The following is a 72,089-nucleotide window of genomic DNA, read 5'->3' on the forward strand; positions in this document are numbered from 1 at the left end:
ACTACACTTGTGAAACAAAATGTGCTCGTTAGTACTAAATAATGCTTCGAAGACAATTCATGAACAAGTGCTTTCTTACGATTTTGAAAAGAGATCTAGTTCACAACACTGTATTTTGAACAAAACACCGTAAACAAAATTGGTAACCAAAATACCAACTACAAGCCCTGATGCTGCTCACAGCTTAGTGATGATTACAAGAGATGAGACGAGTATCATTGATAACATGTATATATGCGATATTTACTGTATGGACATGGGATCAGAAAACTTTTATTTATAAGCAGTAGCCACATGTACACATAGGGTACCTATTTTTTATTTTTAATTAAAAAAAACAAACAAAAATTAAAAAAACACAGCAACAATTTTCTTGTGGGGACCATCCAAATGTCCCCACAAGTTCGAAATTGTCAGATTTTACTATCCTTGTGGGAACATTTGGTCCTCAGTAGTACACACACACACCGTTTACAGTAAGCATGTGCGTCTTGCCCATAAAATGTATGGGACTTTCTCAATTGTGCGTCAGTAAACTGTAAAGAAGGTGCAATGCTGTAAAGTAACAAATCCGAACAATTCCTCGGATCAGTCGTATGGTGGGTGTGGTCTGACGTCAGCTCAGCTGCCTCCTAACTTTAGATCCTAATTGGTATTATCCGCTCATCCGGCCAACAGGTGATGAGTTTATTCCATCATGTGTTGTCTGTCCATCTGGTGTCATCCACATTTCACGAAAATCACTTCTTCTTTCTCAATATTTCACCAATTTTTATTCTTTTTGGCAGGAAGGTAGGTCTGCCTGGGGTGCATATAGCTTCTACTCAAAGTTGGTACGTGTCAAAGTAACATCCACATGAACGCCAGAACACAAGGTTTCCCAGCAAAACATTGCCCAGAGCATCACACTGCGTCCACCAGCTTGTCTTCTTCCCATAGTGCATCCTGGTGCCATGTCTTCCTCATGGAGTGATGTACACACACCTAGCCGTCCACATGATGTAAAAGAAAACATGATTTTACAGATCAGACCAGGCCACCTTCTTCCATTGCTCCATGGTCCAGTTCTGATGCTCATGTGCACATTGTAAGCGCTTTACACAGCAAGCCGTGATGCACTATATGTTCTGACACCTTTCTGTTTTAGCCAGCATTAACTTTTTCAGCAATTTGTGCTAAAGTAGCTCTTCTCTGGCATTGGACCATATGGGCTACCCTTCATGCCCCATGTGAATCAACAAGGCTTCGACATCCATGCACCTGTTGCCGGTTCACCGGTTGTCCTTTGGATCCTTGGACCACTTTTGATAGGTACTAACCACTGCATCTCGGGAACACCCCACAAGATGTGCCATTTTGAAGATGCTCAGACCCAGTCATCTAGCCATCACAATTTGGCCCCTGTTAAAGTCACTCCTTACATTTGCCCATTGTTCCTGCTTCCAACACATCAACTTCAAGAACTGACTGTTCTCTTGCTGCCAAATATATCCCACATCTTGACAGGTGCCATTGTAATGAGATAATCAATGTTATTCACTTCTTCACCGGTCAGTGGTTTTAATGTTGTAGGACCATTTCTCATTGTAACGAACAAACAAACAAAAAAGATACCAGACCCTGCATTCCCACCTGTGTCAAACTACAAGTGTCATGAATGATTTGTTTCTTGCTAGCGTAAACGTCTTTCTTTCGGCCATTTCCAGAATCTATATCAGCGACCTCCCTTGGAGCGAAACCCGTAAACCAGACCTGGGCATTTTACGGCCCGCGGGCCGCATCCGGCCCTTTGGTTCATTCTGACCGGCCCACATAAGGTTAATTAGAAATTACAAAATAAACGTATTTTCTAATTTTACCTCATACATGGACTGAATGTGCATTGCTTTTATTTTGAAGTTGTGTTCAACAAAAACGCAACGCGCGCGACATGAACATGACATGAAATCCCACGAAACCTAATCCCGCGATAACTATTTCCGTAATTTGTCCAGACCAACCACAAACTTGTACGTCATCCTTCAAACGGTCCAGCCAATCACATAGTGTGACGTCACCAGCAGGCGCCGGAGCCCGAGCCGACCTGTAGATCTGATACCTACACCGAATCGACGTCACAAGAAGACTTTAGCCCCCAAAAAGAAGAAAGGTAGATGCCGAATGCAGGGCTTTCAACAAAACATGGACCGCTAAGTATTTATTTACTGAAGTCGGAGATAAAGCCGTGTGTTTAGTTTGCGGAGAGCAGATCGCCGTGTTCAAAGACTACAATTTGAGTCGGCATTACCAAATGAAAAACACCAAATGAGGTGATTAGACTACAAATGTGGGCATCATTATTATAATATGATGTATCTTGCTTGATATTTGGAGTAGAAAGACAATATTGTGATGTCTTTATTGTGTTTTGGGGTGAATGTGACTGAAAAAAAAAGGTACAAACGTTCACATTTTGTTAACCATTGTTTTGGGAAATTTGATTGAATAAATGACATTTTTTGGTAAGGCAACCTCGTTTTTTCCATACTCTTACCAGTCTTACCAGTTTGTAAAAACAATGTTATTTACTGCTTTATATAAAGAAATACAATTAATATTCTGCAGAATTTAGTTCAGCCTTTTGGTCCGGCCCTCCACAAAATTTTCTGTTTCTCATGTGGCCCTATGGAAAAAATAATTGCCCACCCCTGCCGTAAACCATAGCACGTGAAATCTGAGGTCTCAACCCTGAGAGTGTATAAAATCCAGCTGACATCCACCCGGTTGTACACATGTGGCTCATCAGCTAATGACCTTGCAAGCTCGGGAACGGAGCCAGGACAGCCAAGTGACACAATATGGCTGTTAATTAACATCTCGCTTGGTCTTGCAGGTCACGTGAAATGCGTATGCAGCCGTATGACTTATTCATGATCTCTCTCTCTCTCTCGCTCTCTCTCTCTCTGCAGTGTGGCATCAGGCAGAAAGACGAGACGGTAAAAAATAGTCGCGATGTTTCTCCATGTCCTGTACTAACCTCACCTTGAATGGGCTGCTGCCAGCTGGCTTTACATCTGTTCCTGCTTAATGCAATCCAGCTCATAATTACAGAGCAGCAAAACGCACAGATCCCTGCAGGTTGTTGCATCTCGAATGTTGACCAATGTCATGTTACCCAATACGCGTTTACAAATGATCTACATGTGCTTATGTGCTAAAAATCTGTTCACCTGAAAACCAGACTTTGCATTTACCTTTGCACTTGTGTGAACAAAACACACACACTGTCTCTCTCGCTTTCTCTCTCTCTCTCTCACACACACACACACGTATGTTGTCGATTGCCTTGCAAAAAATCTCACTGGTCACACAGTACACATTTAAACACCAAAAATCCCAGAACTGGCATTCTCAAACACAGCACTGCACTAACAACGGCAGCTAATTACTTAGCTTAGTGAACACTGCCTCTCCACCAGGGTTTACAGTCATTTAGCAGAAAAAGTCCTTTCTTGCAATTCTCATTTCAACGTAGAACGGTCAGAATAATTGAAATAAAATACTCTTCTTGATATAGCAAGGGATTTATGATGATCGTTGAGGGATGAGAAGCCAGAATTATCGTCAAGTATTAAACTTTCGTTTTTGGCAGCTTTGCATGTTATGGATCAGTTGTTGTACGGATTCACTTATTCACACAATGATTCGCTTGATGGAAGAGGATTGAATCAGTCATGACTAAAATGATTCACTGACTAACACAATGACTAACTTAATGAAAGAGGATTGAATCTCCGTAATTAGAAAAAAGTGATTCATTGGCTCACACAATGATTTGCTTCATGAAAGAGGATTGAATCTATCATGCTTAAAATTATTCACTAACGCAATGATTTGTGTCCTGAAAGAGGATTGAATCTCTCTCATGACTAAAATGATTCGCTGACGCACAACGATTCACTTAATGAAAGAGGATTGAATCTCCGTCATTAGGAAAGTGGTTCATTGACTCTCACAATGATTTGCTTCATGAAAGAGGACTGAATCTCTGTCACAACCAAAATGATGACTTGATGAAAGAGGATTGAAACGCCATCATTAGCAAAGTGATTCATTGACACACAATGATATGCTTCATGAAAGAGGATTGAATCAGTCATGACAAATGATTCACTGACACTCACAATGATTCACTTAATGAAAGAGGATCGAATCTCCGTCATTAGCAAAGTGATTCATTGGCTCACACAATGATTCACTTAATGAAAGAGGATTGAATCTATCATGCTTAAAATTATTCACTAACGCAATGATTTGTGTCCTGAAAGAGGATTGAATCTCTCTCATGACTAAAATGATTCACTGACGCACAACGATTCACTTAATGAAAGAGGATTGAATCTCCGTCATTAGGAAAGTGGTTCATTGACTCTCACAATGATTTGCTTCATGAAAGAGGACTGAATCTCTGTCACAACCAAAATGATGACTTGGTGAAAGAGGATTGAAACGCCATCATTAGCAAAGTGATTCATTGACACACAATGATATGCTTCATGAAAGAGGATTGAATCAGTCATGACAAATGATTCACTGACACTCACAATGATTCACTTAATGAAAGAGGATCGAATCTCCGTCATTAGCAAAGTGATTCATTGGCTCACACAATGATTTGCTTCATGAAAGAGGATTGAGGCCGTCATGCTTAAAATTATTCACTAACTCACACAATGTGTCTTGAAAAAGGACTGAATCTCTCTCATGACTAAAATGAGTCACTGACTCACACAATGATTCACTTAACGAAAGAGGATTGAAACTCCGTCATGACTAAAATGATTCATTGACTCACACAATGATTTGCTTCATGAAAGAGGATTGAATCTCTGCCATGACCAAAATGATTCATTGACTCACACAATGATTCACTTAATGAAAAAGGATTGAAACTCCGTCATTAGGAAAGTGATTCATTGACTCACACAATGATTTGCTTCATGAAAGAGGATTGAATCCGTCATGACTAATACGATTCACTGACTCACACGATGATTCACTTAATGAAACAGGATTGAATCTCTGTCACGACCAAAATGATTCACTGACTCACACAATGATTTGCTTAATGAGAGAGGGTCAAATCCTGGACCTGACTGGAACAATCCACTGATTCAAATCATTGATTCCCTTAATGAGAGGAAACTGAATCACAGTCTTGGCTGGAAGGATTCATTGAATCAATCACTGTTTGAGTGTTTAGTCTATGTCTAGTTCCTGTCTAGAGTGTTTATACTGTTTATATTGTTTGGGGGTTTTTTTCAATTATTCTATTTTTATTTATTGCATTGCCTGTTTGCACCGTGGGTCAGAGAGGACTGATATTTCATCTGTGCTGTATGTCGAGCATGTATAGCATATTTGACAATAAAGTTGATTTGACTTGACTTGACTTGAACCAGTTAATGAGTGAGAATCAAATCTCAGTCATGACCAAAAATGATTAATTTGAACCAAAATGTGTGGATCAGTTTCAGTTTAAACAATTTGTACATGTTTGTTTAAAAAAGAAATAAAAAAGACAGATAAACATGTCACAGAAATCTATATAAAATATCTCTCTGAATGACGTATATGGAAATTTTGTGATTTGCATTCGCAAAGCCCGTCAACAGAAACGGATCAAAAGAAACGATGCACGCTGTTAGCGCATATTTCACCAGGGTATATGCAACCTCTGCCCAATAATAATAATAATAATAATAATAATAATAATAAAGCATTGCAGTGTATTAGCAATGAAAATGCGATATGCCATGTGAATAAATGCTGTGAATAATGCATGAAGAAAAGGTGCCATGTGTGTGAACATGGACCGACTTTAACTTCCTGTAAGGCATGTCAAGGCCTGCAACTCTAAAGCACAACACGCCGAAAGAGCTCAAGCTGTGCAACATGATTTGGAGAGCCCCGATCCATCCGGAGGCTTCTGAGTGGCAGCTTCAAACAGAAATATTGCTCCTTTCACTGGGAGAAGAGGCTGTGTCCTGATATGGAGTGCTGAGAAAAACCTACAGCCTCTCAAACCACCTTCAGAGGAAGCAGCAACATGAATGCGTCTTTATTCATCTTCATATGGCTGCTCCGAGTGTATTAATACACTGTTAATCAAATTGAAATGCAGCTATAAATGTATATACATGCTGATGTGAGATGTAATTAGAAAGACAAGCACTCTGCGGCCAAGTGTGTGTGTGTGTGTGTGTGAGAGAGAGAGAGAGAGAGAGAGAAAGAGAGAGCTCAGCCTATACGTCTAATTTCATTCCTACTTCAACAGGAAAGCGTACTGTTCCCTATGTACATATCTTCTGCTCTCGTGTTCCTCTGTAATGGAAATCCCGGCTCTTTTTAGCGAGTCAGTTCAACAAGAGTTGACGCTTTTGCCTCTCAAGTGACTCATTGTTTTGTCAAATGAACAACAGTTGTTTTCCTTTTCCTAACCGTGTCTGAAATTGTGTCAAAAAATCCTTGTGTAACTGTTGATACGGTGACGTTTTCTGCAAGAGAAAATGTTTATTTACCTTTTTTGGAAGGAGTCTGGAAGGAAGCTGTGTTTTGTTTCATCCATCCATTATCCATAACTGCTTATCCTGTGCAGGGTCGCGGGCAAGCTGGAGCCTATCCCAGCTGACTACGGGCAAAAGGCGGGGTACACCCTGGACAAGTCGGCAGGTCATCACAGGGCTGACACATAGACACAGACAACCATTCACACTCACATTCACACCTACGGTCAATTTAGAGTCACCAGTTAACCTAACCTGCATGCCTTTGGACTGTGGGGGAAACCGGAGCACCCGGAGGGAACCCACGCAGACACGGGGAGAACATGCAAACTCCACATAGAAAGGCCCCTGTCGGCTGCTGGGTTCGAATCCAGGACCTTCTTGCTGTAAGGAATTATTCTATTCACATTCACTGGACATGAGCAATCATGCACTCTGATTGGCTGCTCTACTACTAGGATATCAGCTCATATTGAGGTTTTTCACCCACGTGACCAAGTCATGTGAGGCTGCCATTTTGGACATCACGGCTCGAATCAGTTTGAATGCGAGGAAGGCGACAAACGAAAAGCATAAAAGAAAAAGGAGCGAGATGCAGAAAACACCTTCACTATCCAGCGACGTAGGGCATTTACAGGGCGAGCAGAGGGAGAGGTATTTGCAAAAATTGAGGTTAGCAGGCTTAGAGAACGACGTTTACCTGCTTCCACCAGGATTGTTCACTGACGTACGGAAGTACACGAAGCCCTCGTCTTTACCTGACTTCGGCCCACATGATCTGTATACCTATGTCGTTAAAAACCCATCGCCATACACAGGTATTGATCTGAAAGCGTATAAGAGTTTGGATGCCTACAAATATTTTGTGTCAGGCTGGGTAACATGCCTACATCAGCAGGTCGTCCCTGGAGCCGGTGGTCGCCATCTTATTACAGCTAAGGTTTGTTCACATTTTCATTTACTTTCGGTCCTCAGGATAAACAAAATGTTATTAAATGTCATTGAAATAACTTCTTAGTCTGTTTAGACATGGCCCGTTATAAATTTGCTGTTACCAGGCAATGACCAAGAACTGTATTATTAGGGTCAGTGTCTGTGTTGTAGCAGTGTACTAGCAGCTAGCTGTTAGCACTAGCTAATGTCAACAACATCATAGCTGGTATGTTACTGTAGCAATGTTTACGTTCAGTCATTTGGATGACTGTTAAAACCTTTCAGTCTCAAGTTTTTCCTTTACTGTATTTACTAGTTTACTGTAATTATGATCCGGCAGCTATTTACACCGGATCCAGTGTAAATAGTTGCCGGAGTGCGCTCCGGCTAGCTCCCCCTCAAATTATTATTTGCAAAAAAGAAAGAAAAATGCTCCGTTTCTCAAAATCCAGTGAATATGGATATAATAAAACCAGTTATTCCACTCAATCTCATCGTACACGGATTATAGCCAACTTGGTGCTATGTGCCTTGTCAGCTATCAGCTCATGTACGACTCGATTTCATGGAATAACTGTTAAGTAACTTGTAAATGTAACTACTGTATAAATGAATTAAAAAAGTATGACATTTCATTCCTTAATAGATAAAAAGTGTAAATGTAATGTAAATGTAGTTAATTTGCCACCCAATCACTGATTACGTTCCTATGACAGTACACGCCCAAGTGCCCTTGATAGACGTGCAATTATTGTAACGCCTTTAGTCAAATTAATAATTTAAATCAAGTCACACAAAGACGTTTTTAATAAAACAATGTATATACAAAGCAGCCAGAAATCACTTACTCGTATCATATTGCTCATCTTGCACAGGTTTGTGGGATGTGACAGTATAATGGGTGGTCTCCATCTCCGAGCACAAAAGGGCGGAAATTAAAAGATTCAGCAGATTTAATAATAACACTGTGCCCAATAGTCAGGTGTTGAATAAAAAGATAAATGAAAAAGAGCCAGGCTAATAACAAACCAAGCCATGGCTGACATCAAACATTATCCACATCTGATTACCTGAAAACTGGAACGATCCAGTTATCGCTCTGTGGCTAATATCCTCCACTTCATTAATCCACGCATCAGTGTTTTCCGATGTAACCTTTCGAATTCAAGCTCCACGTGTCACCTGGAACGGCTCCAGAGCTCGGCCTTGTGTCCGAAGGCTTCGTGTTTGTGTGCGCAAGATTCATTTCCTGCTCGAAACAGTTCTAAATCTATAGTCATAACGATCAGTCATATTATGTACTTAAAACAGTCAAGTGTAAAGAAAAAAAACCCCAGATGTGTAAGGAAGACTGATAGAATCAAAGACAAAGCAGGAATAAAGATGACTGCTTACTCAGGGAGTTTTATGATGCATTCTATCATTGGATATTTCCAAATCGATACTCAGATTTCCAAATAAATTAATTGATTTGTGTCTGTGTATGCCGGAACAAGATGAAATGTACTTTACATTTTCTTTAAAGTCCTTATCTATCCAGCTAGAGACACAGACACAGGGGGAAAATTCAGTTGAGATGAGCAAGAATTACGCCAACATGTTAAAAAAAAGAAGACTCCATCTACTAGTGCATCTCAAAAAATTAGAATATTGTGAAAAAGTTCAATATTTTCCATCAGTTATTTAAGAAAATGTTATATATTATAGACTCATTACACATAAACTAAAATGTTTCAAGCATTTTTCTATTTTAATTTTAATCAGTATGGCATACAGTACAAAAAACATTAAAAAAAAATCTCAAAATATTAGAATATTTCGTTTCGAGTTTGAGTAAAACAGTATGAACACAGTGTATCTCTCGGTCTAGTTCAGTACACACAACCACAATCATGGGGAAAACTGCTGACTTGACTGTTGTCCAGAAGATGATCACTGATGCCCTCCACAAGGAGGGAAAGCCACAAAAGGTCATTGCAGAAAAGGGTGGCTGGAAAAGGTGCGCAAGCAACAGGGATGGCTGCAGTCTTGAGAGGATTGTCAAGAAAAGTTGATGCAGGAACTTGGGAGAGCTTCACAAGGAGTGGACTGAGGCTGGTGTCAGTGTATCAAGACCCATCACGAACAGACATCTTCAAGAAAGGGGATACAACTTTCGCATTCCTAATATCAAGCTACTCCTGAGCCAGAGACAATGTCAGAAGTGTCTTATCTGGGCTAAGGAGAGAAAGAAATGGACTGTTGCTCAGTGGTCCAACGTCCTCTTTTCAGATGAAAGTACATTTTGCATTTAATTTGGAAATCACGGTTCTAGAGTCTGGAGGAAGAGTGGAGAGGCACAGAATCCAAGGTGTTTGATGCCCAGTGTGAAGTTTCCACAGTCTGTGATGATTTGGGGTGGCATGTCATCTGCTGGTGTTGGTCCACTGTATTTTATCAAGTCCAAAGTCAACACAGCCATCTACCAGGAGATTTTAGAGCACTTCATGCTTCCATCTGCTGACGAGCTTTTTGGAGATGCCGATTTCCTTTTCCAGCAGGACTTAGCACCTACCCACAGTGCCAAAACTACGTTACTACCAAATGGTTTGCTGACCATGATATTACTGTGTTTGATTGGCCAGCCAACTTGCCTGACCTGAACCCCATAGAGAATCTATGGGGTATTGTCAAGAGGAAGATGAGAAACACCCGACCCAAAAATACAGATACGCTGAAGGCCACTATCAAAGCAACCTGGGCTTCAATAACACCTCAGCAGTGCCACAGACTGATCACCTCCATGCCACACTGCACTGATACAGTAATTCATGGTAAAGGAGCCCCAACCAAGTATTGAGTGTATAAATGAATATACTTTTCAGAAGTTGGACATTTCTGTATTGTAAATCCTTTTTTTGATTGATCTTAGGGAATATTCTAATAATTTGAGATAGTGGATTTCTGATTTTCATGAGCTATAAGCCATAATCATCAAAATTAAAACAAAAAAGGCTTTAAATATTTCACTTGACGTAACGAATATAGAATATATGAAAGTTTACCTTTTAGAATTAAATTATGAAAAAAAGGAACTTTTTCATGGTATTCTAATTTTTTTGAGATGCACTAGTAAAAATATCAACCAGAAATCATTTTAACTGCATCAAATGGAAACCAAAAAGGAAAATGGATACCATGTTCATAACAGGAAATAAACAAGCTGATCACATAAAAGATGCACGAGGTGTGTTTATTAAGCCCTTCTAGTGAAGTCTTTCTTCTTGGTAACCAGAAATAGATCGACACACAAACAGATTTAATAACCAGAACATCAAGGATGTAGCCGCTCATCTGACCTGCCATGAAAACAAAAATCATGACGACCAAAACATCAAACAGAACTGAAATGTGACGATGTGGGAGAGGACCAACCTCCACGATAAATCGTTTACAACAGGAAAATCAACAAAGGACTAAATTTTGTTCCTCGAGGGAAGAAGATCGACCCAAAACATCGATCAGAACTGAATTCGTATGATAAATGAAAGAGGAGATACAATTCTAGTCAGAAGAAAACGTCTTAAGTTGACCTGGTTACTAATTTGTCACCAAAATTTGACAATGCTTAGACAACCTTTACTGTCATTCAGTACGCAACAAGTGTACACTAAATGAAATTTCATTGCAATTTGGCTCAGCACAGAAATAAATATGAAGTGTATTTAATTAAATTATGCAGCAGCAAAAATATTATGAAGTGCAAGAGTATAAAGTGGCCTGTGGAATTAGGAAATGTTCAAGTTATAAATAGAAGTTTAGAGTTTGGGTTTGGAGTCCAGCAGTCTGGTGACCTGGGGGGGGGAAAGCTGTTACAGAACCTGGTGGTCCTGCTGCAGAACCTCTTTCCAGAGGCCAGAGGTGAGAACAGTCCATAGTAAGGGTGTGAGGGGTCACTGATGATGTTTCTGGCTCGAGACATGCAGCGCCTTGGTGCAATGTCCTGAATGGAGGGAAGAGAAGTGCCAATGATTTTCTCCGCTGTCCTCACCACTCTCCTCACATTCTTCCAGTCAGAGGCACTGCAGCCTCCACACCACACAGAGATGCAGCTGGTTAGAACGCTCTCTATGGTGCTTCGGTAGAATGTAGTGAGGATGGGTAGGGGCAGATGGGCTCTCCTAATCCTATGTAGGAAGTGCAGACGTTGCTGTGCCTTCTTGACCAGTGATGCAGTGTTCACAGACCAGGTGAAGTTGTCTGTGATGTGCACCCCCAGGAACTTGGTGCGATTGACCACCTCCATGGCCGTGTTGTTGATGAGAAGTGGAGCGTGGCTGGGTTGTTTTTTCCTGAAGTCAACAATGATCTCTTTAGTTTTGTCCACGTTCAGGATCAGGTTGTTTTCCCTGCACCAGTCCACCAGTTGCTCCACGTCCCCTCTATAGGCCAGGTCGTCATCGTCCCTGATGAGGCCCATCACTGTTGTGTCGTCCACAAACTTTTCAGTGTGGTTGCTGGCAGCCCCGGGGATGCAATCGCGTGTCAGAGTGAACAGCAGAGGGCTCAGGATGCAGCCCTGAGGGGAGCCTGTGCCAAGGGTGATGACACTGGAGGTGTTCTGTCTGACCCGCACTGACTGTGGCCTTTCAGTGAGGAAGTCTAGCAGCCAGTTGCACAGGGGGGTGCTGAAGCCCAGGGGACCCAGTTTGTTCACCAGATGCTGTGGAATGGTGGTATTAAATGCTGAACTGAAGTCCAGGAACAGTATCTGCACGAGTGTTCTTCTCCTCCAGGTGTGCAAGGCTCAGATAAAGAGCGGAGGAGATGGCGTCTTCAGTGGAGCGGTTAGGCCAGTAGGCAAACTGGAAGGGGTCGAATGTGGGAGGGAGCCTGGAGGTGATGTACTCCTTTACCAGCCTCTCAAAGCACTTCATCATAATGGGAGTGAGTGCAACGGGCCGGTAGTCATTGAGCGATGTGATTTGAGCTTTTTTTTTGGCTATATACAATACAACCACCAAGTTTTGTGCAGAAGGTCGAGTTCTTTCAAATAAAACAATCAGAACTGAAATCCATTGAGAACTGAGAGAGGAGATCTGATTTAACTGAAAATAAACAAAGTTGTCAACAAATTGTTTACAACAAGAAAATCAACAAACAAATAACGAAGTTTTGTTCCCCAAGGGAAGATCGACCCAAAACATGAAGCAGAACTGAAGTTGGTTAAGAAATCAGAGAGGAGATACAATTCTAGTGAGAGGCCTGGAAAATTCCTTAATTCAGCCTAATTAGTAACTCATTAGCAAAAAACTTGACAAAACAATGACCAAGTTTTGTGCGGAGTGATGAGTTCTTTCAAACAAAACAATTAGAACAGAAATTCGTGGAGAACTGATTTAGGAGGAGATACGATTTAACTGAATTGTGGACGACGGATGGATGACGTCACGCCATGGCAACAGCTCATCGGCCTTATGGACAGATGAGCTCAAAAGGATAAAAGAAGCTGGTTTATAGTTGCTGTAATGTAAACAATAACAGGAACTAAATTTTCATGGGCGTTCCACAACATTAAATGTAACCATTAATGGATAAAAAGTATAAGGTGTCATTGTGTAATACAAAAAAAATGTTTTAATTGTGGGCTAATTCCTGAGATGTAAAAGGAACATATCAGGTTTTACTGTTATCAGAAAACAATCAAGGGTGATCCTGCATCATTGATTCTTTTCCTAAAATAGCACCCCACGCTGTTTTATTCCTTACACCAGAGACATTTTTTTTTCAATCTGTAAGTCTTAAAGGAACAGTCCACCGTACTTCCATAATGAAATATGCTCTTATCTGAATTGAGACGAGCTGCTCTGTACCTGTCCGAGCTTTGCGCGACCTCCCAGTCAGTCAGACGCAGTCAGACGCGCTGTCACTCCTGTTAGCAATGTAGCTAGGCTCAGCATGGCCAATGGTATTTTTTGGGGCTGTAGTTAGATGTGACCAAACTCTTCCGCGTTTTTCCTGTTTACATAGGTTTATATGAGCAGTGATATGAAACAAGTTCAGTTACACAAATTGAAACGTGGCGATTTTCTATGCTATGGAAAGTGCGCACTATAATGACAGGCGTACTAACACCTTCTGCACGCTTCGGCAGCACATTGATATCTGAGCTCCGTATCAATGCGCTGTTGAAGCGCGCAGAAGGTGTTAGTATGCCTGTCATTATAGTGCGGACTTTCCATAGCATAGAAAATCGCCACGTTTCAATTTGTGTAACTGAACTTGTTTCATATCACTGCTCATATAAACCTATGTAAATAGGAAAAACGCGGAAGAGTTTGGTCACATCTAACTACAGCCCCAAAAAATACCATTGGCCATGCTGAGCCTAGCTACATTGCTAACAGGAGTGACAGCGCGTCTGACTGACTGGGAGGTCGCGCAAAGCTCGGACAGGTACGGAGCAGCTCGTCTCAATTCAGATAAGAGCATATTTCATTATGGAAGTTTGGTGGACTGTTCCTTTAAGCAAGTTTCCTTCACCTCATCTGAAGGTTCTCAGCAACTTATTTTACCTAAAATAATTCACATCCCATTAGAGCTCATAATTCCAACACTAAACTTGTACTTTCCTTCACATGCTCCAATCCACAAAGCTAAAACCTTTAGCTTGATCATTTCCCAGAACATTATGATCAAATAGGTTTGAATGAGAGCTAATGTAGAAAGCTAGCCTCTCTTAAGGGTTAACACTGGACATGCTACAGTCTAATAGACGAGGCTCTTTATTCTAGAACCAAATACTACGCAAGTGGAGGGATCATTTGGAAAGAATAAGGAGAAAGGCAACAGAACTGGATACACACGGCGTCAGAATGAGTAAGCACTTTAGGTTTACGTGAACATTAGCTATGATACTTGAATGGAAACGTAAATTAACTTTTCAGTGCGATAAATTGCATGCACAAACAACCCATCGACAACTACACGCTATACTAAAGTCCCCAAAACTGTCCTTATGACATTCTGTGAATTATTTTTTATTAGTGCTATGATTTTAGCGCCATTCCTCAAAGCGTGTACATTTTGGGAGGGTTGGGTTTGTTTGTTTGTTTGTTTGTTTGTTTAGGTCCTTTAACTTCTTCACAGCATTTCAACCTTCTAAACAAATTAATTAATAGTGATTCAAACCTTCAATCTAGATATCTATCTTAGGCCCTGTTTACATTATTTCGAATCAGCGGCTCATCAGATTAACGTTTTTAAAACGATTCGCGTACACACACAAAATTTCTGTGCCCGCAACAAAACCGTTCCCCGTGCACACAGCAACGCCAATACACGGATACGCTAATCACATGACTAATTAGACGGCACGTCACATGATCCCAGTGCATATCGGGCATGCGCAAGTCACTCACCACTTGCAAGTGGAAGGATGTCGTTGTAAAAAATGAAGTACGCCAGTCTGTTATTGGCGGTACTGGTACTACAATGACACCTTTTTTACACCGTGTATGGCCTTCGTGTTTATGCTAGAAGGATCTAACAGTGTTCGGTACACTCTTCACCTCGCAGAACGGACGTTTTTTGCGATTACAACAAGACTATTTAGTGCTACGGTAACCAACACACTTCCTGTATTGCTCATTCACTTAATGACTTCCTCAACACACTTCCTGTATTGCTCATTCACATGACCAACGTGGCATGACCAACGCCAGCGAATCAGGAAGGTGGATGCCACAGTGACGTTGTCCAATGACGATGTCAGCTAGAGCTCAGCACTGCGTACCCTCATTCCTCAATGTTTACACAGCACCGGATCAGATACGTACTGGGTTGAATACGTGGGCCCTGGCGGATTCAAACTGTTCCGCCTGTGGAGTCGTTTTCCGGCGTTTTAATGTGCACGGACAGTGCATCCGCAACGAAAACGATACAGATACGGTCTAATGTAAACACCACCTTAGTGTTTTTTTTCTTGCTCTAAATGTTATCTGAAGCAAAGCATTCTGCCAGTTTGTCTTAGCGGACACTTAGCTTGTTAGCACAAGCATCTCTTCATACAGGTGGTCAACATCAGGTGAAAAAATTAAATTCTTCTATACACTGAAAAAAGTAACCTATAGAATTTACCCAATAAATCTGAGGTAACAATTTGCATTGACTTGTTTGGGGTAGATTAAATTCCATATATTGAGTATAAAATAACTGAAATAAAAAGCTAGGAAATACTTAAATAAATTGGGTAAAATTTACCTCACATTTATGTATCTATTCAATAGCTACTTTCTCACTGAAATTGGGTAAAATTATCTCTTGTTTGCTAGTAGGTAATACCTGATAATTACTAATCAAAGGTAATCAATATCACTTAGTAACCATTACTTATTCGGAGAAGGTAAGATGTACCCCCCAAAAAAAAGACTTTCAGATGGTTCATCATCTCAATGTTTTTAATCCATAAAATCATCAAAAAAAAAAAACAGAATAAAGTGCAGTACAACAGCTTCACACAACACTTCAAGTAATGAACCTGTTTTATAACTCACTAAACTAACAGCTTCAAATGTTGTTTCTGGATAATTGGCTAATGCAAACAACACTTTCAGAGGCCACTTATTCTATTTTAAAAGGCAAAAGCACACACACAAACTCTACAAAGTCATTCCTGTGCATGTACAACCCTGATTCCAAAAAAGTTGGGACAAAGTACAAATTGTAAATAAAAACGGAATGCAATGATGCAGAAGTTTCAAAATTCCATATTTTATTCAGAATAGAACATAGATGACATATCAAATGTTTAAACTGAGAAAATGTATCATTTAAAGAGAAAAATTAGGTGATTTTAAATTTCATGACAACAACACATCTCAAAAAAGTTGGGACAAGGCCATGTTTCCCACTGTGAGACATCCCCTTTTCTCTTTACAACAGTCTGTAAACGTCTGGGGACTGAGGAGACAAGTTGCTCAAGTTTAGGGATAGGAATGTTAACCCATTCTTGTCTAATGTAGGATTCTAGTTGCTCAACTGTCTTAGGTCTTTTTTGTCGTATCTTCCGTTTTATGATGCGCCAAATGTTTTCTATGGGTGAAAGATCTGGACTGCAGGCTGGCCAGTTCAGTACCCGGACCCTTCTTCTACACAGCCATGATGCTGTAATTGATGCAGTATGTGGTTTGGCATTGTCATGTTGGAAAATGCAAGGTCTTCCCTGAAAGAGACGTCGTCTGGATGGGAGCATATGTTGCTCTAGAACCTGGATATACCTTTCAGCATTGATGGTGTCTTTTCAGATGTGTAAGCTGCCCATGCCATATGCACTAATGCAACCCCATACCATCAGAGATGCAGGCTTCTGAACCGAGCGCTGATAACAACTTGGGTCATCCTTCTCCTCTTTAGTCCGAATGACACGGCGTCCCTGATTTCCATGAAGAACTTCAAGTTTTGATTCGTCTGACCACAGAACAGTTTTCCACTTTGCCACAGTCCATTTTAAATGAGCCTTGGCCCAGAGAAGATGTCTGCGCTTCTGGATCGTGTTTAGATACGGCTTCTTCTTTGAACTATAGAGCTTTAGCTGGCAACGGCGGATGGCACGGTGAATTGTGTTCACAGATAATGTTCTCTGGAAATATTCCTGAGCCCATTTTGTGATTTCCAATACAGAAGCATGCCTGTATGTGATGCAGTGCCGTCTAAGGGCCCGAAGATCATGGGCACCCAGTATGGTTTTCCGGCCTTGACCCTTACGCACAGAGATTCTTCCAGATTCTCTGAATCTTTTGATGATATTATGCACTGTAGATGATGATATGTTCAAACTCTTTGCAATTTTACACTGTCGAACTCCTTTCTGATATTGCTCCACTATTTGTCGGCGCAGAATTAGGGGGATTGGTGATCCTCTTCCCATCTTTACTTCTGAGAGCCGCTGCCACTCCAAGATGCTCTTTTTATACCCAGTCATGTTAATGACCTATTGCCAGTTGACCTAATGAGTTGCAATTTGGTCCTCCAGCTGTTCCTTTTTTGTACCTTTAACTTTTCCAGCCTCTTATTGCCCCTGTCCCAACTTTTTTGAGATGTGTTGCTGTCATGAAATTTCAAATGAGCCAATATTTGGCATGAAATTTCAAAATGTCTCACTTTCGACATTTGATATGTTGTCTATGTTCTATTGTGAATATAATATCAGTTTTTGAGATTTGTAAATTATTGCATTCCGTTTTTATTTATAATTTGTACTTTGTCCCAACTTTTTTGGAATCGGGGTTGTACAGTATCAAACATCTGGATAAGGATAGAACAGATGAACACCAACGTTCTTTAGTTTCTGTGCTTGCTCTCACTCTCAGAGATAGGATGAGAATAAAAGAAACAAACAAATGGGGAGGGAAAGAGGGTATAGAGGGAGAGATCAAAATTTTTCAGGCTACACTCAGTGGTATTGACCAGACTGGCCACTTTCTATTGGTTTTCCTTTTCTGTCAATCTGGGGAAATCAGAGAGCAATGGAGTGGGCTGAGAGAGGCTGCAACGTACTTATGTATGTATCCATCTGTACATATATTCATATATTTCTGTGTCTGTGGGTGTGGATGGGTGTCTGTATGTGGAGCAGAGGAGGGAAGAGAAGAAAAATAAAAAACTACACTCCATCACAACTCCATCTAGCTATGTCCGGACAAAAGATCCTCTTGGAACAAGAAGGGAAATGTGTGTCTATTGCATGAGCTTATTTTTGAGGCTGTGGACCTTCTTCAGTAGTTTTGCCCCGTCAAGTTCCAAAAAACATTTTTGAAAAGCTTCAAACGTGTTCTTCAGCTGCTTTGGATATTCGAGGTTGAGGGCATATATCAGTCCCATCAGCAGTACACATGCCTTTGTTCAGCTTCCACATCCTTCCATCACTTGGTTTCCCTCAATCACAATAGACACATCTGATGGATCCTCCTCAGCCATGATATTGTGCATCACGATCACCTTCATCGTTTTGTCTGTGTAGTCCTCACATTCCTACATGTTAAAAAGAAACAAAAAGCATACACATTTTAAATTTTATTTAAGATGCTGTTTCGGCGGCACGGTGGTGTAGTGGTTAGCGCTGTTGCCTCACAGCAAGAAGGTCTGGGTTCGAGCCCCGGGGCCGGCGAGGGCCTTTCTGTGCGGAGTTTGCATGTTCTCCCCGTGTCCGCGTGGGTTTCCTCCGGGTGCTCCGGTTACCTCCACAGTCCAAAGACATGCAGGTTAGGTTAACTGGTGACTCTAAATTGAGCGTAGGTGTGAATGTGAGTGTGAATGGTTGTCTGTGTCTATGTGTCAGCCCTGTGATGACCTGGCGACTTGTCCAGGGTGTACCCCGCCTTTCGCCCGTAGTCAGCTGGGATAGGCTCCAGCTTGACTGCGACCCTGTAGAAGGATAAAGCGGCTACAGATAATGAGATGAGATGAGATGAGATGAGATGCTGTTTCAATACATTTCAGTTTATCTTGTAGAGTAAAGGAGAGCAGAGGGGAGTGGACAGAAGACGAAAGGAGAAGGGGAGAAGAGGGGATACCAGAGGAGAGCTGAGGAGAGGAGAGGAGAGAAGAGAAGAGAGGAAAAGAGAGGAGAGTAGAGGAAGACATGAGGATCCCTTGAGTTAATCAATCATCTGTTATCAATATGACATACCTGGCAGTCATGGAAAAGATCTTCTTGTCTTTGACCGAGGTAGTTAATGAGGCAGCAGACAACTATGTCCCTTTTTTTCTCAATGCTCTGTGTTTGTAGGGAGATACAATTTAGTGAAAAGACTGTTAGTGGAGTGGGGAGTGATTTACATACACTGAGGCCATGTACACACGTAGCCAGGTATTTTTAAAACCGAACATTCCCCCCCCCCCCCCCCCCCCGTTTATAAAAATGTTTTATCCACACCACCTCGTCTTCGAAAAAAATCCCTTCCACACATAACCGAACATCTGCGTTTTCAATCACATTCATAAGCATTCCAAACCTGTAGATGGCATTATTTCCCCAAATCCTACCCCCTAATCACATCAGAATAGCCCTCTGTTGGCGTCACTTCCGCCTAAACATAAAACATGGCGCCAAGCTCGTTCGTCTGGACAGACTCGGAGACAGAATTGCTTCTAAACACAATTTTGGAGCATAAACGTCAAAAGACGCAAGAAAACGTTGATTGGGAATCTTGTCAAAGCAAATATGTGGACATATTGACCCTGTTTTTGGAGCAGTAGTTGGGCTTCTAAAATTAAACATGTAAATAGCACCTGCACAATAATTAACGCTTTCAAGGCACTACTCCGATCCATTACTCTTTGTCCATGCTTAATCTGGCTTCTGCAGTAAACAAAGGTCGCACGTTTGACGTCAGGGCAGATTTGTTGTCATTTTTTGGGCAGATTGTGACGTTCTAAAACGCAAAACTCCGGTTATCTCTGTCTACACCAGGGGTCACCAAACTACGGCCCGCGGGCCGACTCCGGCCCACCACCCCCCTTTGACCGGCCCCCCAGCCCCTCTGCCCCCCACCACTTGAACCGGCCCTATGAGGCAATCCCCAAAAGTGGTTATGGCCTATTTTTTTAAAATTGCTTTTTGGCAAATAATAACATGTCTGCATCTTGTATTTTGTTGATTTTATCAATTAAAATTGATATTTAGTTATAAAATGAACTATTCATATTTTCCGAATTTTCGTCATATGCTCGCGATCAAGCAGTGACAGGCAGCGCACGCACAGAGAACGGTCAGTGTTCAGGACAGCAAAATGGCGAGCGGTCAGCGAAAAGCTGACAGAGAGTGCAGAGTTTTTAAAGAACAGTGGACCACTGATTATTTTTTCGTTCAGTGTAAGGACCGTGCAGTTTGTCTTGTATGTAAAGAAAGTGTGTCGGTTTTCAAAGAATATAATCTGCGTCGTCACTACGAAACCCGCCACAAAGAGTATGTTAGTTTGCGAGGGCAAACAAGAGAAGACAGGATTCGGAGGATGAAATGCGGACTGGCTGCACAACAGAATGTATTCCTTCACCAAACCCAGATCAACCAGGCTGCTGTCCGAGCTAGCTATAAGGTAGCTCACCTGCTAGCTACCCATGGAAAGCCGTTTACTGATGGGGACTTTGTTAAAGTATGCATGCTTGCTGTGGCCGAAGAGGTGCGTCCCGACAAGGAGTACAAATCAACAAGTACTGTTAGGACTAGGACTGTTTTGGCCTCTAGAGGCCGCTGTTATTTCCTTTTCATGTCATGTTTATTTTGGCCTCTAGAGGCCGCCACTGTTCCTGTGTTTTGTGTTTGTGTTAATTGCCTAATTATCTTCACCTGTGTCCTTAATTAGTTTGTCTATTTATACCCCTGAGTTCAGTCCTCTTGTCACGGAGTCTTTGTGCTGTTATGTTTATCTCCAGTTTCCTTTGTACTGTGTTTTTTGATCTTCTTAGCTTTTGAATTTTTGCACTTTGCTTTTCTTTTGGATTATACTCTTTGGTTTTTTTTGTCTTTTGTTTTGCCCTGTATATAGTGTATATAGTTTAAATAAACCTTTTGATTCTTTTTCTACTTCCGCCTCACGCCTCTGCATTTGAGTCATCCCCCTGGTGGCCTAGTGGGGGTTTGCTGGATTATCACACCAACGAACCAGGTTCGAATCCCAGCAAAACCCTAACAGAAAGACTCCGTCATGACCGACTCAGCAGAGGCTGCTTCAACTGTCTACCCGGCCAACCTTCAGGGAATTATGGCAGCTTTGACACGCTTCGGAGCGACCATGGACGCTCATGGACGTACGCTCACCAGCCAACGTGAGGCCCTCGCTCGCCACGAGGAACTGCTTCAGCAAATTGGGAAAACCCTGGCACAGCTGACATCTCTGCCTGCATCTCCTGCTCCTGATCCAGTTCCTGCTCCTGATCCAGCTCCCACTCCTGCTCCAGTGCCTCCTGCAATGCTGCCTTCTTCACCTCGCGAACCCAGCCTTCCTGCACCACAGAGGTATGACGGCAAGCACAGTGAGTGCCGAGAGTTCCTTACCCAGTGTCAACTCACCTTTGAGCTTCAGCCTACCACCTACACTACGGATCGCCGCAAGATTGCCTTTGTGATAACCTTATTAGCTGGTAAGGCGCGAGCCTGGGCTACTGCTATCTGGCAAAGACAGGGACCTGAGTGCTTTGATTTCCAGCTGTTTTCTGAAGAGATGCTTCGGGTCTTCGATCAGGCAGACATCAGTACCGACGCAGCCCGAAAGCTCATGTCCATCCGGCAAGGAGGAAGCGTCGCAGATTACGCCATCTCGTTCCGAACACTCGCAGCAGTAAGTGGATGGAACGAGACTGCCCTGGTGTCAGCCTTCCACCATGGTCTGTCTGACCCCATCAAGGACGGTCTGGCCTCTATTGGATGCCCAAGTGACCTCGAAACCCTCATCTCACATGCTATTCGTCTGGACAACAGGATGAGAGAACGCCACCAAGCCTTGAGCCCCCCCAGCCTCCCTACCTCTACCTGGAGACCGTCTACCTCCTTCAGTGACTGTCCAGAACCCATGCAAGTGGGTCGTACTCGCCTCTCCGCATCTGAGAGGGAGCGCAGAAGGAGGGACAAGTGCTGCATCTACTGTGGCAAGCCTGGTCACTTCCGAGCATCATGTCCCGAACTCTTGGGAAAAGGACCGCCCCGTCCAGCCGAGGGAGGGTTGTGACGGGGCCTACCCTCTCTCCCGGACTCCCTGGCCAAGGAATCTACATCCCGGTCTCCATCTCCTGGGGTGAGTCTGTCCACTCTTGTCAAGCTTTGATAGACTCAGGGGCGGCTGGGAACTTTATGGATATTCACTTCGCCCAAAGCATCAATATTCCGACTGCGCCTCTTGAAGTCCCACTGTCTGTGTCTGCCCTGGATGGCCAAGCGTTAGGTGATGGAAGAGTCACCCAAGTTACTTCTCCAGTTTTCCTCCAGTCTCAAGGTCACAAGGAAGAAATATCCCTGCACCTGATTCCTTCACCTGAGTTCCCAGTTATTCTAGGCCTTCCTTGGCTTACTCGCCACAACCCTCGCATAGACTGGGTAACAAGCCAGGTTGTGGAATGGGGCCCTGCATGCCATGCCTCTTGTCTGCTCTCTAGCTCTCCTGTGTCTCCTGCCGAGCCCCCTGATCTCACCGAGTTATCTCAAGTTCCCACAGAGTATTGGGATCTCAAGGAGGTATTCAGCAAGAGCAGGGCCGCCGTTCTTCCTCCGCACCGGGCCTACGACTGTGCCATCGACTTGCTCCCTGGGACTACCCCTCCTCGTGGCAGACTGTTTTCCCTCTCTCAGCCAGAACGCAAGGCTATGGAGGAATACCTCAAAGACGCCCTGGTCTCTGGGTTCATTCGACCCTCCACCTCACCTGCTGGTGCCGGCTTCTTCTTTGTCGGCAAGAAGGATGGGGGGCTTCGACCATGTATTGACTACAGGGGCCTGAACAAGATCACTGTGCGCAACCGATATCCCCTTCCGCTGATGTCCACTGCTTTCGACCTGCTCCAAGGCGCCACCGTCTTCACCAAGTTGGACCTACGGAACGCATACCACCTCATCCGTATCCGACAGGGAGACGAGTGGAAGACTGCCTTTAACACCCCGTCTGGGCACTACGAATACCAGGTGATGCCCTTCGGACTCACCAACGCACCAGCTGTTTTTCAGGCCCTAATCAACGACGTCTTAAGGGACATGATTAACCTATACGTTTTTGTCTACCTCGACGACATCCTTATCTTTTCCAAGACCGTGCAGGAGCACCGCCACCATGTCCGCCAGGTTCTCCAGAGGCTGCTACAGAACAATCTGTTCGCCAAGGCCCAGAAATGCGAATTTCATGTTCCCGAGGTCTCCTTTCTGGGATTTATTGTACGGACAGGCCAACTCCAAATGGACCCTGCCAAGACCCTGGCTGTCCGGGATTGGCCTACTCCCAAGTCCGTTAAGGAGGTTCAGCGGTTCTTAGGATTCGCTAACTTCTACCGCAAGTTCATCAGGAACTTCAGTTCTGTGGCAGCACCCATGTCAGACCTCACCAAAGGGACAGGTGGATCTTATGGCTGGTCTCCTCAGGCAGAAAAGGCGTTCAAAGACCTCAAGGACCGCTTCTGCACGGCACCCATTCTGGTTCTCCCGGACACCTCCCAACCATTCATCGTGGAGGTGGACGCCTCGGACAGTGGTGTCGGCGCGGTGCTCTCTCAACGTTCGGAAGGAAAGCTGCACCCCTGCGCTTACTTCTCCCACCGCCTGAGTCCTGCTGAGTCCCGGTACGATGTGGGGGATCGAGAACTGCTAGCGGTCAAACTGGCCCTTGAGGAGTGGAGGCACTGGCTGGAGGGAGCACAACATCCATTCCTGGTTTGGACTGACCACAAGAACCTGGAGTACCTCCAGCAAGCCAAGAGACTGAACCCTCGACAGGCTAGGTGGGCCCTGTTTTTCAGTCGGTTTGACTTCACCCTCTCATACCGCCCCGGCTCCAAGAACACCAAACCTGACGCACTGTCCAGACTGTTCTCTGCCACTAACAGGGAGAATGAAGTCGGGCCTATTATCCCTGTGTCCCGGATTGTGGCCCCTGTCCGCTGGGGTATTGAGGAGGCTGTCCGACGAGCCCAACGCCAGGACCCCGGTCCTGGGACGGGGCCACCAGGCCTCTTGTACGTCCCACATCAAGCCCGGGCCAAGGTTCTCCAGTGGGGTCACTCTTCCCCTCTCACCGCCCACCCGGGAGCTCGGAGGACCCTGGACTTCCTGAAAAGACGCTTCTGGTGGCCTAACATGGAGAAGGAAGTAAGGTCATTTGTCCTGTCCTGTGAGGTTTGCACCAGAACCAAGAACCCACGACAGCGTCCCCAGGGTCTCCTGCATCCTCTGACCATTCCCCGGCGTCCCTGGTCCCACGTGGCAGTCGACTTTATCACGGGTCTCCCTGAGTCACAAGGTAACACGGTCATTTTGGTCTTAGTTGACAGATTCTCCAAGGCCTGCCGCTTCATACCACTGTGCAAACTCCCCTCTGCTCTTGAAACTGCGAAACTTTTGTTTAATCATGTCTTCCGAGTCTTTGGTCTTCCACAGGACATCGTCTCAGACCGAGGGCCCCAGTTCTCCTCCCGAGTGTGGCACGGGTTCTGCAAGGTCATCGGAGCCACTGCCAGCCTCTCCTCTGGGTTTCACCCACAGTCCAATGGTCAGACGGAGAGGCTCAACCAGGACCTGGAAACCACCCTGCGAGGCCTGGCTATGGATAACCCGACATCGTGGAGCACCTGGCTGCCATGGGCGGAGTACGCCCACAACACCCTGCAGTCATCGGCCACCAAGCTGTCGCCATTCCAGTGCCAATTCGGGTTCCAGCCACCTCTGTTCCCGGACCAGGAGGAGGACGCGGGGGTGCCCTCGGTCAACCAATATGTGAGACGGTGTCGCAAGACCTGGAGCAAGGTCAGGAAGACCCTCATACAGACCTCCAGAACCAACCAGACTCAGGCCAACCGCCATAGAAGACCTGCACACGCTTTCCGCCCTGGGCAGCGTGTTTGGCTGTCCACTAAGGACCTTCCACTGCGGGTGGAGAACCGCAAGCTTGCTCCTCGCTACATTGGCCCCTTCAAGGTGGTGCGCAGGGTGAACCCTGTCTCCTACCGGCTCCAGTTGCCCCGGACTCTGAGGATCAACCCCACTTTCCATGTTTCCCTGTTACGGCCCGTACTGACGTCTACGTATGCCCCTGCCCCTAGGAACCCCCCACCCCCCCGCATCTTCCAGGGGCAGACTGTGTTCACTGTGAATCGCCTGCTTGACTCCCGCCGGGTCCGCGGCGGGTTGCAATATCTGGTGGACTGGGAGGGCTATGGTCCTGAGGAGCGCTGCTGGGTTCCTGCTCGGGATGTCCTTGATAAAGAACTATGTCGGGACTTCCATTCGGCCCATCCGGATCGCCCTGGGAACGTCAGGAGACGCTCCTAGAGGGGGGGGTCCTGTTAGGACTAGGACTGTTTTGGCCTCTAGAGGCCGCTGTTATTTCCTTTTCATGTCATGTTTATTTTGGCCTCTAGAGGCCGCCACTGTTCCTGTGTTTTGTGTTTGTGTTAATTGCCTAATTATCTTCACCTGTGTCCTTAATTAGTTTGTCTATTTATACCCCTGAGTTCAGTCCTCTTGTCACGGAGTCTTTGTGCTGTTATGTTTATCTCCAGTTTCCTTTGTACTGTGTTTTTTGATCTTCTTAGCTTTTGAATTTTTGCACTTTGCTTTTCTTTTGGATTATACTCTTTGGTTTTTTTTGTCTTTTGTTTTGCCCTGTATATAGTGTATATAGTTTAAATAAACCTTTTGATTCTTTTTCTACTTCCGCCTCACGCCTCTGCATTTGAGTCATCCCCCTGGTGGCCTAGTGGGGGTTTGCTGGATTATCACACCAACGAACCAGGTTCGAATCCCAGCAAAACCCTAACAAGTACAAATCCAGCTCACCTATATATACTACTGATTTTGATTCCCATTATTCTGTATTATGCTTTAGTTTTGACCTGTAAATGGCCTACTGCTCATTTCATTTTCACCTTGACCTAAAAAATGTTTACTGAACATGCTCAAATGGATAGGCATAAGAGCTGGTTAGTTGATCTATTGCTCATATTATTATAATTTCACTGTTTTTTTATGTATTTATTTTCTAGGCCTATTTATTTGACCTTTATTAAGTGCTGCACACAATTATTAATATTATTAATAATATCAACAGGCCTACCTACAATTTATAATTTTTCACTCACCTCTCCAGTGTCAATCACCTCAACTAGGCAGATGTTTCTTACCTTGACAGCTTTGTAATCGAGTAATCGAGTCTTCACACTTTGTTTTAATTTGAAATACCACAGATATTCCATTTATTTATTTTCTAATAAAAATAACATTATTTTTCATCTCATCTCATGATGAGATGAAAAATAATGTTATTTTTATTAGAAAATAAATAAATGGAATATCTGTGGTATTTCAAATTAAAACAAAGTGTGAAGACTCGATTACTACTTTTACAAACCACTAGTAAAGATAAACAAATATGTGCCAGGAATCAAGTGTTGATATAGTAGTGTGGGATATAGTAGTGGGGATGGCTGTGCCAGGCTAGTAATCTCTACTACACAATGAGGCCTGCTGGTGGTCATATTTGTCTGGGTCATACAATTCTATGTTATATAGCTGACCTGACCCCGGCCCCCCATCACAGTCAGGAACGACAATGTGGCCCCCAGAGAAAAAAGTTTGGTGACCCCTGGTTTACACGAAAAGGCATACACGGAGTTTTCAAAAATCTTCACTTTGCCCGGAGTTTTTTTAAATATTCGTTTTTGATGTGTTTTCATGTGGATGACAGGCCAAAACGTAGAAAAATATCTTCGATTTAGCAGATACCCGGCTACGTGTGGACGGGGTCTAAGACCGAATTCCTTAAAAACTAAAACATTTTTTAACATTTCACAGATTTATGTTAAACTGTAGTTTGTTAAGTTGGTAAGGAGCTCAACTTTGTGCACAACAAAGCAATTGTTTACAAATTATTTCACTTTTAATTCACTTAAATCAATAATTACATATTTGTGAAAAAAGTAAAATAACATACGTCATTTAAAGTGTCCAGCAGAGGGTGCATCTTGGAACCAGCAGCTCCTCCTTTGGCACGCATAAGCTGCAAAAGACCTGGTGTGTACTCATCACGCTTCAGCATGAACGTCTCCTCCAAGGAAACTGTCGTGATACGTCTGAACTCTTCCTTGATCTAATAAGTAAAAGGACAAAAAATGAAATTTTAAATGACAGACCAGATCTCAAAGTAAAATCACATGAATGTTTCTTGGTGGGAAGGAAAAATTATCAGACATTCTCACCTGAGCCTCAGTGAATAATGCTGGCCACCTTTCTTTAAACTCACCCACAGAGGGGCTGAGGCTGACCACTTCAACTCTTTGGCTAGAGAAGGTTTTAGTCATTTTATCTGCAATTATCTTTGCATTGTTTTTCTTTGTTATTTCACTAAATAATTCAAGCCTCTCTTTCTCCAGTGTCTCTTGGCTTTCGCCAGTAGGGTGCGGAGGGAGGTCATTAACCTCTGCTTTTTTACATTTTTTTTGATGGCACTGCATCAGCTGGATGCTTCCTTTTTAAAGGAACAGTCCACCGTACTTCCATAATGAAATATGCTCTTATCTGAATTGAGACGAGCTGCTCCGTACCTGTCCGAGCTTTGCACGACCTCCCAGTCAGTCAGACGCAGTCAGACGCGCTGTCACTCCTGTTAGCAATGTAGCTAGGCTCAGTATGGCCAATGGTATTTTTTGGGGCTGTAGTTAGATGCGACCAAACTCTTCCGCGTTTTTCCTGTTTACATAGGTTTATATGAGCAGTGATATGAAACAAGTTCAGTTACACAAATTGAAACGTGGCGATTTTCTATGCTATGGAAAGTCTGCACTATAATGACAGGCGTACTAACACCTTCTGCGCGCTTCGGCAGCGCATTGATACGGAGCTCAGATATCAATGCGCTGCCGAAGCGCACAGAAGGTGTTAGTACGCCTGTCATTATAGTGCGCACTTTCCATAGCATAGAAAATCGCTACGTTTCAATTTGTGTAACTGAACTTGTTTCATATCACTGGTCATATAAACCTATGTAAACAGGAAAAACGCGGAAGAGTTTGGTCGCATCTAACTACAGCCCCAAAAAATACCATTGGCCATACTGAGCCTAGCTACATTGCTAACAGGAGTGACAGCGCGTCTGACTGACTGGGAGGTCGCGCAAAGCTCGGAGAGGTACGGAGCAGCTCGTCTCAATTCAGATAAGAGCATATTTCATTATGGAAGTACGGTGGACTGTTCCTTTAAGGTGTTGATTTCAATTTCCAGGTAAGAATATTTTCGAGATCTTAGCTTGGCACGGTAATTGTGCATCTTGTTTTTTATGCGCTGCTGCCAGCCATATAAGCCCGCAAATGATCCCAGCTCGCGAACAATGTAGCAATTTGTCCGGACGGTTAACAGGTGGCGCCAGCGACAGATTCAGACTTTCGTTTCAAGTAATGGCACGTTACACAGACGCACGCCGAATACAAGTGACGTGTAATATCTCATCATTTCATAAATTCCCATTTGCATTCGCGCAATTATACACAGCAGCCCTGTGTAAATAGCTTACCTTCACTTCTGCGGTTCGATGGCAGTCCGAGAGTTCCCTGTCCCGCTCACTCAAACGCGCGGTCTGACATATGCGCAATTTGGAGCGCAGGACTCACGGCTTTGGGGTATATTTTACCGTATTTTTCCATGTAACGGTTGTTACTGTTAATGAATAGGTAGCATATGTATAATTTAGGTGGCACGGTGGTGTAGTGGTTAGCGCTGTCGCCTCACAGCAAGAAGGTCCGGGTTCGAGCCCCGTGGCCGGCGAGGGCCTTTCTGTGCGGAGTTTGCATGTTCTCCCCGTGTCCGCTTGGGTTTCCTCCGGGTGCTCCGGTTTCCCCCACAGTCCAAAGACATGCAGGTTAGGTTAACTGGTGACTCTAAATTGAGCGTAGGTGTGAATGTGAGTGTGAATGGTTGTCTGTGTCTATGTGTCAGCCCTGTGATGACCTGGCGACTTGTCCAGGGTGTACCCCGCCTTTCGCCCGTAGTCAGCTGGGATAGGCTCCAGCTTGCCTGCGACCCTGTAGAAGGATAAAGCGGCTAGAGATAATGAAATGAGATATATAATTTACCCATTACTTTATAATTCCTTGGCTGACTACAATAATCGAGTAAATTTTATATGGTTTGCATAGATTATATTTACCACTCTCCAAAATCACTTCTTACAGTGTACGATGTGTAATTACTTGAGAACAGAAACACTGTTTTGCTAACACGCTACTGCTAAAGTTATATTTATATACAACCTGGCTAGTTTTCTAGCTAGCTAGCTAACAGTGTAGATGGTAGAACAGTAGCTAGAACAGTGTACAAACTTGCTAATGATGTTCCTCAGTTTATCTGTGGTTGGTTGAAGAGAGCAACTGGACTTGCTTGAAGATTCTTGAAAACGTTTCGCCTCTCATCCTAAAGGCTTCCTCAGTTCTGTCTGACTAATAGGGAGTATCCAGTATTTATCCTCTCATGGATCATCATAGAATCCGAATCAGAATGCTGATGGCTGCATTGTAGGTGGGTGATAAAAGATGTCATAGACACCCACCTCTGTTCAATGATGGTCGTTCCAGGTTGACAAAAATGAACGATCCTCTCTGGCTAAGATGTCTGCCAGTTTTCTGGAAGTCCTCCCATTTCATTTCATAAAGGATGCCTTTAGGATGAGAGGCGAAACGTTTTCAAGAATCTTCAAGCAAGTCCAGTTGCTCTCTTCAACCAACCACAGATTACTATGTACCTGGATGACTGAGATTCGTCACAGATATGTCCTCATTCTCATTATCTCTAGCCGCTTTATCCTGTTCTACAGGGTCGCAGGCAAGCTGGAGCCTATCCCAGCTGACTACGGGCGAAAGGCGGGGTACACCCTGGACAAGTCGCCAGGTCATCACAGGGCTGACACATAGACACAGACAACCATTCACACTCACATTCACACCTACGGTCAATTTAGAGTCACCAGTTAACCTAACCTGCATGTCTTTGGACTGTGGGGGAAACCGGAGCACCCGGAGGAAACCCACGCAGACACGGGGAGAACATGCAAACTCCGCACAGAAAGGCCATCGCCAGCCACGGGGCTCGAACCCGGACCTTCTTGCTGTGAGGCGACAGCGCTAACCACTACACCACCGTGCCACCTCGTCACAGATATGTTCCTCAGTTTAAATGTTGTGTGAAATATAGGTATCAAAAAACATTATTAAATGAGGCTAAAAAAAAAAAAAAAAAACAAGGCTAGTTCATATTGATAGCTGCTATATTATTTGATGGAAAAGCATCATGAGAAAGAAACAAAACAGACCATTATGTTGGAAGAGTCTATACAAATACTGAATTAAAAAGAGCTACAAGAAAGGAAAACACATAATTTGTGGTATAAGGCTTGGGACTGACATTTAATTAGTTCTTTGTTTTCACTGAGAAAATAACATGTGGTGTGTGTTTTGGTTTAGCTGTAACTGCTAACTAGCTTAAAGTATGCTTGCTAATCAGCTAATTAACACTAGCCGAATACCACTTCTTGGTATACGTTATTGAAACCTCTTTCCCTCTTGAGAACACATTAGCAATTTGTTGTCTTTTCTCAGCATTAAAACTGATTTATAAACAATATATGAAAACAGCAGCTAGTAAGAAAGCTGGGTAGAATGATTTCTAGCCATTGTTTAGGACCTACACTACGTTCAGACTGCAACCTGAAACGACCCATATCGGATTTGTTGTGAAATCCGATTTTTTTGTTAGGTCGTTCACATTACCAATTATATGAGACTTGTATGCGATCTCCAATATGAACGGAAAACGACCCAAAAGTGTCCTGCATGTGCAAATTGACACGTAATAAGCACATCTACGTAATACGTAAACCAAAAAAAAAAGCGCACTCTTCAAGTTTGCAAGTAAAGCATGGAGATGAGGCGAGACCTGGCGATGTGGTTTTTGTGGCGGCGGCGGAACTCACACAATAATCTGATTAATGTGGGCAGCAGACTAATGAGACCGAAGGTGTCAAATTACTGGAAATTTCCAGAACAATCTTATAATCTTGTAATACAGGATGATTTAACATCCAGGTCCCTACCAAATCCACCATTAGCTTGATGAATTCTATAAAAGTCTATTTAAATTCTGAAAACTGTACAAATGTTGTTGTTTTACACCAAAGAGGCGGGATTGGCCAACGCAGAATAGTGACGTTTGTCTCTTGTTGATGACGTGTAGGTCGCATGAATGCGACCTGTCCGGTCAGACTGCAGTCGCATGTGAAAATAACGGATATGCATCAGAATTAGGACCACATATCCGTCATGACTAGCCTTTAACTTTTGGGTCTTGTGACTCAGTGAGATGAATACAATGAAACTAGACACAGGTGCAAACTATAATTGGGAGCTGGAGGCAAACAGGAAGTGTTCATGGCAAGAAACAAGAAGTGTGTCTCAGAATAATTAAAATGGCTACCAAGGTTTTGAATTGTCTTGCGCCTTTCGGTGTCTGGGTTTTCCTGTTCCAGACTTTCTTATTAATAAAAAGTACAGCACAAAGATATCAGTTCTGCACTGTCAAACACTGGGCGTGTCAATTAGCAAAACACTCTGAGACCTGATTTAGCTGCAGCGCTAACACAAAGCAGCTGGCTCTCTGTGGGTACTAATGGATTTTCTTTCCTCTCGCACATGCTGAACTGCACTGGTGCTCCATTCAAATACATGTTTTTGAAGTGTCTGTCAAGTATATTTATTAATAGAAACTCAGGGAGTGATTCAGAAATGTACAAGACGCAAACAAATACATGAGCTCCTGAATAAGTGTGACTGTGTTTTTACTTCAGAAATTAAGCCCAGTGATGAGGTGAGAAAAACAAGCAGCCTAATAGACTAAAAAAAAATAATACATCGAGTAACTCAAGAAGAAGTGCATTAGGACTTGGGTTTAAGAGATGGGATACACTAAACAGCAAGTGAATAGTCAGTTCTTGAAGTTGATGTGTTGTAAGCAGGAAAAATGGGCAAGTGTAAAGATCTGAGTGATTTTGACAAGGGCCAAATTGTGATGGCTGGATGACTTGGTCAGAGCATCTCCAAAATGGCAGGTCTCATGGGGTGGTCCTGGTAGGCAGAGGTTAGTACCTACTAAAAATGGTCCAAAAAGGACAACCAGTGAACCACCTAAATACTGTTGCAGACCAAGTGCACCCCTTCATGGCAACAATATTCCTTAATGGCACACTGTCAGAAACAGGGGTACACGAGGTGTCCATTTCTGTCCCCCAAGGTACAATGTACACTAATGTACCCCCAGGGATCATTTTTTGACCTCAAGGTAACTACGTATACCTTTTTAGAGCCAAAAAGGTACATATATGTTCTCAAGCAGTATGTAAAGGGTACAAATAAATGTTAGAGGGAACTGTCCCAGTGATAAGCCGTTGTACCCCTAAAGGTACAATAATATACTTTATTTTCTGAGAGTGCAGTGGTCTCTTTCACCATTACATTAATGGCATTTAGCAGACGCTCTTATCCAGAGCGACATACAACACACTGGTACCCAGAGCAGCCTAGGGAGCAATTGGGGGTTAGGTGCCTTGCTCAAGGGCACTTCAGCCTTTTATACTGGTCCAGGGAATTGAACCAACAACCTTTTAATCCTAAAGCTGCTTCTCTAACCATTAGGCCATGGCTTCCCCCAGGATTATCACCAGGATAATGCTCCCTACTACTCTGCTTTGAGGTAGCCTGGGCCCGCCCATCTTAGTGTGACGCAACACGAGGGCCTGTTGCGAGCTTAGTCTGGCAAGGCAAGCTACAGTATCTACAGCTCTTCCAAGCTCCCGAAAAATCGGGAGCCAATCAACTTTGAGCATCTCCAACGGCCCTGGGTAGAGGCGTGTTCAAGGCACTGACGTAGTAGAACTGCGACCGGAAGCCATAGATTGTTTACAGAATCTATGCCGGAAGCGCTTCATTCACTAGAAACATTACGAACATGGAGCAAGTTCTCATTGAAAACGGAGCATAGAGCAGCCCTGGAGGTATTTATTGAAAGGAAGGACGTTTTCGCCTTGCTCCCGACCGGCTTCGGTAAGAGTTTAATCTACCAGTTAGCCCTGTCGCGTCACATACGTCAGAGGAAAGAGTGATGTGATTGGTTTAAGCTTTGTCACAGCCTTTTCTGGCTTTGACCAGTAGCAAACTGAGGCATTTCAGGGAGGCGGGTCAACCACGCACTTTGGGAAACGGTTGGGCTTAATATCTTTGCCAGACCAAATGCTCGCAGAGCTTTGAAGTTGCGTTAGCCAGACTAGGTTTGAGGACCATGACAAAGAGTTCAAGGTGTTGAATTGGCCTCCATGTCCCTCAGATGTCAATCCTGTGGTTTCTGCTTGACAAACAATTCTGATCTATGGAGGCCCTGCCTATAGATCTGCTGCTAATGTTTTAGTGCCGGATACCACAGCACACCTTCAGAGGTCTTGTGGAGTCCATTCCTCAAACTGTTTTGGTGGCACAAAGGGGATTTATGTAATATTAGGCAGGTGGTTTTAATGTTAGGGCTGATTGGTGTAGAATATCAGCACCTCCTCAAAGTGGTTTGTTCCTTTTACACCACATCAGTTTGCCAACAATTATTTTATTTATTTACAGTTGCATTTAATGTTGTGCAATGTTCACCAACGTCAACAGCATCAGGCCTGAAGACAGAAAATTTTATCAAATAAATGACGTGATGTTACCTGTCGGGCGGCACGGTGGTGTAGTGGTTAGCGCTGTCGCCTCACAGCAGGAAGGTCCTGGGTTCGAACCCCGTGGCCGGCGAGGGCCTTTCTGTGTGGAGTTTGCATGTTCTCCCCGTGTCCGCGTGGGTTTCCTCCGGGTGCTCCGGTTTCCCCCACAGTCCAAAGACATGCAGGTCAGGTTAACTGGTGACTCTTAATTGACCGTAGGTGTGAATGTGAGTGTGAATGGTTGTCTGTGTCTATGTGTCAGCCCTGTCATGACCTGGTGACTTGTCCAGGGTGTACCCCGCCTTTCGCCCGTAGTCAGCTGGGATAGGCTCCAGCTTGCCTGCGACCCTGTAGAACAGGATAAAGCGGCTACAGATAATGAGATGAGATGAGATGTTACCTGTCCACTTGGCTCCACGAAAACCCTAAAACAGTTTCTTTATATCAATTATGAGTTTAACACCAACAAACACCAATAGACTCTTTGGACTGGACAATGCATTTGATTTGCATTGCTGAAAATCAATTCAAAAATTGTTTCCTGAGAACAAGACAGTAAGGTTTAGTGAACAGCTATAATAATTTTATGGACTTGTCGGTTGGAGTGTTTATCTCATGTGCTGAGGTTGTGCTGAATCTTAACAATACAATAAGTAAGGAATAAAACTATTTGGGGCATTCAATAATGAATGAGAGACTTGGACCTGAAAGACCATTTGTGAATGAAGCTGAGCCTGATTGGCGCACAACACCAAGGACCTTGATGTTTTGGGAAGCTGTGAGGTTTTAATACGGTTTCAGGAAAAATGTATGACGTTACTTGAAAATATTGCAGTCTTTGGCTTCAGTAGGGATAAGTTTGGAGTTTAAAACAGGGTTGAGTAGGGTTTAGGTTTTAATTTTTGGAATTCACCCAACGTTATTCACAACAACAACAACAAGATCCTGAAATAGTCATATCTATTAATCCAAGGATGAACATCGTTTAACATACATTTAATTTACAATCTACTTTTGTTGTATGAGACACACCCACACATCCACTTCCTCTGAAATCCCTCCTCACATGACCTCCATCCTGCTGATTGGTGATTCCTAACCTCGCTGCATCTCTACACTGTATCACTGAACACACGTTGAGAATTAAATGGCTCTGGAAGGCGTGTTTAAGTTAATCTTCATGCCTGTCGAGATAAAGTAAAAGGTTGCTCATTCATGTTAAGAGCGAGCCACGTGGAGGACATGTTACCTGAGCCATGAAAATTCATTAGGCGTTTTTCCGGCACAGCGATCAGCTCCGCTGCTTAAAACCCAATCAATGACACAGAGTCCAGTTAAGAACCCCAGCAGCCAATTAACCTGCAGCTCCTATTTATACGGAATACACATCATTTAGGGAAATATGAGTGTGAAGTGCACTCTGTAGGGCTGTAGGTCAACACTGCCCCCTGTTGGCTAACGTGTAGAATGAGCTCAGAGTTCAGAGTGAGCTATCCCTTCCTACACTTCTTACCACCACTTATTATTAATTTATTACTTATTATTAATTAACTTCATCAAAAAAGCACCATGTTTAGATCCATGACGTGATCAGAGTCTCCACTGTGATTGGTCAGAACGTGTTGATTAACTCACATTTGTTTATTTAGAAAGAGGGAGTCTTCAGGATCATCAGGATGGAGAGCAATTTAAGATTTCTGATCGTTCCTTCTTTAACATGGAAAGATGTGATTTCTTTCTTTCTTTTGTTCTTTCATTTCCTTCTATGTGTCTGTCTGTGTGTCTGTCCATTCTTTCTTGATTGGATAAAGAGATCTGAACATTTAACTGTCAGTTTCTTTCTTTCATCCTTCCTTCCTTTCCTTCTATGGAGGGAAAGAAATTGTGATTTCTTTGTTTCTTTCTTTTAAAGGTAAAGAGATTGTGCTTTCTTTCTTTCTTTCTTTCTTTTCGAGAGAAAGAGATTGTGGTTGATTTATTTGTTTATTTATTTATATATCTGTCTCTCTTTCTTTCATCCTTCCTTCCTTTATTTTAGAGGGAAAGAGATTGTGGTTTCTTTTTCTTTCCTTCATCCTTCCTTCCTTTATTTTAGAGGGAAAGAGATTGTGGTTTCTTTCTTTTTCTTTCCTTCATCCTTCCTTCCTTTATTTTAGAGGGAAAGAGATTGTGGTTTCTTTCTTTCTTTCTTTCTTTCTTTCTTTCTTTCTTTCTTTCTTTCTTTCTTTCTTTTCGAGAGAAAGAGATTGTGGTTGATTTATTTGTTTATTTATTTATATATCTGTCTCTCTTTCTTTCATCCTTCCTTCCTTTATTTTAGAGGGAAAGAGATTGTGGTTTCTTTCTTTCCTTCATCCTTCCTTCCTTTATTTTAGAGGGAAAGAGATTGTGGTTTCTTTCTTTCCTTCATCCTTCCTTCCTTTATTTTAGAGGGAAAGAGATTGTGGTTTCTTTCTTTCCTTCATCCTTCCTTCCTTTATTTTAGAGGGAAAGAGATTGTGGTTTCTTTCTTTCCTTCATCCTTCCTTCCTTTATTTTAGAGGGAAAGAGATTGTGGTTTCTTTCTTTCCTTCATCCTTCCTTCCTTTATTTTAGAGGGAAAGAGATTGTGGTTTCTTTCTTTCCTTCATCCTTCCTTCCTTCCTTTATTTTAGAGGGAAAGAGATTGTGGCTTCTTTCTTTCTTTCATCCTTCCTTCCTTTATTTTAGAGGGAAAGAGATTGTGGTTTCTTTCTTTCCTTCATCCTTCCTTCCTTTATTTTAGAGGGAAAGAGATTGTGGTTTCTTTCTTTTTCCTTCCTTCCTTTCTTTCTTTCTTTCTTTCTTTCTTTCTTTCTTTCTTTCTTCCTTCCTTCCTTCCTTTTAAAGGGAAAGAGATTGTGGTTTCTTTCTTTCTTTATGTATGTATTTCTCTCTTTCCTTCATCCTTCCTTCATTTTAGAGGGAAAGAGATTGTCAAATCAAATCAAGTTTACTTGTATAGCGCTTTTAACAATAAACATTGTCGCAAAGCAGCTTTACAGAATTTGAACGACTTAAAACATGAGCTAATTTTATCCCTAATCTATCCCCAATGAGCAAGCCTGTGGCAACGGTGGCAAGGAAAAACTCCCTCAGACGACATGAGGAAGAAACCTCGAGAGGAACCAGACTCAAAAGGGAACCCATCCTCATTTGGGCAACAACAGACAGCATGACTATAATATTAACAGTTTTAACAGGTATAACCCTCAACTGTCCTCATGGGGCCGTCCTTCACAGGAGCGGTGCGATAAAACTCCGACCAGACACAGGGCACCAGGATGGATCAAGCAGGTCCGAGGGGCAGAAGAGACCAGCCTCTCAATCCCAGGATCAACATGTAACTCAGAGGGACAGATTGGAGGGGGGAGGGGGGGGGGAGAGAGAAAGAAAACACAGGTTGTTAGGTATGCCCTAAAAATGACAAGTATTAAATCTGTGTGGTAGACTCGCAGAGACGAGAGTCTTTACATCAGGCATAACACACAACAATGGCATGTTAATATGGTAAAATATATCATGACCTGCTCTGGCTGGATGCTTGATTGGGTGATGGGAGCACACTCCTCAGCAATGATGAGATGCAGATGGGACCCTTAGGGCTGGCCAAGACAATTCAGTTACATTTCACCGGGTCTGGGACATGCGACAGAATGTCTGACGGCCGATTCCCTGCAGGCTACGATAGCCAGTCGAGGTCCCCACCGTCTCCACCAAAAGATTTCCTGTTGACTCCATGTAACTCAGAGGGACAGATTTGGGGTGGGAGGGGAGGGAAAGAAAACACAGGTTGTTAGGTATGCCCAATGTCATCTGAATAAGTAGGAGCAGTATACATATTGCACCGAGTACAAGCAGGGACTCCGGCAACTAACTATGACAGCATAACTAAAAGGAGAGAGCCAGAAGGTAACACAGGCATGAGGGAGCCCCGGGACATAAAGCAGCCAGCCACTGCACCGTCAACAAACTCGAGTGAGCAAGCGAGTGGGGACTGACAGCATCCATACATCCCAGTTTACCAAAACACTCTGTCTGAGGACCCTCCAGATCTACTCCTTTACCTCATAAACACCATTAACAAAAGGCTTGACTAAACAGATATGTTTTCAGCCTAGACTTAAATGCTGAGACTGTGTCTGATTCCCGAACATTACTTGGAAGGCTGTTCCATAACTGTGGGGCTTTGTAAGAAAAGGCTCTGCCCCCTGGTGTAGCCTTCACTATACGAGGTACCAGCAGATAGCCTGCACCTTTTGATCTAAGTAGGCATGGCGGGTCATAGAAGAGCAGAAGTTCACTCAGGTACTGTGGTACGAGACCATTTAGTGCTTTAAAGGTCAATAGTAGTATTTTATAATCAATACGAAATTTGATTGGGAGCCAATGCAGTGTGGATAAGACAGGCGTGATGTGGTCATATTTTCTAGTTCTAGTAAGGACTCTTGCTGCTGCATTTTGAACTAACTGGAGCTTGTTTATGCACTTATTGGAACATCCAGACAGTAAGGCATTACAATAATCCAACCTGGAGGTAACGAAAGCATGGACTAATTTTTCTGCATCATGCAATGACATTAAATTTCTTATCTTTGCAATATTTCTGAGATGAAAGAAAGCTATCCGGGTGATGTTATCAATGTGAGTTTCGAATGAAAGACTGGGGTCAATAATCAAATCAAAAAATCAAATCAAAAATCAAATCAAGTTTATTTGTATAGCGCTTTTAACAATAAACATTGTCGCAAAGCAGCTTTACAGAATTTGAACGACTTAAAACATGAGCTAATTTTATCCCTAATCTATCCCCAATGAGCAAGCCTGTGGCGACAGTGGCAAGGAAAAACTCCCTCAGACGACATGAGGAAGAAACCTCGAGAGGAACCAGACTCAAAAGGGAACCCATCCTCATTTGGGCAACAACAGACAGCCTGACTATAATATTAACAGTTTTAACAGGTATAACCCTCAACTGTCCTCATGGGGCCGTCCTTCACAGGAGCGGTGCGATAAAACTCCGACCAGACACAGGGCACCAGGATGGATCAAGCAGGTCCGAGGGGCAGAAGAGGCCAGCATCTCAATCCCAGGATCAACATGTAACTCAGAGGGACAGATTGGGGGGGGGGGGGGGGGGGGGGGAGAGAGAAAGAAAACACAGGTTGTTAGGTATGCCCTAAAAATGACAAGTATTAAATCTGTGTGGTAGGCTCGCAGAGACGAGAGTCTTTACATCAGGCATAACACACAACAATGGCATGTTAATATGGTAAAATATATCATGACCTGCTCTGGCTGGATGCTTGATTGGGTGATGGGAGCACACTCCTCAGCAATGATGAGATGCAGATGGGACCCTTAGGGCTGGCCAAGATAATTCAGTTACATTTCACCGGGTCTGGGACATGTGACAGAAGTCTGACGGCCGATTCCCTGCAGGCTACGATAGCCAGTCGAGGTCTCCACCCTCTCCACCAAAAGATTTCCTGTTGACTCCATGTAACTCAGAGGGACAGATTTGGGGTGGGGGGGAGGGAAAGAAAACACAGGTATGCCCAATGTCACCTGAATAAGTAGGAACAGTATACATATTGCACCAAGTACAAGCAGGGACTCCGGCAACTAACTATGACAGCATAACTAAAAGGAGAGAGCCAGAAGGTAACACAGGCATGAGGGAGCCCCGGGACATAAAGCAGTCAGCCACTACACCGTCAACAAACTCGAGTGAGCAAGCGAGTGGGGACTGACAGCATCCATACATCCCAGTTTACCAAAACACACTATGTCTGAGGACCCTCCAGATCTACTCCTTTACCTCATAAACACCATTAACAAAAGGCTTGACTAAACAGATATGTTTTCAGCCTAGACTTAAATGCTGAGACTGTGTCTGATTCCCGAACATTACTTGGAAGGCTGTTCCATACCTGTGGGGCTTTGTAAGAAAAGGCTCTGCCCCCTGATGTAGCCTTCACTATACGAGGTACCAGCAGATAGCCTGCACCTTTTGATCTAAGTAGGCGTGGTGGGTCATAAAGGAGCAGAAGTTCACTCAGGTACTGTGGTGCGAGACCATTTAGTGCTTTAAAGGTCAATAGTAGTATTTTATAATCAATACGAAATTTGATTGGGAGCCAATGCAGTGTGGATAAGACAGGCGTGATGTGGTCATATTTTCTAGTTCTAGTAAGGACTCTTGCTGCTGCATTTTGAACTAACTGGAGCTTGTTTATGCACTTATTGGAACATCCAGACAGTAAGGCATTACAATAATCCAACCTGGAGGTAACGAAAGCATGGACTAATTTTTCTGCATCATGCAATGACATTAAATTTCTTATCTTTGCAATATTTCTGAGATGAAAGAAAGCTATCCGGGTGATGTTATCAATGTGAGTTTCGAATGAAAGACTGGGGTCAATAATCACTCCGAGGTCTTTTACTGCTGCACGTGAAGAAACAGAGAGGCCATCCAGAGTTACTGTGTAATCAGAAAACTTACTTCTAGCTGTATGTGGTCCTAGTACAAGTACTTCAGTCTTGTCAGAGTTAAGCAGAAGGAAATTAATAAGCATCCAGTGTCTAATGTCCTTAACACATTCCTCAATTCTATTAAGCTGGTGTCTCTCATCAGGTTTTGCAGAGACATACAACTGTGTGTCATCAGCATAACAGTGGAAACTAATACAATGTTTACGAATAATATCGCCCAGAGGTAACATATATACGTAGAGAAAAAAGCAGTGGACCCAAGACAGAACCTTGTGGAACACCAAACTTTACCTCGGTACGTCTAGAAATATCACCATTTATATCAACATACTGATAACGATCAGTTAGATAAGACCTGAGCCAGGAGAGGGCCATTCCCTTAACTCCCACAACATTTTCTAGTCTATCCAGAAGAATGGAATGATCAATGGTATCAAATGCTGCACTAAGGTCAAGCAACACAAGTAGCGAGACACAGCCCTGATCAGACGCCAACAGTAGGTCGTTTACTACTTTAACCAGAGCTGTCTCTGTGCTATGATGAGGTCTAAATCCTGACTGATACATTTCATGGATGTTATTCCTATGTAAATATGAGCATAACTGCTGTGCCACAGCTTTTTCAAGGATCTTGGAGATAAAGGGGAGGTTTGATATTGGCCGATAATTGGACAGCTGACAGGGATCAAGGTCAGGTTTTTTAATCAGGGGTTTGATAACTGCTAGTTTAAAGGATTTGGGTACATAGCCAATCATAAGAGAAGAATTTATTATTTTTAGAAGCGGTTCAATTACTCCAGGCATTATCTGTTTGAATAGATGTGTCGGATTGTGGTTTCTTTCTTTCTTTCTTTCTTTCTTTCTTTCTTTCTTTCTTTCTTTCTTTCATCCTTCCTTTACTTTAGAGGGAAAGAAATTGTGCTTTCTTTCATCCTTCCTTTATTTTAGAGGGAAAGAGATTGTGGTTTCTTTCTTTCTTTCTTTCTTTCTTTCTTTCTTTCTTTCTTTCATCCTTCCTTTACTTTAGAGGGAAAGAAATTGTGCTTTCTTTCATCCTTCCTTTATTTTAGAGGGAAAGAGATTGTGGTTTCTTTCTTTCTTTCTTTCTTTCTTTCTTTCTTTCTTTCTTTCTTTCTTTATTTATTTATTTATTTATTTATTTTAAAGGGAAAGAGATTGTGGTTTCTTTCTTTCTTTATGTATGTATTTCTCTCTTTCCTTCATCCATCCTTCCTTTATTTTAGAGGGAAAGAGATTGTGGTTTCTTTCTTTCTTTCTTTCTTTCTTTCTTTCTTTCTTTCTTTCTTTCTTTCATCCTTCCTTTATTTTAGAGGGAAAGACATTGTGCTTTCTTTCATCCTTCCTTTATTTTAGAGGGAAAGAGATTGTGGTTTCTTTCTTTCTTTCTTTCTTTATTTATTTTAGAGGGAAAGATTGTGGTTTCTTTCTTTCTTTCTTTCTTTCTTCCTTTATTTTAGAGGGAAAGACATTGTGCTTTCTTTCATCCTTCCTTTATTTTAGAGGGAAAGAGATTGTGGTTTCTTTATTTATTTATTTATTTTAGAGGGAAAGAGATTGTGGTTTCTTTCTTTCCTTCATCCTTCCTTCCTTTATTTTAGAGGGAAAGAGACTGCAGTTTCTTTCTTTCTTTTAGAGGGAAAGAGATTGTGATTTCTCTTTGTTTCTTTCTCTTTCACAGGGAAAGTATGATTTCTTTCTTTTTTCTATCTATACATCTCTTTCCATCTTTCTTTAACATGTAGAGATTGTGAAGACTGATTTTTAAAATTTACCATTTTCTTTCTTCCTTTCTTTCTGTAAGAGGTAAAAGAATTTGTGAACACTGTTCCTTTGCTCACACAGATACGACACAATAAACATCAAATAACTCTAAATGCACAAACAACCGACCCATGATTCTTTAGTAAATGTAAATATTGTAATCATGAGCAGATCTCTGTGGTCGGAGAGGAAACACTCAGGGACGCGACATTAAAGGAAATTAATCATCCTCTCAGTGACAGTAACTCAGAGTCGGGGAACCGTTGGGAAATCACTGTGGTATAAGAGGAATAAAACACTGGGATGTTACAGGAAAGGGGCGGTGCTTCTGGGGCATTCACAATTTGCATATTTATATCACGTAAGGGTGTACAAAAAATTAATTAATTCATAAAAATTATTAGTTTTTTAAAAAATAGGGGATTTGAAGAGAAATAATATGAGGAAACTCCATTGTCCAGACCCACTGACCCAATTCTGTTCAAATGACAGCTTGGAGGATAAAGGTGAGTGCTACTAGGGGCGTGTGTGTGTGTGTGTGTGTGCACATGCGTTTGATTTGACTATCCCAGAAGAAACCTTACGTACAAGCTCTCTATCTCCAAATGTGGAAAAGTATTCATTTACCTGCAGAGGGATTTTACACACACACACACACACACACACACACACACACACACACACACACACACAGTAGGTGATCAAAATCTCAGCTCTTCTGTCGACGTCCTTGCTGAGAATGTGTGTCGTGTTGTGTGGTTCCCATTGTGCCAGGCCAGACCTGTGAGAGAGAGAGAGAGAGAGAGAGAGAGAGAGAGAGTGTCAGGCTACCAGCTAAGAGCTATTTCATGTTTGTGATGGTGTGTTCACCCCACATCCGGCGAGACGTTGGCTCAGATCAAAGTGAAACAGGGTCACCAACAATCACTATATATTATCATTTAAAGAAACAGGACATCATGCTTTTTTTTATCCATTTAGAAGTACATTTAATGTATTGAGAAGTCCAAGGACAAACAGCATCAGATCCTCAGACCCATCACTGAATCCAAAGACAGACAGACAGACAGACAGACAGACAGACAGACAGACAGAACAAGCATCATCAAATTAACTGAATTGGGTGATGCCACTGCAAATATCATTCAGAATTTCCAAATCAAGTAGTAGTAGTTCACACACACACACGGCCCTGGAGGGTGCCACAGTGTTTGCTCACACACTTCACCTTTAAATGGGAAAGAAAGTGGACCTGAGTTGCCATGGATACAGAGAGAAAATCTGCAATTAAAGCTGAAATTGTGAATAATAGTGACAGACGTACAGAAAAACAGATGGCTCACAGATGAGACCACACACACACACACACACACACACACACACACACACACACACACACACACACACACACACACACACACACACACACAGCCCTCTTTGTGGGGACCATCCTCACTGACATAATGCATTCCCTAGCCTTTTACTCTAACCATCACAACCAGATACCTAACCCCACCCCTTACCCCACCCCTTACCCTAACCTCAAACATTGCAACTAAATTCCTAACTCCACCGCTTACCCTAACCACACCCCTTACCTTAACCCCACCCCTTACTCGAACCTCAACCATTGCAACTAAATTCCTAACCACACCCCTTACCCTAACCATCACAACTAAATTCCTAACCCCACCCCTTACCCAAACCATCACAACTAAATTCCTAACCCCATCCCTTACCCAAACCATCGCAACTAAATTCCTAACCCCACCCCTTACCCAAACCATCGCAACTAAATTCCTAACCCCACCCCTTACTCTAACCATCACAACTAAATTCCTAACCCCATCCCTTACCCAAACCATCGCAACTAAATTCCTAACCCCACCCATTACCCAAACCATCGCAACTAAATTCCTAACCCCACCCATTACCCAAACCATCGCAACTAAATTCCTAACCCCATCCCTTACCCAAACCATCGCAACTAAATTCCTAACCCCACCCCTTACCCAAACCATCGCAACTAAATTCCTAACCCCACCCCTTACTCTAACCATCGCAACTAAATTCCTAACCCCACCCCTTACCCAAACCATCGCAACTAAATTCCTAACCCCACCCCTTACCCAAACCATCGCAACTAAATTCCTAACCCCATCCCTTACCCAAACCATCGCAACTAAATTCCTAACCCCACCGCTTACCCAAACCATCACAACTAAATTCCTAACCCCACCCCTTACCCAAACCATCGCAACTAAATTCCTAACCCCACCGCTTACCCAAACCATCACAACTAAATTCCTAACCCCACCCCTTACCCAAACCATCGCAACTAAATTCCTAACCCCATCCCTTACCCAAACCATCGCAACTAAATTCCTAACCCCACCGCTTACCCAAACCATCACAACTAAATTCCTAACCCCACCCCTTACCCAAACCATCGCAACTAAATTCCTAACCCCACCGCTTACCCAAACCATCACAACTAAATTCCTAACCCCATCCCTTACCCAAACCATCGCAACTAAATTCCTAACCCCACCGCTTACCCAAACCATCGCAACTAAATTCCTAACCCCATCCCTTACCCAAACCATCGCAACTAAATTCCTAACCCCATCCCTTACCCAAACCATCGCAACTAAATTCCTAACCCCACCCCTTACCCAAACCATCACAACTAAATTCCTAACCCCACCCCTTACCCAAACCATCGCAACTAAATTCCTAACCCCACCGCTTACCCAAACCATCACAACTAAATTCCTAACCCCACCCCTTACCCAAACCATCGCAACTAAATTCCTAACCCCATCCCTTACCCAAACCATCGCAACTAAATTCCTAACCCCACCGCTTACCCAAACCATCGCAACTAAATTCCTAACCCCACCCCTTACTCTAACTGCACTCGTTACCCTAACCTTAACCTCATTCTAACCTTAACCCTAAAACTAAGTCTTCACTCTCAAAACCCCTCTGAAAAAGTGAGGATCAGCCAAAATGTCCTCACTCTGTTGGTTTAAAAAATTCCTCAATATATAGCAAGCGTGCCCACACACACACACACACACACACACACACACACACACACACAGGAGAGATGAGTACAGATCTGGTGTGTGTTTGTGTGTGATCAGAGCAGAAGATGGCTTTATTGTGTTCAGAAAAATGCTGCTCTCTTATGGACAGATGTGGAAATGCAACGTCACAACCACCACCATCATCTTTATTAACTTTCAGCATTTATCCAAGCATGTGACCGAGTGTGTAAATGTGTGTGTGACCGAGTGTGTAATTGTTCCGTGTTTCCAGTTTGATTTTTTGCTCTACAGGAAATAAAATCTGTACAGTTTCAGGACATGATGAGACAACAATGCGTTCAGGAGGATGCTGAGGGGTTTAATCAAAATTATTTGTTCAGTTGAGAGCGAGAGAGAGAGAGAGAGAGAGAGAGAGAGAGAGAATATAATTTTTTCATAAATAACCATGTGCATGATGTACAGCCTGGAGCCTTCCTCTGTTAAAACACAAACACAACCCAATTAAATCCATAATCAAACCAAAAACACCTTTATTCCCTCTGCATCATTAAATTTAGCCTCAGATGACCATTCCAGATGTTAAACATACATCACATCTGGTAAATTAGTTCTCATTCTTGTCAAATATAAAGAGGAGGAAGGAAAGAAAGAAAGAAAAAGAAAGAAAGCATTATTAATTTATTCTTGTCAAATATAAAGAGGAGAAAAGAAAGTAAGAAAAAAGAATTATTTATATATTCTTGTTAAATATAAAGAGAAAGAAAGAAAATTAGTTATCGTCCTTGTCAAATATAAAGAGGAGGAAAGAAAAAGAAAGAAAGAAAGAAAATTAGTTTGTTATTCTTGTCGAATATAAAGAGGAGGAAAGAAAGAAAGAAAGAAAGAAAGAAAGAAAGAAAGAAAGAAAGAAAGAAAGAAAGAAAGAAAGAAAATTAGTTTGTTATTCTTGTCGAATATAAAGAGGAGGAAAGAAAGAAAGAAAGAAAGAAAGAAAGAAAGAAAGAAAGAAAGAAAATTAGTTTGTTATTCTTGTCGAATATAAAGAGGAGGAAAGAAAGAAAAAAGAAAGAAAGAAAGAAAGAAAGAAAGAAAGAAAGAAAGAAAAGAATTATTTGCTTATCATTCTTGTTAAATATAAAGAGAAAGAAAAAAGAAAGAAAATTAGTTATCATTCTTGTCAAATATAAAGAGGAGGAAAGAAAGAAAGAAAAAAGAAAGAAAGCATTATTAATTTATTCTTGTCAAATATAAAGAGGAGAAAAGAAAGAAAAAAGATAATTATTTATTTATTCTTGTTAAATATAAAGAGAAAGAAAGAAAGAAAGAAAGAAAGAAAGAAAGAAAGAAAGAAAGAAAGAAAAGAATTATTTGCTTATCATTCTTGTTAAATATAAAGAGAAAGAAAAAAGAAAGAAAATTAGTTATCATTCTTGTCAAATATAAAGAGGAGGAAAGAAAGAAAGAAAAAAGAAAGAAAGCATTATTAATTTATTCTTGTCAAATATAAAGAGGAGAAAAGAAAGAAAAAAGATAATTATTTATTTATTCTTGTTAAATATAAAGAGAAAGAAAGAAAAAGAAAGAAACTTAGTTATCATTCTTGTCAAATATAGAGGAGGAAAGAAAGAATTATTTGTTCTTGTTAAATATAAAGAGAAAGAAAGATATTTAGTTATTATTGTTGAATATAAAGTATATAAGAGAGAGAAATATTTATAGTTTTTTTGTTTTGCTAAATATAAATAAGAAAATGAAGGACAAAAAGAAACAAAATAAAAAATTAGAAAGACAAAAAAGTCATTTATACTTATTGTTTTTGTCAATGCACTGCAACTCCACTATAACAAACTCTTTTCCTACGAACTTTCACAGATAACGAACTAACTTTGTGTCCCCCGCCTTTAACGACAATGAGCTGGAGTCTTCAAAAAAAAATCATCACTGAGCCATGCGCTCGTCTTCCCCCAGAGACAAACAATAAGTAATCAAGTCCACAGTCAAGTGAACAATACGTGTTAACGCCATAAACAAAGGCTTAATGATCCTCGCTTAGGTGTCGATCACTAACAATTATCAAGAACACCAATCACTGACTTCAAAAATTCCCTTAAAAGGACTTTTATTTTACGAGCTAAAAGCAGTTTTACTCGAGTCATTATTGCATAAGTTATATGGTCATGGCGACTCGTAAAGGTAAGATACTCTCAGGCCAAGTTTACATTAGACCGTATCTGTCTCATTTTCTTCGCGGATGCACTGTCCGTTTACATTAAAACGCCTGGAAACGCCGGAAAACGGGAATCCACCAGGGTCCACGTATTCAATCCAGATCGTGTCTGGTCCGGTGCTGTGTAAACATTGAGATACGCGGATACGCTGTGCTGAGCTCTAGCTGGCGTCGTCATTGGACAACGTCACTGTGACATCCACCTTCCTGATTCGCTGGCGTTGGTCATGTGACGCGACTGCTGAAAAACGGCGCGGACTTCCGCCTTGTATCACCTTTCATTAAAGAGTATAAAAGTATGAAAATACTGCAAATACTGATGCAAATACTGCCTATTGTGTAGTTATGATTGTCTTTAGGCTTGCCATCCTTCCACTTGCAAGTGGTAAGTGATATGCGCTGGGATCACACACACAGCGGCTCAGTCCCGAATCACTGCTTGTGCACTTCACTCGCGCGCTCTGTGAGCTGCGCAGGGCCGGAGTGCGCACCCTCCAGAGGGCACTCGCTGTTCAGGGCGGAGTGATTTGGAGCGCAGGATGCCTGCGGAGCCGAGCGTATCCGTGTGTTGGCGTTGCTGTGTGCACGCGGATCGCGTATTGGTGTTGCTGTGTGCACACTAATCGTTTTAAAAACGTTAATCTGATGATCCGCTGATACGGTCTAATGTAAACCACACCTCAGTCAAAGACAAACTTCAAATCCTGGAGCGTCTAAAGCGTGGTGAGAAAGAAATGTATTTGTCTAAAGAATACGGTATCCCGAAAAATTCAATTTCAACTTTTAAAGCAAAACAGCTCCAAGACTTCGTCCATGACTGTAATCAACGTGACGGACTGAAGAGAAAGAAAATGCGGCAAGCAAACGACAGTGAGTGTGACTTATTCCCTTTACTTCATAAATACATAAGTGAATTGAGCGTAAATATAAATTAAACACAGCTGGTCTTGTTTTACGTAAGAGTGAGTGTTTGGTGTGGCAGCTGGCTCCATTTCAGTATGACGAACTTTTTGGGATAACGAACTATTTGGACGTCCCTTAAGGAGTTCGCTATAGTTGAGTTGCAGTGTATGAAGTATGAGTAAGTTCTCGTACGTTATCATTTCTATAGTAACCGCTCATTCACAGGAACTCGTTATCTCAGTTATCCGAGTATCTACATAAACACGTAAAAACATATCACTTAAAGAAAAAAGTGCAAACTTGAATCTTTATGTAACGAGAAGTTGATGAAGTTGATGTAACATTTTTGGAAGGAGTCTCCAGTGTCAGTGCTTTTTAACAGTCAGTACATTTTCCACCACAGGAAAGTCTTCAGGGCTTTGTGCTTCATCCAGTTTCTCAGTAACATGACGAGCTGCATTTCTTTTTATATTATTAACTTCAAGAAAGAGGAAAAAAGAGAGATGTCTGAAGGAATAACTGTTTAGAACTGCTCTAACGTAACTGAAAACAGGAAGAGGAATGAACTTGTTTGGCAGATATTCCATATCTGGAATGTCTTTGATTAATACAGTGGTGCTTGAAAGTTTGTGAAGCTTTTAGAATGTTCTATATTTCTGCATAAATATGACCTAAAACATCATCAGATTTTCACACAAGTCCTAAAAGTAGATAAAGAGAACCCAGTTAAACAAATGAGACAAAAATATTAGACTTGGTCATTTATTTATTGAGGAAAATGAGCCAATATTACATATCTGTGAGTGGCAAAAGTATGTGAACCTTTGCTTTCAGTATCTGGTGTGACCCCCTTGTGCAGCAATAACTGCAACTAAACGTTTGCGGTAACTGTTGATCAGTCCTGCACACCGGCTTGGAGGAATTTTAGCCCGTTCCTCCGTACAGAACAGCTTCAACTCTGGGATGTTGGTGGGTTTCCTCACATGAACTGCTCGCTTCAGGTCCTTCCACAACATTTCCATTGGATTAAGGTCAGGACTTTGACTTGGCCATTCCAAAATATTAACTTTATTCTTCTTTAACCATTCTTTGGGAGAACAACTTGTGTGCTTAGGGTCATTGTCTTGCTGCAGAATTCATTGTTCCATCAATGATGGCAAGCCGTCCTGGCCCAGATGCAGCAAAACAGGCTCAAACCATGATACTACCACCACCATGTTTCACAGATGGGATAAGGTTCTTATGCTGGAATGCAGTGTTTTCCTTTCGCCAAACATAACGCTTCTCATTTAAGCCAAAAGTTCCATTTTGGTCTCATCCATCCACAAAACATTTTTCCAATAGCCTTCTGGCTTGTCCACAAGATCTTTAGCAAACTGCAGACGAGCAGCAATGTTCTTTTTGGAGAGCAGTGGCTTTCTCCTTGCAACCCTGCCATGCACACCATTGTTGTTCAGTGTTCTCCTGATGGTGGACTCATGAACATTAACATTAGCCAATGTGAGAGAGGCCTTCAGTTGCTTAGAAGTTACCCTGGGGTCCTTTGTGACCTCGCCAATTATTACACGCCTTGCTCTTGGAGTGATCTTTGTTGGTCGACCACTCCTGGGGAGGGTAACAATGGTCTTGAATTTCCTCCATTTGTACACAATCTGTCTGACTGTGGATTGGTGGAGTCCAAACTCTTTAGAGATGGTTTTGTAACCTTTTCCAGCCTGATGAGCATCAACAACGTTTTTTCTGAGGTCCCCAGAAATCTCCTTTGTTCGTGTCATGATACACTGTGTTGTGAAGATCAGACTTTGATAGATCCCTGTTCTTTAAATAAAACACAGTGCCCACTCACACCTGATTGTCATCCTATTGATTGAAAACACCTGACTCTAATTTCACCTTCAAATTAACTGCTAATCCGAGAGTTTCGCATCCTTTTGCCACTCACAGATATGTAATATTGGATCATTTTCCTCAATAAATAAATGACCAAGTGTAATATTTTTGTCTCATTTGTTTAACTGGGTTCTCTTTATCTACTTTTAGGACTTGTGTGAAAATCTGGTGATGTTTTAGGTCACATTTATGCAGAAATATAGAAAATTCTAAAGGGTTCACAAACTTTCAAGCACCACTGTAAATTGTAAAAAAAAAAAAAAAAAAAAAACTGTAATCGTTGTGGTGTAGGAGAAATAACACACTTTGTCACATGCTGTTACTATTTCGTCTGCGTGAGAAATGTTGAGATACGCTAAAACTGTTCTGATCCTCGCCATGGTCGTCTCTGAGCCATCATCACACCGACAGGTAATTAGTGTACACTTCTCATAATGTTGTCTGAGAAATAGCACAACTGGGATTTCTTTGCTCTCGTTTCTGTCCCAGAATTGCACGCACGCTATAAATCACTGCAGTAAAGGCCAGTGTGATACTAAAAACGACAGCAGAAACCTTGGAGTTAATGTGACACAAAGCATGAGTCAGCTTTTAGGATTCAGAACGCAATAGCAGCTCAGGGAGTGGTGTGTGTGTGTGTGTGTGTGTGTGTGTACTGCTTTTTGTAGTAGCTGTGCTGTGGGGTTTGCTGAATCAACCCACTGCAGGATGTCACTCAGCCCACAGATCCTGATTTGCTGAGTCACTGGCGTCCATGGGATAGCAAGTACGGAGCTTAAATAATCACCGTAATACTGTCAGCTAGCATTAGTGAACCTGGTTATTGTTTTTAATGATACAGTATGATATTTAGTCAATGACCTATTTTGCTAGCAAACCTAGATCCTGAGTTTTTACTAAAAACAAGCAAACAACAACAAAAAACCCTCACGTATATTATATTTCCAAAATGGAGCCATTTTCACTGGTGCTATTATGAAACCAGCTATTATGATGCTATCATTATGGGGTTTTTACCGACAAAAAATGGCAAAGTGTACGACATAATGAAAATTTGCCATTTTGGCCATGTTCACTAGCTTGCTAGCAAGCATGGCAAGCATTTCCTGAAGAGTTAACAATAACGTTAACTAGTTATTCAGCTAAATATTAAACACATTGTTGCATTTAGCTAGCTGGCTAGCTTCACTAATAATGCTAAACTATCAGAGTGAAAGTCCTTCCTGTGCCAGCACCTGATCTTCCCAGGCAGTCTCCCATCCAAGTACTAACCAGGCCCTTAAGGCGCATTGGGTGGTGCCGATCTCCACTTCTACTGTATAGCCCTCAGCCTCTCACCTATTGCTGGGTTTCACATGATGTCACATCCGCCTCATTAGTTATTCAAAACTTTAGCTGGTGGTCTACCAAAGCTCAGTTGACAAAGCATTTGTACGGAGAAGGTGCATCGCTCGCATGAAAAATTCCTTACGCTTGCGTTGTTTTAGGTTGTTTGAATCGATCAAACCGTGAAACTGATAAAAGTTTCTTCAGGGTTCCCCGTGAACTAATAAAAAAGGGTGAACGAACACAGGATTTCACAAAAAGACGTTGAGAAAGGTGGCTTTTGAACCTCTCAGTGAAATCGAAGGGAGCCGAGTCGAAGCGCGCTCGAGTTTGCAGTGATCACTTGGTGAAAGGTTTGTATTTCCCTCTCAGCTCTGTCCTTAGTGTTTTCCAAGTACTTTTCTTGCTATGTGTCGTTATTTTACGGTACTTTTTTTAGTCACGAAGCGCTAAAGTCCCCAGCTGTTTCTTTGTTTACTCCTCACAAAGTCCATATGCATGAAGGTTGCGACAAAATTCTTCCCCAGCCGTACAGTTACAATGCGCCGTGATCACTTCTCCATCTTGTTTAACTAAGATCCAGGTCTTTAAAGGGGTTTCTGATGATCTTTGTGAATGATTTACCTGAGAGATAAGAGCCAACACAAGTGAGAATCAAGCCAACTGTTTGTTTACACTTCAACTTGCAGTGCTTCATTGTAAAGACGTGAACGAAAAGCTTAAAAAAGCATACTTACACGGGCAAAAACAATCCAGGATTCATTCAGAAGCGACTTGATCCCGAGGTCCTTTACCCAGTCACATACAAAAAAGTTGTAAGCCTCCATACTCTTCCACGCTTTCATCTGTTTTGCGGTGTAGAAGGACGTCTGCAACACCAGATAGTTCGAGATGTCGGGGAACTCGACTGAAGGATAGTTTTCAAGATCGTATGACAAATCCTTCTTTCCCAGACTGTAGGGGTCGATTCCATTGCACATCGCAATCTTCTGAAGATATCTAAAGCCAGCAGTGGCTTCTAGATTACGAGCGTACTCTGATAAGTTATCGCTAGTTGTTTGCACTACGGCGGCTGTTTAGACCACCAGCTATTTCACTTCCGGTAAAGCCGCAAAGAAAAGTCACGTGACTGAAACCCAGCAATTACATAGGTAGGGTTACAGTGGGGGGCTAGTCCTCTGGTAACTGCAAGAGTCTGACTCCCTACTCACATCTGTATTGTGGCGCCTCGCCAGGTGGCAATTCATATTCTCCTAGTTGCACCCACGTGCAATGAACCGGTGCTACAGGTGCTCTAGCCCCTACCCCTTTTCTGTTTGCTGTCCAAAGTGCCCTTTTCATAGGGACTGTTTTGTTGTTTTGGGTTTTTTTTTTAATATTTGTAAAAGATAAGTTAGCTCCAACATCAATATTCTCTACAATTTGACAATAATATATGAAATTATAGATTTATAAAATAACGTTTTTCTATGTAAATGCGGGCATCAATCCGTGACGTCATGCATTCAGTGAACCTCCGTGCAGAAAGTGCATGCAGGCGGTTGACAGTGGGAGACAGTGCGAGGAACGGCATGGTAAGGTCACACTGAAAGTCTCCTTTCATTTCTTATCTGAACATGCAATATTGTGCAGCTTAGAACACAACAGTAAATGCGTAGGGTTGTTTATCATTTAATGAAGCCGCCTAGGCTATATTTAAACCGTTTGCTCCATCCATTTCATTAACGTGGCAGATTCAGAAACTTTAGTTTGAACGACGGCGTTAATAACATATTCTAGCAGCTTCGAAAACTTAAGGCTGAACGACGACGTCCACAACATATTCTATCAAGACACACAGAATGTTCAGTTGCAATTGAAATTTAGTTTTGAATAAAGTTAACTTGTGTGAAAAATTTGTTCCAAGTGCCCTTTTTTGAATGTTGAGCCCCTACCCCTCCAAAGGTCTTTGCACGGCCCTGCCTAGTTGAGAGATGGACACACTAACCATTAGGTGGTTATGCTAACAACTCGCGGTCATGCTAAGTTCTACATAATTAGATTGTGTAATGATAGCTAGCTTAGTCTATCTGTCAAAATAGTGCCATATTGCCCATTCCTATTGCCAAAAGAAATCACAAAATTATAATATAGAGAGTATATAATTATGATTTGCACACCAACTTTTTGTATTCTTTAACATTATAACAATGAAATCTTAAACACAAAACCCTCAAACGGTGCACTACATAGTGAATATGGTGCAGTTTTTGATCAACCACTGTCACATTATATCAATCTTCCGAGCAAGGCTGGGAAACTACTTAACACCAGATATATATAGCTACTGTTTAGAAGTAATATTATGTATAGCTCAGCTAGCTATACAGACGGCTAATGTGGAAACGGTCGTATTTAGGATGTGACGTCTCACTAGCTAAGGGTAATGTTGCTAAACTGTGTTAAGTGTGTAACTGATAGCTAATCTGCCCGTTTCAAACTCCCTAAAAATCGAAATATTTAACAATTATTCACCAAAGTTGAAGTGAATATTCATGAATAATAACTGAGATGAAGTCGAGGTTATTAAATATTCACCAGTATTCACTGAGCCTGAGGCGGATAATTGTTTTAGTATAAATACACAGGTGATTTTAAAAAAATAAAAAATTTTATTTCAATCTTCAAAAGCAGCATGCAAATGTAATAAAGGCACGATGCAGACTTGTGTCACTTATCTATGCTGAGTCACATAAAATACTTTTGTTTTGAAATCGATAAAATAAATCACAATCCCACCTTACCTTTAAATAGTTTTAGACCAAACTTCGTAGCGCTTTTAGGAACAGCATTTTCTTTCATAATTTGTAATTCTTCCTCACTTACGATGTCAAAACAATTGGCCGCCATTTTGCCGAGTCACTTGAGGTGATTATCAAGAAATAGTCCGAATTTCTCGACCAATCAGCATGCGCGATTTTTTTTACAATCACCTGCATATTTATACTAAAGTATATTATGCATATTCTGTTTCTGCTAGTGTATGTAATTTGGACGTCAACCTATAGCAGTGCATTGCGGGATCTCATAATTATGTAGTGCACTAGCATCAGGTAATGTTATCGCTAGCTAAGGTAACCAGTAATTTGCCTCACAACTCATGTATTGCATTTCAATAGCTGGCTAGTTTATTTAATGTAGCTAAATTATATCATATTGTGCTATTAAAATACGAAAGTACCATTAAGCAGAATGTTGATTGCAAAACACACACGCACACAAAAATGAAACGAAGGGCTTGTGTTTTTGCTGGTGCTATATGATCAAGTCTGAGATCAGCTGATCAAATTATTTTAGCTCCACCCTCTTTTCATATTCCCACTCAGACTCGGTTATACCAAATCCTGCTTTGCCCACCCGCCCCTCCCTATCTCTCTCTCTCTCTCTCTCTCTCTCTCATATACCGCAGGAGGTCCATTCCAGCGCCTTTTCAAAGCCGAGCTGTGATGAAACATTACACTTGTGTTTTGATTTGCCCCTCTGGAGCACATCAGCTTCTCCACCCACCATAACATCTCTCCAAAGGCAGGCTCAGATACGTGGTGTCGTACATCACACGAGAACTAATCCAGGATCACTTCTTGGCATTTCATATTCAATTCTTGAATGGTGAAAGGGATGTGGTCCTAGATAAGCAGTCGTGTAGGGAAAGTGTATGTGCGCAAGTGTGTAAGTGTGTGTGTCCAGTCTGTGCTAATAAAAGGAGCTGAGAGTGGGCAAACAGAGCATTATTCAGCAGGCCAGCGGGATGTCCTGTTTGATCCAGAATAAGAGAGAGGAAAAACATGGTTTTCTGGGGTATTTTCTTGGGCTTATCTATAGAATGCACTGCACACTCACCCACCCACACACACCCACACACACACCCACACACACACATACATATATAAAATCACATACTCTATATGTCTTTGGGTTGGTTTTGTTTTTTTGCCATTTTTCAGACAGAACTGCCAGCTGATCGACTTTCCTTCAATCTACATCATTAAAGTTTTGGAAATTACCTGATAAGGTGCTAACTGGGGTGGAATGCTAAACTCTGCAGTGTGTGATATGATCTATGCATTTCACTGATGAGCTGTGATTCAGACAGTGTAATTAAGTTCACCGCTTAAAGGAAGAAAGCCACCCTGAACGGCTTACTTTTTAATCTTTATACAGTTAGGTCCATAAATATTTGGACAGAGGCAACATTTTTCTAATTTTGGTTCTGTACGTCACCACGATGAATTTTGAACAAAACAATTCAGATGCAGTTGAAGTTCAGACTTTCAGCTTTAATTCAGTGGGTTGAACAAAATGATTGCATAAAAATGTGAGGAACTAAAGCATTTTTTAAACACAATCCCTTCATTTCAGGGGTTCAAAAGTAATTGGACAAATTAAATAATTGTAAATAAAATGTTCATTTCTAATACTTGGATGAAAACCCTTCGTTGGCAATGACTGCCTGAAGTCTTGAACTCATGGACATCACCAGATGCTGTGTTTCCTCCTTTGAGATTGAGATCAGGTGACTGACTTGGCCATTCAAGAATATTCCACTTCTTTGCTTTAATAAACTCCTGGGTTGCTTTGGCTTTATGTTTTGGGTCATTGTCCATCTGTATTATGAAACGCTGATTATTATTTGGCTGGATTTGAGCACACAGTATGTCTCTGAATACCTCAGAATTCATCTGGCTGCTTCTGTCCTGTGTCACATCATCAATAAACACTAGTGACCCAGTGCCACTGGCAGCCATGCATGCCCAAGCCATCACACTGCCTCCGCCGTGTTTTACAGATGATGTGGTACGCTTTGGATCATGAGCTGTACCACGCCTTCGCCATACTTTTTTCTTTCTTCATTCTGGTAGAGGTTGATCTTGGTTTCATCCGTCCCAAGAATGTTCTTCCAGAACTGTGCTGGCTTTTTTAGATGTTTTTTAGCAAAGTCCAATCTAGCCTTTTTATTCTTGAGGCTTATGAGTGGCTTGCACCGTGCAGTGAACCCTCTGTATTTACTTTCATGCAGTCTTCTCTTTATGGTAGATTTGGATATTGATACGCCTACCTCCTGGAGAGTGTTGTTCACTTGGTTGGCTGTCGTGAAGGGGTTTCTCTTCACCATGGAAATTATTCTGCGATCATCCACCACTGTTGTCGTCTGTGGGTGTCCAGGTCTTTTTGCATTGATGAGTTCACCAGTGCTTTCTTTCTTGCTCAGGATGTACCAAACTGTAGATTTTGCCACTCCTAATATTGTAGCAATTTCTCGGATGGGTTTTTTCTGTTTTCGCAGCTTAAGGATGGCTTGTTTCACCTGCATGGAGAGCTCCTTTGACCGCATGTTTTCTTCACAGCAAAATCTTCCAAATGCAAGCACCACACCGCAAATCAACTCCAGGCCTTTTATCTGCTTAATTGAGAATGACATAACGAAGGAATTGCCCACACCTGCCCATGAAATAGCCTTTGAGTCAATTGTCCAATTACTTTTGGTCCCTTTAAAAACAGGGTGGCACATGTTAAGGAGCTGAAACTCCTAAACCCTTCATCCAGTTTTAATGTGGATACCCTCAAATGAAAGCTGAAAGTCTGGACTTTATGTCCATGTCCATTATATAACTATAACTTGAATATGTTTCAGTAAACAGGTAAAAAAAGAAAATTTGTGTCAGTGTCCAAATATATATGGACCTAACTGTAATTACCATGCTGTCCAATATTTATTTCATAATAAAATTCCGAGTTGACCTTTGAGTTTAAATTTCTTTCGTCATCTATTTTCACTTTTACAGTTCTGAAAAATAGTTAACGCATTCCTACTTTGCTCACAATGCTGTTCCACAACATGCTGATGGTGGTGGCAGTGGGATTTAACCCTTGCTTCATCTCGACCTAAAAAGTGTGATGCAGCGGCACTTTAGTCCTTTAGTCTGTCCAATTTTTTTTAGCTCCTAATCTCTACAATCTGTTCAAACAGATCAATTTCTAAACCTTCTTTTCTTTTTAACTTTCAGGCTAATACCAATGTCCCCACCACCACCATCATCATCATCATCACGTAGACTGCTTACCAGCAGAGTCGAGAATTGCTAAGCACAACACAAATATTTCAATATAATCATATTTAATTACATTTACATTACTGACATTTAGCAGATGCTCTTATACAGAGCTCAGAGAGAGAGAAAACAAACAAACAAATAAACGTTTTTCTGGGCCACTTGTCTATACTTGCTCATCTAACACAGTACACAGATAAACACATGCACGTTATATGTTCTTTAAAAGCTTTAAATCTGTTGAGAGGCTTTTAATTTTTTCACTGGAGTGGTCATATTAGCAATGCTACTTACTGTAGCAACACAACTCTCCACCTTCCACAACAGAGTGGAGTATAATATTTAAATACTTAAAATTGCTGTAAAAATCCTCTCATCGTAGCCAGATAGCTAAGAAAAGTAGCAAAGATTCTGAAAATTTATTAACATTATGAAAAATCCTCTCAGAAAAATTGCTGTCATTTGTATCGATTAGCCAGGTCGCTAACCTGCATGTCAGTGGACTATGTATGAAAAGTAAAAATCCTCTCAGAAAGCTGGGCTGCCAACTCTCACGCAATGAGCGTGAGACACACGCATTTGATTGTCTTCACATGCTCACATGCCATACCTCCGATTTCTCACGCTAGAAAAAAATCTAGTTTATCTATCTGATCTAGGCTACCCATTGCGTCGCGCCAACCACTTGTGATCGATCAATTACACCTTACGCACGGCTAAACAGGCAGAGAGGTGTTCCCTTCTGTACACACTCCCCTATGGTAGGTGGCACATCTAATGATGCTGCACTCGCCGGAAGTTGGATAATTGCCTACCGTCAATTTAGAGGAAGAGGAGAGAGAAGAAGGTATCCGAGTTGAAGACAGGTGTCTCAGACAGGTTTGTACATATGCACGCCAATGTGTGGTGTTACTGGCGTAATTATGAACTTATATAAAGTTTCTTAATCGTTTTAGCCTATAAGTGTTGTGAGAATATTTAATGCCATATCGAGAGCTGTGTACTAGGCATGCTAAATCATTATAGGCCTACTGCCGTGCCACAGCCTCTATCTTCCCCAACAAGCAGCACGGGAGAGCACCTTCTTAGCACACGTTTATTAAGGCGCATTTTTAGTTTGTTTACTGTATGTTATCATACTTTATGACTTTATTTGAAGCCATACTGGAAATGTTGTAAAATAAAGCAAGTAAGAGATAATATTACAAATGCAAGAAGAGCCATTAGCCACCATACCTATTGTTTATTTACAGGGTATTTATTTTTAATTATTTATGATGTATGTAGGGCGGCACGGTGGTGTAGTGGTTAGCGCTGTCGCCTCACAGCAAGAAGGTCCGGGTTCGAGCCCCGTGGCCGGCGAGGGCTTTTCTGTGTGGAGTTTGCATGTTCTCCCCGTGTCCGCGTGGGTTTCCTCCGGGTGCTCCGGTTTCCCCCACAGTCCAAAGACATGCAGGTCAGGTTAACTGGTGACTCTAAATTAACCGTAGGTGTGAATGTGAGTGTGAATGGTTGTCTGTGTCTATGTGTCAGCCCTGTGATGACCTGGCGACTTGTCCAGGGTGTACCCCGCCTTTCGCCCGTAGTCAGCTGGGATAGGCTCCAGCTTGCCTGCGACCCTGTAGAACAGGATAAAGCGGCTAGAGATAATGAGATGAGATGAGATGATGTATGTAATTGCTCAGTTAAAGTAAATAAAGCATGGTCACCTGTAATATCAAAGAACTCGAACTTGTGAATAATTTAAAAAAAAAAAGACAGAGAACAATATACTGAGGAGACAGGGTTTCAAAGAGGGTAAGACAGGTAGAGAATATTTGTCAGATAACAGGCCCTGACAAATGCTCTATTACTAATAAGAAACATAGATAAGAAATAAATTAATAAGAAATATATTAATATAGCTTATTTAAGTATGACCAAAATTTTTAAGCCCAACTTTGTGTGCACATTCCCACCTATGGCCAAGGTTCAGCTTTTTGTGTTTCAATACTGTTCAAACTTAATCATTTTAATGTTTCTTGCAGCACATGCACATTTTGCTTACTGTTTAAGCATTTTATTTGTTCTTTTGCTGTTGATATTTTTCCCCATGCCAATCTTCTGCTGAACCCAGTGGTGGGGAAAGCCCTTAAATGCATTATGAATAGTCAGTGAGGGACAATCTTATTTTTGCAACAGTTATTAAAAACTTAACATTTAGTTTCAATTCAGAAGGTGTTTAGGCTTAGCTAATGAAATATTTTCAAACATGAACTTGCCTTTAAATCTGAAACACAGGTCTATAGGGCTACAGGAACACTGGCAGTCATCTGTAGTTTTCTAGTGTGGGGGCTTTTAAGCCAAAACTTGGTGCTTTTGTTGGCCACAAGCTGAAGGCCTGGCAAGTCAGGGTGTGTAAGAATGTAGGTATGGCACAGCAGGCCACTCCAAAAATCCACCAGAATGCAGGAACATCTACTAAATCCAAAATCTCAACACCCCCCCCCCCCCCCCCTTCATTCCTTCATTGTCCATCTCCAGCTGGACGACCCACAAACAAAACACCAGAATGCAGGGGGACAAGTGAATATCAAACTGAATACAAAATTCCCACTTACTGCGTGGTGTGTGGAAAAATTTTGCCGTCGACCCCCCCCCAAAAAAAAATCACTCCAAGGAGTTTTGAAAAGTTGGCAGCCCTGCAGAAAGTCTGTTAGCTCATGCTATCCAGCAAACTTAAGCAGTAAAGATTATAAAAAGAACGAAAATACTTCATGCTAGTCAGCTAAGTTTTAGAAACAGGACTGAGATTCATCTCAGAAAACCTGTCATGTTAGCTAACTAGTTTGTTAGCTTACAGAGAAAATATTATAAACAGGACAGAGTTTCTTCTCAGAAAGCTTGTTAATTTAGTTCTTGGATCATGGGGTAAACTAATTACTAAAATAAAACGAACCTGACCGAAATCCTCTCAGTAAAGCCAGATTATCTTGTGTTAGCAAACTGACTAGCATTAGCAATGATCAATAGTGATGTCAATGAATATAAAAGCTTTTAAAAACAGGACTGAGAAACATGTTAGCCACCTAGCTTGTTAACTTACACAGAAAATATTATAGGGGGCGTCGTGGCTCAGGTGGATAAGGCGCCATTCCGGGGACCCGGGTTCGATTCCGGCCCGAGGTCATTTCCCGATCCCTCCCCGTCTCTCTCCCGCTCATTTCCTGTCTCTACACTGTCCTATCCAATAAAGGTGAAAAAAGCAAAAAAAAAAATGTAAAAGTATTATAAACAGGACCAAGTTTCCTCTCAGAAAGCTTGTTAATTTAGCTCTTGGATCATGGAGGAAACTAATTATTAAAATAAAAACAAACCTGACTGAAATTTTCTCAGAAACTCGATCACATTATGTTGTGTTAGCGAACTGACTAGCATTAGCAGTGATCAATAGTGGCGTTAATGAATGTGAAAGGTTTTAGAAACAGGACTGAGAAACATGCTAGTCACCTAGCTTGTTAGCTTACACAGAAAATATTATAAACAGGACCGAGTTTCCTCTCACAAAGCTTGTTAATTTAGCTCATGGACCATGGAGTAAACTAATTACTAAAATAAAAACAAACTTGACTGAAATCCTCTCAGAAACTCGGTCAGATTATCTTGTGTTGGTGAGCTGACTAGCATTAGCAGCGATCAATGGTGATGTCAATGAATATGAAAGCTTTTAGAAACAAGACTGAGATTCCTCTCAGAAAACCAATCGTCAAGTTAGCTCATGCTAGCCAACTAGCTTGTTAGCTTACACAGAAAATATTATGAACAGGGCCAAGTTTCCACTCAGAAAGCTTGTTAATTGAGCTCATAGATCAAACTAATTATTAAAATAAAAACAAACCTGACTGAAATCCTCTCAGAAACTCGGTCAGATTATCTTGTGTTAGCGAGCTGACTAGCATTAGCAGCGATCAATAGTGACGTCAATGAATATGAAAGCTTTTGGAAACAGGACTGAGAAACATGTTAGTCACCTAGCTTGTTAACTTACACAGAAAATATTAGAAACAGGACTGAGTTTCCTCTCAGAAAGCTTCTTAATTGAGCTCATGTATCAAACTATTTATTGAAATAAAAACAAACCTGACTGAAATCCTCTCAGAAACTCGGTCAGATTATCTTGTGTTAGCGAGCTGACTAGCATTAGCAGCGATCAATAGTGATGTCAACGAATACGAAAGCTTTTAGAAACCAGAAAACCAGTCAAGTTAGCTCATGTTAACCAACTAGTTTGTTAGTTTACACAGAAAATATGATGAACAAGACCAAGTTTCCTGTCAGAAAGCTTGTTAATTGAGCTCATGGATCAAATTATTTATGGACATAAAAACGAACCTGACTGAACTCTTCTCAGAAACTCAGGCTACATCCACACGACAACGGCAACGAGATTTTTTTTTTAAAATATCGCGTCCACATGGGCAACGGATCAGTAAAATATCAGGTTCATATGGCAACGCAACGCTTGCTGAAAACGATGCAATACACATGCCACACCTCTACATGTGTTGTAAGACGGTCCCATCGAAGACACCAGAACAATAGAAGAAGTAGACGCATGCGCATAAACCCCTTCTTCTGTAGCATTAGCCACATAAAGTTTTGATTATTAATCAGTAGCGTAAAACGAAAGACACGGAAAGAGGAATGAACGGGGGTAGATGGAAGCCGGTACACCAACATTCTGATATCCTCCAGAATTCTTTAATGGTCCGGAATAAATTGAATGCTACACGTTGATGGATTACTTTGTTCTTCTACGCCCTTTTTGAGGAATGTATTGTCGGACTTAAACCAACATCTGAAGAGGTGAGATCGCTCCTTTTTTTTTCCTATTTTTGCTGGCGGGATTGTTTTTGTTTTTGGAAAGCGCACTTGCGGTGCGCGGTTTGGTTATACTCAGTACTTCCGCAGTGTTTGGACTAAAGACTCTGCCCTAAGGGCTATTCTCTCACTCTCTCTCTCTCTCTCTCTCTCTCTCACTTTGCACCATTACACAATAAATATTCACAGTGAAAATATTTTGTAAGCACGTTTCATGAACCAAGTTATAGGATTTGTTGACAACTCGCATCGAGTTTGTTACACTTCTACCTGGCGTGAAGCACTGACAGTCATGTGGTTGTGACATCATCATAAACAAATCCGTTCTATTCATCCAGATGACTTCGCAACAGGGCCGTTGCCAGATTTTTCCACTCTGGAACCCATTCTCAAAAGATTTCGTTTTGGGGCACCCAAAACGCTGGTGCCGTGTGGACGCCAGGCCGAAACGATAAACAATTTTATCAGATTCACCTGAATCCGTTGCCGTGTGGACAGGGCCTCAGTTAGATTATCTTGTGTTAGCTAGCTGACTAGCATTAGCAGTGACCAATAGTGATATCAATGAATATGACGTCTCTTAGCATGTTAGCATATTGTTCACGTCAGTGGTGATTTGAACACTGTCTGCACATGTCTACGTCTTCCTGAGAAATAAACGCAACACATTATTTATTCATTAATTAGCCAATCCCAGTGAACAAAGCGTAGAATTCAGATGAGAAACGCTGTAGCCGCGTCCAGATCAGCGAACACGTTACATTGCTCTGACAGCCCGAATTGCTACAGCTTCCTGTTTAAATCCACACATTTGACCTTCTTTTTCTCAAAACCTACAATTGAACTGCATGCTTACAAGACAAGTGCATTTTAAATGTCTGTAATCATTACACGGACTGCAGAAATAGGAGCCAAGTGCCAGAGGAAACTGGACAAATTCTTCACTTCTGAGTCAAAGAAGAAACAGTGTGGTATTTTATTTGTAGGCTTAGACTGTTATCAACAACAAAAAAATCCCAAGGTAAAGTATTTCTACCAAACTAACGCAGAGATAACAAGGTTCCAGAAACAAACTGGACACAGCCAAAGCGATGGTGCTGAGAGGAGCATTTCTGTTTTATTTAAGCCTATTCTTCTTCATAACATGTGGAAGTTGTTTAGGTTTTAACAGCGGTGTTGTAATGGAAGTTGGCGATTTTGTGCATTTAATTACTTACTTGGTCTGTAAAAGTAAAACCTTATGTGCTGCCTCCACTTACAGTCGATAAAGCAGAAGGGTGTAGGGTTGTATCCAGCTTTTCTGACCATGTTAAGTTCAACTGGACGATGTTTTAAAGCACAAGTTCCCGACCCTGGTCCTGGAGAACTCCCTTTAGTGTTTTCCCTGCATTAACATACACACCTACTTCAACTCAACTCAGGAAGGAATGTTAATTAGCTGATTAATTGCATCAGATGTAGGTGCAAAAGATTATGTTAAAGAGGAAAGATCATATTGTTTGAGCACAGTGAAGGTAAGACAAGCAACAAGTCTGAATTACAACTGAATCTTTTTTTACACACTCGATAACATTCAGAACCTTATTGCTGTGAATTCACATTAATTTATGACGGTCCTTAGATTGAGTTCATCAACACTCCTGGATGTCTGAATTTTGATTTAATTATATGAATCAACTTCTTACTCGGGCGGCACGGTGGTGTAGTGGTTAGCGCTGTCGCCTCACAGCAAGAAGGTCCGGGTTCGAGCCCCGTGGCCGGCGAGGGCCTTTCTGTGTGGAGTTTGCATGTTCTCCCCGTGTCCGCGTGGGTTTCCTCCGGGTGCTCCGGTTTCCCCCACAGTCCAAAGACATGCAGGTTAGGTTAACTGGTGACTCTAAATTGACAGTGAATGTGAGTGTGAATGGTTGTCTGTGTCTATGTGTCAGCCCTGTGATGACCTGGCGACTTGTCCAGGGTGTACCCCGCCTTTCGCCCGTAGTCAGCTGGGATAGGCTCCAGCTTGCCTGTGACCCTGTAGAACAGGATAAAGCGGCTAGAGATAATGAGATGAGATGAACTTCTTACTCATCTAATCAGCCGATCCCTTGGCAGTAGCACGATGCATCAAATCGTGCAGGTAGAAATCAAGAGCTTCAGTTAATGTTCACAATGTTCAAGCATCAGAATGGGAAAAAATTGTGATCTCACAGTGAAGTGTGACTTTCTTTCACTGTCGCATGGGTGTTGGTTTGAGCCAGATGGAGTGGTTTGAGTATTTCAGAAACTGCCGATCTCCTGGGGTTTTTAAACACAACAGTCTCTAGAGTTTCCACAGAATGGTGCGGAAAACAAAAAACAAACATCAAGTGAGTAGGCGACAGTTCTGTGGGTGGAAACAAACACCTTGTTGATAAGAGAGGTCAGAGGAAAATGGACAGATTCAAGGTGGTTCGAGCTGCCAAAAAGGATATAGTAACTCATAGCAACTCTTTACAACCATGGTGAGCAGAAAAGCGTCTCAGCATGCAACAGCAGAACACATTGGGTTCCACTCCTGCAGCCAAGAACAAGAATCTAAAGCCCGGCGCACACAAGCGATTTTCCATCGCTTGATCGTGCAACTTTTTGACGCAAGTGAAAAATTGTTGCGTGTGCAGATATTTGCGATGGTGATTTTTTTTTTGTTGCTTGTGACAGATCACAGCTATCAAACATGCTTGATATTCTGTGACAAGAAATCGCCAGTTGCTGACTTGTTGCAGAGATATTGCCACGTGTGCGTGTCTTTGCAATAATGAAGCGATCACCTCCAAAGGCTAAGCCAATCCCTGCCCGCAAAGTAGTCACGTGATTTCTATGTGACTACTTTGCATGTGACTTGCATCCCCCTCCCCAAATCACCCACTGGTCACAGATAACGCGCACACGCAGCTACCCGAGAGGGGAAACTTGGTTCCAAAAATCGCAATACGCTTGCGACGAGAAGTCGTCTGTGTGCGCGCCAAGCTTTAGAATCAAGAGCAAGTTTCTATTAAAGTGGCCAGTGAGTGCATGTTGCCTGAACACTGAATCTTTTTTTTTTTTTAATGAATGAATCGATTCTCAGATTGACTCGATTGTCAGAATCTCAACACTGAATCTTGTAAGTGAGTCATGTGAGTGAACTTTGGGAAATCAGCTGTTGAACACCAAACACTTTGCCAGATTTGACTCTTCATGCTGTATGTGTTTGTGTGAGTCGACTCAGCAATGAATCACTAAATCCACACAGGGTTTTAGCAACTGGGAAAGCTTTTTTTTTTAATAAGATAAGAACAAGTGGGGGTGTCATGGCTCAGGTAGATAAGGCGCCATACCATAAATCCGAGGACCCGGGTTCAATTCCAACCCGAGGTTATTTCTCAATCCCTCCTCATCTCTCTCTCCCACTCATTTCCTGTCTCTACACTGTCCTATCCAATAAAGGTGAAAAAAGCCCAAAAAAATATCTTAAGAACAAGTAAACTCACACCTATATTTACACAAGAGCCAATATTTCCTTTTGTTTGAATTAACACTGGATCGTTTGTACAGGTCAACTCCTCAGGATGCCTGAATGATGAATCGTTTGTATGAGTCGACTCTTTGAACTGTACTAGACAATAATGTGCATATAAGTGCATTAAAATCCTGATATTTTACTTTAGGGTGGCATGGTGGTGTACTGGTTAGCACTGTTGCCTCACAGCAAGAAGGTTCTGGGTTCGACCCCAGGGGTCAACAGTGGCCTTTCTGTGCGGAGTTTGCATGTTCTCCCCGTGTCCGCGTGGGTTTCCTCCGGGTGCTCCGGTTTCCCCCACAGTCCAAAGACATGCAGGTTAGGTTAACTGGTGACTCTAAATTGACCGTAGGTGTGAATGTGTGTGTGTGTGAATGGTTGTTTGTTTCTATGTGTTGGCCCTGTGATGATCTGGCGACTTGTCCAGGGTGAACCCCGCCTCTCGCCCATAGTCAGCTGGGATAGGCTCCAGCTCACCCGCGACCCTGTACAGGATAAGTAGTTACAGATAATGGATGGATGGATTTCTGTAGAAAGTAATAAACACATAATGTAGGTAATATTACAGAGAACAACTTTGAAATGATTTTTCAGGAAAGTGCAGAGTGAATGAGTGGAGTAGGCTTAGATAGTCGATAGGTCCACAAAACAGCCCTTACACAAGGAATTAATATTTTGCCTTCAAAAAAAATTTAATTAAATGTTTCTACATAAAAAACCCAAATACTATAAAGAGCAGTAAACAGTATTTAATTAAGCAAAATCAATATTTGATGTGACGACACTTTGCTTAAAACAACAACAGTAGTCTCAGGTACAATAAGTGCAGTTTTATAAGGATATGAGGGGCAAGGATGACTGGAGGAGTAGCACCTTTCTGGTTGGCCATTTAACGTTCAGGCGTCCCAGACTGGTCTCGCTATATCCAGCATTGTGTGAAACGCAAAATGGGCCAACTCAACATCATGGCCCTCCATCTAGGCTCTCAAATAGTGAAGACCATCTGTGTGGTGGCACAGTGGTGTAGTGGTTAGCACTGTCTCCTCACAGCAAGAAGGTTCTGGGTTCAAGCCCAGTAGCTGACAGGAGCCTTTCTGTGTGGAGTTTGCATGTTCTCCCTGTGTCTGCATGGGTTTCCTCAAGGAAGTGGTCCAGGTGCTCCGGTTTCCCCCACAGTTCAAAGAAATGCAGTTAGGTTAACATGGGATGGCCTTGGGTTGAAGTGCCCAAGAGTGGCAGTGCGCAAGTATGCAGCAGCTTTGCTCTCCTATGATGAACTAAATTTCATTGTACCTTTGTGCAGTGACAATAAAGGCATTCTTCTTCTATGCCTGCACCTTGGTGCCTCTGGTCTTGTAGAATGCGACGGATTGAGGGGATTAAACCCCAAGGAAAAAAATCAGAGTCAGCCCACTGGTCCTTCAATAATCAGCCTATTTGAACAAGACGTGGTGATATGTTTTACTTCGTCTTCCCACTCCATAATCTACTCATCAAGGAATGCAAGCATGGAAGACGGCAGCCTGCTTGCCCACTGCCTGGGACCAACAACCCCTTGTTGTCAAAACCTTTACCCTCGATAGACCCGAAAACATCAAATCAACATGCAAACACTACCACAGTTGAAACCATGCTCTGAAACATCAGGGTCCGCTGGCTTGGCCAGGATGGAGAACACCAGAATCCCCAAGCAGCAGTGAGCTTAAACACGGGAAGTGGTCCGGGGAATGCCCTGTAAGAGGTGGAAGGACTGCATGAAAGAGGATTGATTTCCGCCTCCTCGCGCTTGACACTCAATCATGGTACCAGACTACCCTAGACCACCTAGCCTGGAGGTACCAGCGACGTTCCAGGAGCCACCTTTGTGAGACCAAGCCAAGAACCAAAGCCGCAGAGTGGAGACGCAGGCGCCACGTGAGGGCTGAAAGGGTCCCCCATTGTTAATTAATGACGGGGACCATAAGACAAGACAAGATCAGGATATGAGCTGTAGGTTTTATTGAACATCTTACAGAACCAGGCACATTTCTTCTGGAGGTTTTGACTGTCACACTTCCTTCTTATTTTTGCAGCAAAATCCAGCAGCATTTATTGTTGTTGTTTTTTTGTTTTGTTTTGGGGTTTTTTTTGCCTGAAAAGTGTCTCTTGGTCTTGTAATAAGCTGCTTTCTTTACTGACATACAAACTTTTTTTTTCTGTAGTATTTAATTTTGTGCTGGAAAACTAATGTTTGTAATCTAAAATGTTTTTGTCCTGACTTGATAATGTAGAAGCCGTAAAATACCATCCATCCATCCATCCATTATCTGTAGCCGCTTATCCTGTCCTACAGGGTCGCAGGCAAGCTGGAGCCTATCCCAGCTGACTATGGGCGAAAGGCGGGGTACACCCTGGACAAGTCACCAGGTTATTGCAGGGCTGACACATAGACAACCATTCACACTCACATTCACATCTATGGTCAATGGCTACATTTACATTAGACCGTATCTGTCTCGTTTTCTTCGCGGATGCACTGTCCGTTTACATTAAACCTCCTGGAAACGCCGGGAAACGGGAATCCGCCAGCGTCCACGTATTCAATCCAGATCGTGTCAGCTCCGGTGCTGTGTAAGCATTCAGAATACGCGGATACGCTGTGCTGAGCTCTAGCTGGCGTCGTCATTGGACGACGTCACTGTGACATCCACCTTCCTGATTCGCTGGCGTTGGTCATGTGACGCGACTGCTGAAAAACGGCGCGGACTTCCGCCTTGTATCACCTTTCATTAAAGAGTATAAAAGTATGAAAATACTGCAAATACTGATGCAAATACTGCCCATTGTGTAGTTATGATTGTCTTTAGGCTTGCCATCCTTCCACTTGCAAGTGGTCAGTGATATGCGCTGGGATCGCACACACGGCAGCTCAGTCCCGAATCACTGCTCGTGCACTTCACTCGCGCGCTCTGTGAGCTGCGCAAGGCCGGAGTGCGCACCCTCCAGAGGACACTCGCTGTTCAGGGCGGAGTGATTTGGAACGCAGGATGCCTGCGGAGCCGAGCGTATCCGTGTATTGGTGTTGCTGTGTGCACACGAATCGTTTTAAAAACGTTAATCTGATGATCCGCTGATACGGTCTAATGTAAACATGGGCTTAGAGTCACCAGTTAACCTAACCTGCATGTCTTTGGACTGTGGGGGAAACCGGAGCACCCGGAGGAAACCCACATGGACACATGGAGAACATGCAAACTCCACACAGAAAGGCCCTCGTCAGCTGCTGGGCTCGAACCCAGAACCTTCTTGCTGTGAGGTGACAGCGCTAACCACTACACCATCATGCCACCCCACCATAAAATACAAATCTGTAAAAAAAATTTGTACTAAAAAAAATTATAATAAAAAAATAGCGTGCTTAAGAATTTTTTGCACAGCACTTACTGTATGTTTTTACTAAATATATTTGGAGTTAATTTATGAGAGTCACACATCACCCCTTGAAGTTGTAACTCATTTTTAAATAAGTGACTTTTTAATAACTTGCTGACTGAATAAAGGATTTATTGCTGTATAATATTTGCAAGCAAGCATTATTTCCTATAATACAGCTTATTAGAAATGTTTTTATTCACAAGAACCTCGAGAATGAGACTCTCTTCCTTTGGGTAATATTTGTTTCCACCGCTAGATGGTGCTAAAATTCACTTTCCTAATTTTTCTCGAAGCAAAAGTAGCAGAGATTTAAAGCAGCATTATGTAGGAATTTTACCTCAAAATATCAGACTCAGAATCATTCTGATGGTACACTGACTCGTTATATGGAGAACAGATTGTCTCCCATTCCGAGTCTGCGCCTGGTTCACCAGTTAGAGCACTATGTAACTCCGGTGACGTGTCCTGGAGACACTCAGGAGAACTGCATAATGCCCTACGGCATCATGTTACACATCAACAGCTATGGGTCTTCAGACATTTAGATCATTATTCTCAGTACATACATCCTGGCAGAGATGAAGAGACCAAAGAAGACGCTGTTGGAGGAAGCCAGGAAGAGAAAAAGACAGAGTGACCAAGCAATAGACCAGATAAGAGTAAATCTCAGACTGGCAAGAACTAAGAGAGATAAAAGGCTGCAAGACAGATGCCAAGCTGGGTTTAGCAACCAATGTATATGGCCTGAAAATGCAAACACGGTATTTCAGCAAAGCGAAAATTATTTTTTGTTATTTTTTTCGTGATGTTATTGGTCATCGCCAATATCTCATCTCATTATCTGTAGCCGCTTTATCCTGTTCTACAGGGTCGCAGGCAAGCTGGAGCCTATCCCAGCTGACTACGGGCGAAAGGCGGGGTTCACCCTGGACAAGTCGCCAGGTCATCACAGGGCTGACACATAGACACAGACAACCATTCACACTCACATTCACACCTACGGTCAATTTAGAGTCACCAGTTAACCTAACCTGCATGTCTTTGGACTGTGGGGGGAAACCGGAGCACCCGGAGGAAACCCATGCGGACACGGGGAGAACATGCAAACTCCACACAGAAAGGCCCTCGCCGGCCACGGGGCTCGAACCCAGGACCTTCTTGCTGTGAGGCGACAGCGCTAACCACTACACCACCGTGCCGCCCCGTCATCGCCAATATCAAAATAAATAATTTTATGCAGTCATATTTGTGTAAAAGTCTTTCCCACACCATGTGGCGCATAGGGCAGTGCCGATCTCCGTTTCCGTAGCCCTCGGCCTCTCGCCTACACTGTAAAAAATTTTACGGGCGGGAACATAGATTTTACATATCATTTGACTCAGAAATGTCATTTTCACTTACAACCAACTAAACCAGGTCGGCCTAATACACTTTCTCTCATTGTGATATCATGTTGAGCTATCAAGAATTTTAACATCCAAATATCAAAGATATCCTTGTTGATAGAACTAGCTGCAACCTGCTGCAACGCTGCATGTTGGTATCCTTGTTGGTAGAACCAATGACGCATATATACACGTGCTGTATGGGGTTTCCTTACCTCTGCGCAGGGGCAAATCAGATGGTGGCTCTAAAGGCCTCTGCATGCTCTTGCGACAAGGCTTTCGCAGATAGCTTTTCGCAGACAGTTGTAATTTATTGTTGAGCGGGGAGTATAGGCGTGCGCGATGTTATTCACCGGCACAACGCAAGGGGGCGCGAAGTCGCTAGGAGTAGTTGGTGGGTGTGGTTAGTGGAGTGTTTATCCTCCGGTTACTTATAATGAATAGAACTTTTTTTTTTATAATGACTAGAACTGGAGTCGTATAGATGTACGTACTTCCTCGATCAACCGCTCTTCGTGCTGCTCCATCTTCGCTCGTGTTTTTAAAAATGCCGGTCGTGAAAACAAACCAAACCGGGAAAGTAGGGAAGCGGAAGTGCGTGTACAGCGGATGTAGAGTGGACCAATCAGAGCCCTCTTGTCTGCGACGCTGTCTGCAAGGCTTCTGCGGTGGTCACAATTTTTGGGAGGTGCGCGCAGAGCGTCTGCGAAGGTGGGGGGGCTACGCAGACGCTATCTGCGACACCGTCTGCGAGGACTGGGTTGTCAGCATAAATTGGCCTTAAGATTTTTACTTAGTTTACTTTTTTGGGGATTGAACACTATTATTGCAAATTTTGCACGCATTTCTTGAATGATTAAAGCTTTTAAAAGTATAGTGTCTGTAATCCAGGTATTAACACCGACACTCAGGTGTAAAGGTTAACTTGATCTAAAGCTCAGGTAAAGGTTAACAAAGGTTTTTAGTTCTTTGTCGTAAAATTGAAATGTGAGATTGACACATAGCAGTCACAGTTGGTTTATTTTGTCAAGTGCAAGTAGCTGATGCAGCCTGAGCACTTGTTTCTGTGATGCAGCCTGAGCATTTTTTTTTATTGTGATGTAGAATTTCAGTTTATTCCAGAACACTTTATACTTTTAAAGGCCTTAATCATTCAACAAATGTTTGCAAAATTTCAAATCATAGTGTGT

The sequence above is a fragment of the Neoarius graeffei genome, chromosome 28 (genome assembly GCF_027579695.1).
Source record: "Neoarius graeffei isolate fNeoGra1 chromosome 28, fNeoGra1.pri, whole genome shotgun sequence".
NCBI classification, from domain to species: domain Eukaryota; kingdom Metazoa; phylum Chordata; class Actinopteri; order Siluriformes; family Ariidae; genus Neoarius; species Neoarius graeffei.